Below are 72,089 nucleotides of genomic sequence, written 5' to 3' on the forward strand. Positions count from 1 at the left end.
AGGTTCTTTATCCGGCGGGCTGCGCTGCTTGCAGTGCTGCCCTCTCAGATAAGGAACTCCACCATCGTCAGGCTGCCTGGTGGCGGTAGCCTGGCAGTGGTGGAGGTCCGCCTTTGGCAGTCTCCCAATGAACATAATATGGCGGTCTGGACTGCCATTCCGGTGGTGGCAACCGCTGGCATGGCGGTCCGGACCGCCGTGTTTATAATTACTGCCTAAATCAGGACCAAAGTAACTACCTTCAATTATTCCATTCCTCTGTATTGTGAGAGCAGTGAAAATACACAGATTATTAGGGTCCGGTCACTCTAGCCTTTCTGACTCCTTGGATGTCTGAATACCCAGTTACATCAGGTGACAACAGGTAACCTCTTCATGACAAATCATTTTATTTGGCAAATACACATCCATTTCAAGATCTCCTTCCCTGTAGCAATAAAGATTTGGTGCTGCTTAGAGGTGGACTTGAAGGAGATGTGACAATTGTACAATTTACTTCTCCCTCCCAGATGGCCTCACTACCAACGGGCCTGACCCTCTCAGCAGTCAGCAGTTAGCATGAATCAAGTGACGGTGCAGTATTATGCCCACATGCTCAAACGTGCACTCAGCCTTTTTTGGTCTTACTACCTTCTTGGGACGGATGTCACTTCTAGGGTTCTTGCTTGATGCATATTATCAGTGGTGGCCCTCCTGTATATCCTGCCTTGGCTGTGATGAGCCAAAAACTTCAGTGAAGTACATTGGAGGCAAGTGCAGGCTGTGGCTGTCAGCCCTTCTGCCCAGACTCAATCTCTGCAGAGTGCTGGGGTTGCTGGAGTTGTGGACACAGCTGCTGAGTTTTCTTTTCAGATTTTACAGTGATGTGGTCCCACCTGGGCCAAGGACAGATGCTTCCCAGGTTAGGCTGGGTGGTGGTCACAGTCATCACGGTCCCTGTTAAGGTCAGAAGTAGGTGAAATCATTCTCGTCACCATTAGCCTGTTGATTTGGATTTTGCTGAGGGAACAAAATTAAACCCAGCCGCCTACTTGCCCATCAGCAGTGCCAAACATGTCTATGCCTGCTCATGGCACTGATGGTAAAGAGAATGGAAGGGATATAGAAATAGGAGAGAAAGAACACAAGAGTTGAAGTTTTATTGTAGTCCCACAGCTTGACTCATCAGATGGATATTTTCTTAGATTTTCAGCAGTCTCTCATGAGAGACAACTTTTTTATATTCTACAGAACGCACTTCTGCTACTCTCTGCTTTTACATCAACTTAAAATGCACACAGTTTTATCATTTACATGAATGGTAACATTCTACAGGAAATGGGGTATATGCAGAACATACTCTGGCAGCTGATTAGTTGTGATAAACATTCAACATGTCAATAGGACTGTACTTTATTTTGTTAGAGCCAAAATAATCACCTTGAGGCTGGCCTTGTGTGATGTGCAATACCATCTGGTAATGCTGCACGACTTGAGACTCCGATCCAAACAATTTTTCACCTGCAATTTGCATATGGCACTGCAGAGGCAAGGAGGAATTTGTTACAGCATAATTTTGAGGATGTGATAAAATCCCAGAAAATAGATGCAGAGGATAGGATGGGGCCAAACAGGAGTTCCACAATCCAAATAATTAATATCTACTTGTATCTTTCACTAGTCTCAGGCTTCTTAAGCCAGTGCCGGTAGAGATGGAACAATTCCAAGGATGCAAGGAATGTATTTGAGGTAATGATGCAGACAGAATGTCAAGAAGCAGTTATAAGTATTGTGTTTTTCCTTTTTAGGTATTCCCCAACTTGAAATATGCCTGTTGGTTATTTAGATATAAATGTTGAAATTTACAATGCACATTTATCCACTGCAAAGTGATCATCAAGTTTGCTAGAAAATAATTATATCTTGTATGAATCAAATTCTCAGTTCTTGAAATTGTTTAAATAGCAAACACAGTTTCATAGAAGCTGATAACTTCACTTATGGTGTATCATTTTTAAACAAAGGGCACAGTTGCACAGAACATAAGTAAGTGAAAGGGGGTCAATGTCTTTTCTGCTAATTGTTTATTCTGAAAGGTGCAACAATGATCTGATAAGCTAGGAACAGAGTGTGAAGAGATAGAGAGGAACTTTTTAACAGAGATTTGAGACAGAGACACATTTAGCCTTCACTCAGTGGGTTTATTAGTCTGCCTGCTAGTGCAAAGAAGACTAGCAGAGCCTTGTATTTTACTGCACATTGGCTCTATGGCTCAGAAGAGGTTGCATGTGTGAACTAGTTTTGAAACTCAAATTAGGCCCTTTTGTTGGTGCTTCATTAAGGTAAAGTAAGCTTTATCATACTGCCAGGACGTTACAATATTATCTGTTGTTGACTGCCCTGGTAAATATCGCCACTACAATCTTGTTGATTTTTATAATAATCACTCTTCATATTGGGTGCCATTGGATAGGATTTTAATTTTTAAATGTATCTTTGAAATATATTCTTGGTGTCTTAATCTTCTTGAGTGTGTCTTTCCATAATGAAAGAGTCTGAGTTCCTCTAGTTATCCTCAGGTTGGCACATTGACCAATTTCTTATCGCCAGGGGATCTAGAAAGCCCATTCCAGGGCATGTATTCTGGAATATCAATCCAGAAAACATAACAAAGCATTGAAAATTGAATAGTTCTTTGAAGGGGTTCTCAACACCTTCCTTGAAGATAATCCTGACTAGAAGGCCAGGAAACTAGGTGACGAGCTGGGCCCATGCAGGTGAACACAGATGAAGAGCAGAACCCAACAGATCCTTCTGGTCATTTACAGTGAGGAAAAAAGGTATCTGCTCATGCCCTGGGCGTGACCTGGTTAACTGAATTCTCGGTCCCTCCTATCTTCTCTGCCATCCCTAAAGGTTATAACATTTGCAGAGAGGATTGGTAGAGGAGTGGATGCTCTTGTGCTTTTCAGGGATATCTTTAACTGCACACATCCCAAAAGAGGGACTGGTAGGGGCTGAGACATTGGCCTTTTGCCTTACCCTCTCTCATAATCAATCTTTTGGAGGAGTATTAGTTTATAGAATACCTGGCCCAGCAGGCTCTTTCTTCCACTCTTTGCATAACACCTTAACACACTTGGCCTTGAAATGTGCTAATTTCATTCTACTGGATGACTTTAACCTCCATGTGGCTTTTAAGGAGGAAAACAAGCTAGTCTCCCTTAAAAAGATTATCTCATCTTTGGCCTTGCCCCAATTGCTCAAGTACTTTCCAGTACTACTTTGGAAGTACGGTCTCCTTCCCTGTTATCCTGGTCGGACCACTACCTGATCAAATTTAGGTGGGCCTGTGACAGGAGAAACAATCCACTAGGAGGGTCAGTGTCGCAGGCAGTACAATCCTTTCATAAGATCCAGCCTGTGGCATTTTGTAGGGCATTGGGGGAAAGTAAGCTGACTCTCTCAGGGAATGTTGACAGGGTTGTGGGCCTTCTGGACAACTGGATTGGTTCTACCACTTATGATTTAGCACCTGAACTTCCTCAATGGTCACTCCAAGCTAAGCCTTCTTGTCCGTGTTTAATGGACTCCCTCAAGAAGACTAAGAGGGAGTGTAAACACCTTGAAAGACAATGGAGGCATGCTTATAACCCAGTGTCTAAGGACAGGTTCAAAACTGCAGAAAAATGTTATTATCAGGAAGTCAAAAATGCAAACACAAGTCTTTGCTCATAGGATCTTAAAACAAATCAAGAAAAATGTTTTAAATTAAAAGCTTTACATCCCCAGAGGCATGTGTTGGATGTCAGGAGCCCTCAGTGAAATGCTGCCAACAACTGGCCCACTACTTTCAGGATATTATTGGAAACATCCAAGCCAATCTCCGTCTTTCTTCTCAGACGGTGGAAATTCTAATGGATAACCTGCAGCATAGGCTACTTCAGGACTCGACCCCACTGTCGGATAGGTTTTTGTCCAGGCCATTTGGTCTTAGAGGCAGAGATTGTTAATCACCTGGCTAATACTCTCTTGAATGCCTCTTTAACATCTGTGATAGTACCCCGTGCCTGGAAGCAGGCAAATATCCTGCCGCTGCTGAAGAAACCCCAGGCTGACCCTGGCAGGCTATCTATTTAGAGACCCATCTCCATGCTCCTGGACCTTTCACAGATTTTGGAAAAACATGTTAACCACCAGTCGTCTTACTGCTTAGAAAGCAACAATTTATTGCTTCCAAGTCAATCTGGTTTTCGTCCTAACTATAGTATGAAAACGACGTTAGTGGAGGTGGTAGATCATATTAGGGGTTCCTTAGATATCGGGGGCAGTGCTGTGTGAAAATTGCTTGATCTGTCGGCGGCCTTCGACACGGTGCTCATTCCCACTCTCCTAGTCCATCTCAGTGACAATGGTATTAGGGGTCTAGCCTTGGACTGGCTGGCCCCTTTCTTGGAGGGAAGGGGTCAAGAGGTGTGGAACCCCCTGTTTACTTCCAGGTTATGCCATCTCCAGGTGGGAGTACAGCAGGGCTCGGCCTTGAGCTCTATTCTATTTAATATTTTTGTCACCACTCGTGCATTCTTGGCTGACTCCCAGTGAGCTAAAAGAAACTCTTATGCAGACGATACTCAGCTACTTTTTATCTGCGATAAGGATTAAATGTTTCCTGGTGATAAAAATAGATCCTGTCTGTCAGCAGTCTTTCAATGGATGACTCACCATCAGCTTAAATGTAATGCGGAAAAGATGGAGTTACTCTTTTTTGGGGAAGGAACCGTTGAGCCCCAGCAGTCTTTATGGTCAGCAGAAGCTTCCCCCTCCAATTCGTCAAACAAGTGTTGTTAAAAATCTAGGCAACAAGTTTGTTGAAGAGCTCTCCTTTCGGTCTCAGGTCAATGCTGTAGTTGGGACCTAATTTGATCTGCTGTGAGTATTCAGGAAGTTCTAGTTTTTTCTTACTCTTCCTGACCGGAAATTGGTAGTTTAGGCCTTAATTACATCTAGACTTGATTATGATAATGCTCTGTACTTAGGACTGTCAGATTATCTGGTGAAAAAACTACTGGTGGTCCAAAACGCGGCAGCCTGTACTTTGCTCAGCTTACTCATAAGAGCACATATCTCTCCTTTCCCTAGAGAATCGCTTCGGTTTCTTGTTAGTAAGAGAACCCATTTCAAGACTCTGCTCTTGATACATAAGGCCCTTTATCAGTCGGATGGTGGCTATCTTAGAGCTATGATTGGATTTTAGGTCCCTCTTAGGCTCCTGTACTTCACCAACCTTTTCCTGGCCAAAATCCCTATGACTCAGCAGTCAAGAATTGGGGGCAGGCCGTTTTCCTTTCTGGGATCTTCCCTTTGGATCAAACTTCATGTCAAACATTGGAGGATTTCAGCTACCTCCCAATTTTGTAAGAAACTGAAAACTTGACTCTTTATGCAGGTCTAGGGCCTTTCTTCCCTGTGGAGTCTCACTGTATGTGCTGACCACCAGGACACTCCTCAGAGTAACAGTTGCACTGTAGGAATGCAGTTTACATACCATTACATTATGTCACCTTGATAGACTTTGTGGTCCTCAAATCTGCAGCTGTTTATTAAATCTTAGGATCCTTGAAGACTGCAGTAGATCCTTTAAATTCTCAACTGTTCCTGTAGCATGCTGCTTAAATGGCACGTATGTCCATGCTTTTGGGGTTTCCGCATGAGGACTGAATTATATTGTTGGCGATGGAGGGGTAACAAACGTGCAGCACTCCTATGGCAGCCATAATGCTGAGAGGAATGAACGCTGTCACACAGTTTGGATTGCATCCTGAGTGACATTGACTGAGCACGAGGTGGAAGTGTTGGTAAAAAATGCACAGGGCTAGAGGTTTGATGGGAGCTGGGGTTAAGACCTGCAATAATCCATGACAGTAACCCCCAAACACTGTTCAACAGACCGTGCGTTGTCTGAGTGATGAGTGTTCCACAGGCAAACAAAACCTGCAGCATGGATATGCCCAGCTGGCTCCCATGACTTTTAATCCGGACTGCATCCTTTCCAGTCTACTATATCCTCAGAAGAGCTTGTATCCCAAAATATCTTTCAACCTCATATTCCAAATTACTATCCACATGTACTGAAGGAGTTGGCAGATCAGATCTACAGTGCTCATGATAGAGCTTCAGCAAGTAAACAGGAAAAATGAAATGGTTCTGGAAATTATCAGGCAGAACTAACATAGCTGCCACTGGGTTAACCATATATATCCTATGATAAGGGGTCCTAAAAAGTATGGGCATGATTCACAAACTGCACTTTGTAGTATGTTTTGTAGTACTACAAAACATGCTGAAATTTGCAATTTGCAAACTACGTCCAGCGTTTTATGCCTCCCCTTTACTTGTATTTATGTGTGTGGAGTCTCCACATGCATAAGTATTGGTTTCAGTAATAATTGTGGGAGGGACACAAGGAGGGGTAAGAGGGGTTGAGGGATGGTCAGGGAAAGGCTAAAGGGGGGCTTCGCCCACCCACACAAGAGTAAGCCTATTGCAATATTCAAACAGTGGAGACATATAGCTTACACTTTTGTAGTAAGTTTACATTGCAGTTTGTGAATACCTAAAGCATTAACCTTACTGTAAAGTGTAGACTTATGCAAAAGTGTATGTTACCTTTGTGAATCAGGCCCTGAGGCTGTACCTTTCTTGGTCTTTGTAATCATAGGTGTTTGTAGGCTAATCAAATATGACTTCCAACTTTGTATTGAAGTGCTGGTTGTCAGTGTTTATTTGACAGCTTTTGGTAAATTACGTTGGCTTCTTGAAGATTGTTCCTACCTTGGTTTTGGGCTCTCCTGAGATGCTAATGATGTTGTTTCACAAAGGGCACCTGACCCTTCCCCTGTACATGCAATGCAATGTATTTATGTGGCCAACAAGCATCATAAGAGTGGGACCAACAATTATTTTACACATTCTATTTGTGCACTGCTCTGTGGGTGTAAGCATGAAAAGCATAAAAAGACATCAATGTCTAAAAATGTACTTCACAAATCCCAGAACTTTGCTACAAACTTAAGTCCACAGTCAGAGATAATGGCAGTAGGAACCCCATTTAGTCATGCAATTTGCTGAATAAACATATCTGCCAATTCCTTGTCTTAGGTAGGGGAGCAAAATATGCCATTTTTAAATAGATCCACTATGACCAAGATGGGAGTCTTGGCAAATCAGTTACAAAGTCCACCCTTAGGACCTGATTATGATCTTGGTGAATGGGATATGATGGAACTTGTAATACGGTGGATGGGATATCTGACACATCTGTGATGGAGTATCCCATCCGCCAAGGTCAGAATTAGACCCTGAGAGTCAGCCACGAAGTAAGGTTACACACTTAAAGACTGTAGCCATACAGAGGGAGGAGAATGCATACATTTATAATGGGAGCAAATCACGCAGTTCTGAAAAAAATGCCTTGCCATCCTTAATAGGCCTTCTTTGTTCTTGCCTGATATATAATGACCAAGTCATGTGCACTGAAAATATACAGCACAAATGTCTGGTAAATATTATCTATACTTATAGAAATTCCAGGTTTTTGTAGTCTGAATAAATTGTCACAGCGGATCCTTCAGAGGTAATGCCTCAATTCTTGGAAGGCTTCTTTAATGGTTAATATCTCCTTCTCCATGATCATATATCTGTGTTGAGCAGTGAGCAGCCTTTTGGAAAAACAATGCCACGGTATGAAACTGAAAAGCATCAACCTCCACCAGATTTGGAAGTAGAGGGTTTTGGGGCCATATGTACGAAAGCTTTTTCCCATAGACACAGAATGGGTAAAACCCTTTGGTACATCTGGCCCTTGGTGTCTGTAGCAGGTTCTGAAGTGAAATCCCTTTCAGCCTTTAGGGTGAGGCTTCTGCTTTTGAGGATCAAGGAAAAACACTTGTTTCTGCAGGAGACAGAATACTGGGGCAACATTTCTACAGAAGGTAGCAATAAACCTCCTATAGAACTTTTCTAATCCTAGGAAGCTTTGAACTTCCTTGAGACAAGATGGTGTAGGCCAGTCAAAAATTGTTTCAAACTTTATTTGGTCTAGTTTTATCGGGATGCTAAAGAAGGCTAGAACTCCAACATTTGTAGTAGAGTGTGGAAAATACACTTTTCAAGCTTAGCGAGAAGCTGTTGCTTGCTGATATGTTGAAGGATGTCCGGTTCCATATGCTTAGCTTCGGTACTGGAGCAAATTAACATATTGTCTGTGTAGACAATCATACATATATCCAGAAAGTCCTGACATCATTTATAAAAATTGGAATACCTCTGGTGCATTATATAGCTGAAAAGGTACAACACAATATTTATAAAGACCATCTTTCATGCAAAATGCAAGCTTCCACTTGTCTCCTATTCAGACTCTTAAAAGATAGTTTGCCCAATTCAGGCACAGTTGAGTATAAATGGGTGCCTGTTGTACTTGGTTCAGGTTTACTGGCTCAAGTGTAATGGGAAAATGTTATTTGTTGTGACTTTGTTTATGTCTCTGTAGTATCTTCTGAATTATTCACTCTATTTTGGCACCAAGAAAGAGTGGTAAAAATAACAGAGATTTTGAGTGCTAGCTAAACGTATTTACCAATAGCATGCTGAGATATTCTTCTAGATAGTATTTTTCTTTCTACTTTAAGGTGTGTACTTGACAATATGGTAAGATTGCCCAGGGTTGTGATCTTTCTGGCTATCCTAGCTGTCAAATCACTGTTGTAGGGGTAGGACACTAGCTTTTGTTTGTTTAACACATCTTGGCAATCACTGTTTTGAGTTGGAAGACAAACCTCTAGAATGGTTTCAGTGACTACACAAGACAACGACATAAGCAACAGTGAATGTTCCTCTTAACAATTTGAGTAACAGTGAATGGAGTCAAGGGTCAGTTTCTGTGGGAGGCTGGCCTGGTTTGTAGTAGATACCTCACATACATAGACCTTATACCAGGTCCAGTTATCCCTTATTAGTGAAATGTAGTCAATGTCTAGAAGCCAGTCTCTAGGGGTAGTGTGGATGAGCAGCCAAGGCCTAACTAAGTGACATGAAAAGCTCATGCAGTACCTCACACACATGAAAGAAAATACTCAGTGTTACAAAAATAAAGGTACTTTATTTTGGTGAGACACATGCCAAAAATACCTTAGAGACTATAGTCCCTTAGGAGGTAAGTAATATACACAGTATATACACTAGAATGCAGAAATAGCTGTAAAAACAGTTAGCAAACAGTGCAAATAGTGAAAATCACAATAGTTAGAAATGGGTCTGGGGGAACACAAACCATATACTAAAATAGTGGAATGCGAAAGTCTGTTTCCCACCTAGACAACTTTAGTGTGTCGAGGGGTGCTGGGAGTATTAGAAAACCTGAAAAGGTAAGTAATAGAACCTACCCCAGAGCCCAGGAAAGCAGGAGTAAATCACAGTAACTCTCCTAGAACACACATGAACACATGATAGAAGATTTTGCAAGAACCAGAAGAGACTTCAAGACACCAACAATGGATTCCTGGACCTGAAGACCTGTGGAAGAACAGGATCAAGTCCAAGAAGCACTCACGAGTTCAGGGAGAACAAGAGCCCCGGCGAACCCGGATAAAGGTGCAAAAGAAGAACCACTAGTGAAGAAGAACAGTCAGTACTGCACCCAAAAAGATAGATGCGGGTTCCTGGTTGATGCAGATAATGTCCTACACCGGATGGATGATTGCAGTCTGGTTTGTGTTGCTGGATTCCGCAAACAAGCCTAGGCACACGCAAAAATCACGGTTAGCAGAAAATGGCACGGAATGGGACCAGGAGGGACATGCTGGCCTCTACACAGGAGGGGAAGACAGAGGGGGCTCTCAGCAACTCAGAGAGCCCTCAGAAGACCAGGCAGCGTGCACAGGAGTCCCACAGCACAGGGACAAAGAAGATGCAAAAGGAGGCCCACACAGCACTACACAAAGGGATCCCACACCACTGCAAAACCATGCAGGAGGCGTTGCAGGAAGGAGTGCTGGTGGCCGGAGCTGCACGGTTCACAAAGAACTTCATGGACAGATGGCAACAAGCCTTGGCAACTACAAAACAGGCGGTGCACAGGGATACTGTCTTGCGTGTGGAGGCAGGCTCTTACCTCCATCAAAGTTGGACAGCTGGACTTCAGGACTGTCAGGACCACTGCAGTCCACCACCCATGTTGCTGGATCCACACACTTCTTCAGCACACTGGTTGTTGCTGCAGAGAGGTGCCTGCTAAAGCAGGGAAGTGACTTCTTCACTTCAAGGGAGATTCCTTTGTTCTTGTGGTGCAGGCTGAAGACTGGCTGTCCTCCCAGGATGCACGACTGGGAAACAGTTGCAGTTGTTGGCAGGAGCTATAAATACAGTGTTGCAGAAGTCGTCTTTGCTTCTTTATTGCAGTTGTAGAGTTCCTGGAGGGTCCAGATGCAGTTTCTTCGGTAAGAAGGTGAAGTAAAGGATGCAGAGGATTCCTGCTGGAGTCTTGCAATCTGAATCTGAAGAACCACCCAAGAGATAGACCCTAAACAACCCTGAAAGGGGGATTGGTCAGCTGACAGGTAAGCAGCTATCAGGGGAGGGCTCTGACATCACCTGCTGGCATTGGCCACTCAGATGCTCCCAGAGTGGCCTGCCAACTTGGAGTCCAAGATGGCAAAACCCAGGGACACTCTGGAGGAGCTCTGAGCACCACCCATGGGGTGGTGATGGACAGGGGAGTGGTCACTCCCCTTTCCTTTGTCCAGTTTTGCGCCAAAGCAGGGACTGGGGGTCCCTGAACTTATGAAGACTGGATTATGCAAGGAGGGCACCACCTGTGCCCTTCAGAGCATTTCCAGAGGCTCTGGGAGGCTACCCCTCCCATGCCTGTGACACTTATTTCCAAGAGGAGAGGGTGGAACATCCCTCTCCCAAAGGAAATACTTTGTTCTGCCTCCCTAGGCTTGAGCTGCTCACACAACAGGAGGGCAGATACCTGTCTGTGAGTTGGCAGCAGCTGGGGCTGCCTGGGAAATCTCAGAAGGCTCTAAAGGCAGTACTGGGGGTCCTCTAAGGAGCCCCCAGAGTGCATGGAATCATACAAGCAATGCTTGCAAAGGCCTTGGGGTATGATTCCAACATGTCTGATACCAAACATGGCCATATTTGGAGTTACCACTGTGAAGCTGTCCATAGGTTGTGACCTATGCATATTGCACATGTAAAATGGCATCCCCTCACTCACGAAGTCTGGGAAAATGGTCCTGGATGACGTGGGGGCACCTCTGCTAGTACAGGGGCGCTCTCACACACAGGTACTCTCACCTAGCCTTCAGGTTTGGAAGGCCTGACATATAGGTGACTTATAAGTGTCCTAGTGAAGTGTAAATGGCAGTGAAAGGGTGCATGCACCATTTCATAAAGGCTGCAATGACAGTCCTGTTGAACCCTTTGCATGGGCTCCCTATGGGTGGCAAAAGAAATGTTGCAGCCTATAAGGATCCCCTGGAACCTCAATACCCTGGGTACATAGATACCATATACTAGAGACTTATAAGGGGTGACCAGTATGCCAATTGTGGGAGAAATACTGGGTTACCAGTATACAGTGACAAAATATAGAGGAGAGAGATCATAAGCACCGGGGTCCTGGTTAGCAGGATCCCAGTGACACAGTCAAACACAATGACATCAGGCAGAAATTGGGGGTAACATGCCAAAAAGAGGGTACTTTCCTACATTTTCTACAAGCACCTATCAATCTTTGAATTGTGTCCATAGTGCCAGGGGATACCTAGTATGACACGAACATGCCAAAGCACATCTCATTAAAGGCCTGAAGAAATATGATCATATCATCCTCATCCTGATGGAATTCAATTGGCTCCTTTCTCTGGCCCATTTCATTTTCAAATCGAACTGCATTATTTATAAAGCCATCATGACTAGCAACCCCGCTTAACATGCAAACAAGCTTAACATCTTTGGTGGTTCTCAGCGCACCAGCAGCCAGATCACCATCAGACTGCAGAGCAAGAAGTGTAAAAAAGAAATAAACAAGGCAACAGGCCTTTTCAATCTGTGCTCCAAGTTTCAGGCCAACATCCTCCAATCCATCAGGCCCCACCCAGAACTGCTCTACTTTAGGACAAAGTTGAAGATGCACCTCCTTAAGGAACACCAAATCACAATGCTTTAAATGTCCCCAATCCAGCTACCTCTCCTGTCACTCAATGACTTTAGGGTTGTTTTAGACCTTCTGCAGCACCCCACTTGTTTTAGGTTTAGAATTAGGTCTAGGATGCTTGGGTGCTTAGTATGTAAAAATGGGGTTTAGAAGACATTGTGAAAAATGTTTCATAACAGTGAACAATTATAATAATCTGTTTTTACTGTGTAGGCATAGTTTCATTTTCGTGGAACAGACCAGCTTAAGGCATTTCTTCCACTCCTCCAAAATCTAAATTAGGCCCAGAACATTTTTGTCACCCTCAGTGGGACTGGGACAAAGTACTGAGGCTTTTCCAGGGTGATGTTGAGGCTTTCCCAGGGAAGTCTCACTCTCAAAGAGTCAGAAAACCAGTTTGTGCCACTCAGAACGTTTTGGCACATTGAAAAAGGTTCAGTGGCATTTTGTGGTGAAAGCATCAAGCCTGTGGAGCCCTACCTAGCAATATATTCCAGCATTGCCTGGCATGTATATTTTGAGGGCCAAAAACTTGATTCAGTTGAAAGATAAAACCTTAGACTTGAAAGACCCACTGACAACCTCTCCATTGTGGTCAGCCTGGAATCATGTTTATGTCCCAGTCAATCATCAACTTTTGATTGGCATTTAGGGGGTCATTACGACCCTGGCGGAAGGGGGAGAACCGGCGGTAAGACCGCCAACAGGCTGGCGGTCTTACCTTGTGGGATTATGACCATGGCGGTACATTCGCCGGTTCTCCGTTCCGCCTGCCGGGCTGGAGACCTGGGTCTCCAGCCCGGCAGCCGTCACTATACTGCCGGGGTTTTTTGACCCGGCTTACCGCCGTGGATTTCCAGCGGTTTGAACAGCCATGAAATCCATGGCGGTAAGCACTATCAGTGCCAGGGAATTCCTTTCCTGGCACTGATAGGGGTCTCCCCCACCCCGACTCCCTCCCCTACACCCCCACCAGCCTTGCCACCCCCCAAAGGTGTCAGGGCCCCCCTCCCCTCCCCACCCCGACCCCCAACATCACATAACTCACACACACCCGACACGCATGCAGGCACCACCAACACACACACGCACACACCCCAACATACATGCCAACATCCACACACACAGTCAGATATGCACACCCACATTCACACATACACGCACACATCCATACAGACATACACGCACTCATTCCCAAACACGCATCACCCCCACAAGCAGACACGCAGTCACACACCCCCTCTACATACTCAGACGCACACCCCCATGCATGCACACAACACACAACACCCTCCCACCCCCTCCCCTAACGGACGATGGACTTACCTGGTCTGTCGATCCTCCAGGAGGGGACGGGAGCCAGGGGGGCAGCTCCGCCGACACCACACCGCCAACAGAACACCGCCACGGCAAATCACAGGACGTGATCCGCCAGTATGGCCGTTGGCGGCTCTCCATCCGTAAAGGGACGGAGAGCTGCCTACGGTCATAATAGGCCGAGCGGCAAACCGCCTGCACTGGCGGTCTTCCGCACGGCGGTCCCTCGGCGGTCTTTAAAAAAGACCGCCGAGGTCAAAATTACCCCCTGAGTGTTTTCTAGAAACAGTTTGCCTTTAAACTTTGAAAATGCATATCTTTAGTTTCCCTCATCTAATTTTGATTAGCGTGGTGTCCAAAATGGTAGTAATCCTATACTTTAATACATTTATTTTGAGAAATTAACTGCTGCATTTGGCATAGTTCCTGGGGGTTGCAAACAAATTATCTATGATGTGTATTGTGACCCAACCAGATTGTGTTGGTAAGTTACCTGATTATGGTGTCTTGGGTGCCCTTCCTACCTTAATAGAATAATTTCTGTAATCTGTGAATTAGCTCCCTTATGCTGCATGCTTTTCGTTTTTGCGTAATTTAAATGTTTACATTTTGCCAGTAAAGAATTCCATTTCTTGACCAATTGTGTTTTTTTAGATTTCATATAAGCTGTAAAACAAGTTGATACCTTTTGGAATCTGGGTTATTAGGTGTGTGGACTGCACAAGTAATAGGTCCACGCTTTTTACTGGAAACCAAGCACCCCATAGTACCACTTGACTTTCCCAGAGTAGCAAAACAGAGAAGTCAAAGGCCTACTCAGGGTAGGTGGTGTGGGCCAGTAATTACAATTCATTTGCACACAATACTAACACATAATAAATGATAGTACAGTACCTTTTCATTAGAAAAAAAAGGAAGTACATTTATTACACACACTACTAAATACTATGCAATCACTTAAAAATATGTGCATAGGCAGATGGAAAATACTATAGATAACATTGCATAATCGTCTTGGACCCCCTAGAGGGGGTCATACAAACATATAGGGTAGGTCTATTGACTTGGTCAAAGCTCAAGAGCAGAAAAGCATGTTAAAGACATAGGTGGTCATTACAACCCTGGCAGACGGTGTTAAAGCGGCGGTAAAACCGCCAACAGGCCGGCGGTAAAAAAATTGCAATTACAACTGTGGCGGAAACCGCCAACAAAGACAGCCACTTTAACACTCCGACTGCCACGGCAGTACAAACAAACAGCACGGCGGTCACCCCCAACAGACAGGCGGGAGACAATGTACCGCCCACACTATTATGACAGGCCAATCCACCACCTTTTCCGGGGCGGATTCACCGCAGATAAAAACACGGCGGAAACAGGAATTTTTAAGGGAAAACGCTCACCTCTACACACCCCACGAGGAACGAGGACACCATGGACCCGGAACTCCAAATTCTCCCTGCGATAGTGTTCCTGCTCCTCTACCATGAGCACGAATGCCGGCGGCAAAGACCACAGTGAGTACTGCACCTACGACACAGGGGAAGGGGGAGGCAAAAAACAGGGGGACACACACGCAACACCCCCACCCTCACCCACTACAACACACACAAATGCATATCAATACATCACAGTTACACCTCCCAAACCCCCCAGAAGAATTCAAAGACAATATAAAATTAGTGTAACCATTGTAATATATTAAAAACAAGTAGGCAGAAATATATATATATACACCATGTACAAAATAAATACCAAGCATAGTAGTCCAGGTAGTGCACTAAGATAGTCCGTAGAACACTGGGACCACACGGTATGGGCGAGGCCCACACAAGATCCCCGACCATGACGGAGAGAACACTGCAGGGGCATCAGATACCAAGAAAACAGGCACCTCAGGGGGAGGGAAAGGGGGTGCACCTCAGCCGCTTGAGTGCACGACGCCAAATCCACGAGGGGGCCACATGCCCACTGTTCCATCCTGGGGAGTGCAAAGCCACAGTTTCACAAATCTCTACAGTGGGTGGTCTGCCCACTGTTCAATCCTGGGGAGTGCAAAGCCACAGTCTCTCAAATCTCTACAGTGGGTGGTCTGCCCACTGTTCAATCCTGGGGAGTGCAAAGCCACAGTCTCTCAAGTCTCTACAGTGGGTGGTCTGCCCACTGTTCAATCCTGGGGAGTGCAAAGCCACAGTCTCTCAAGTCTCTACAGTGGGTGGTCTGCCCACTGTTCAATCCTGGGGAGTACAAAGCCAGAGTTTCTCAAGTCTCTACAGTGGGTGGTCTGCCCACTGTTCAATCCTGGGGAGTACAAAGCCACAGTCTCACAAGTGGATAACAGTCTCCACAGGTTCTGGATGGGGCATGGTGCCCAGAGTGCTTCATCCTGTTAAGGACAGAGGTAGTGGATGTCAGTCTCCACTGGTTCTGGAGGGGGCATGGTGCCCAGAGTGCTTCATCCTGTTAAGGACAGAGGTAGTGGTTGACAGTCTCCACAGGTTCTGGAGGGGGCATGGTGCCCAGAGGGCTTCATCCTGTTAAGGACAGAGGTAGTGGATTACAGTCTCCACTGGTTCTGGAGGGGGCATGGTGCCCAGAGGGCTTCATCCTGTTAAGGACAGAGGTAGTGGATGACAGTCTCCACTGGTTCTGGAGGGGGCATGGTGCCCAGAGTGCATCATTCACCCAGTGACGGACTCAGTTGCGTCCGTGCCCCTGCTGCTCATGGGCTAGCGGTGCTTGAGATGGCGGTGCCCTGTTCAGCGGTGCTTGAGATGGCGGTGCCCTGTTCAGCGCCCTGCTCAGCGGTGCTTGAGATGGCGGTGCCCTGTTCAGCGGTGCTTGAGTTGGTGGTGCCCTGTTCAGCGGTGCTTCAGATGGCAGTGCCCTGTTCAGCGGTGCTTCAGATGGCAGTGCCCTGTTCAGCGGTGCTTCAAATGGAGGGTCTCAGCTGCTGGTGGTCCTTCATGGCCCAGCGGGGCTGGCTCTGGTGGTCCTTCATGGCCCAACGGGCCTTTTGCTGGCGGTCCTTCATGGCCCAGCGGGCCTTTTGCTGGCGGTCCTTCATGGCCCAGCTGGGCTTGTGCTGGCGGTGGCCTCCTGGCTCCTAGACAGCTGGGCTTGTGCTGGCGGTGGCCTCCTGGGCAGCTGGGCTGGTGCTGGCGGTGGCCTCCTGGGCAGCTGGGCTGGTGCTGGCGGTGGCCTCCTGGGCAGGTGGGCTTGTGCTGGCGGTGGCCTCCTGGGCAGCTGGGCTGGTGCTGGCGGTGGCCTCCTGGGCAGCGGGGATGATGGCGGTCTTCTCTGCCGTGCAGCTCTTCCCAGACTTGCCGGGTTTCTTGTGGCCCTTCCCCACCTTGGAAGGTGTCACAGCTGACTCCACACTCCCAACGAGACCCCTGGGAGCGGCTTTGGTGGCTGGGGTCTTCCCCCTCTCCTGCCGGGCACTGGCCAACTTCTGATGCTTCACAGGTGGGGGACTGTCTGTGCTGTGGCTCCGTGCCACACTGGCTGCCCTGGTGGCCGCTGCACTCCACATTCCGGTGACTACAGGCACCACTGGTCCCTGAAATGTTGTGGCTGAGGTTCTAATTAGGGACCTATGAGACGGACGGAGTGGGGGAGGTGTGGGAAGGAGGTCAAGGTTGGACAGGAAAAGTTTTTTGGACACACTGGGACGGGTAGCTGGAGGGGGTTTGGGAGTGGAGGAAGAGGTGGTGGTTGTAGGAGGTGTACGTTTGGTGACTTTGGGTGAAGGTGCATGCGCTGGAGGCTGTCGTGAGGTGTATGGCTGTTGGGTGGGTGTGTGCCTGCGTTTGTGTATCTTGGGAGGCGGCGTCACAGACACACTGGGAGAGGACACAGGGGACGTGTGAATGGTAGTGGGGGTGGTGACTGCACGTGAGCGGGGTGTGGTGGTGGGTGTGCTGGAGAGGGACGTAGTGGCTGTAGAGGTAGTGCATGCAAGTGTAAGTGTAGACAAGACTGGGAGGGAGGAGGGAGACGAGGAGGAGGGGGACACAGTGGAGGCAGTGCATGTTGGTGTGTCTGCATGTGTGTGATGCTTGCTTGAGTGCCTGTGGGATGTGTGGTGCTTATGTTTGCCTGAGCATCCCTTGGGTGTTGACGTGTGTGCATGTTGGTCTGTAGGTGTGCTTGGGATAGGCTGAGGTACAGGGGATTGGGTCGGGGTTGAGGAAGTTGGAGGGGGGAGGCTAGAGACGGGGACAATGGCTGCCATCAGTGCTGAGGCCAAATCTGAAAAGATTGGTGAAGGGCCGCCTGACCAGAATGAATGCCCTCCAGGAATGCATTGGAGTGTTGCAACTGCCTCTCTACACCCTGGATGGCATTCAAAATGGTAGACTGCCAAACAGTGAGGGACCTGAGGAGGTCAATGGCCTCCTCACTGAGGGCAGCAGGGGTGACTGTGGCAGGGCCTGAGGTGCCTGGGGCGAAGGTGATGCCCACCCTCCTGGGTGAGCGGGCACGGGGCAAAGGCTGAGGGGCTGCTGGGAGGGCGGTGCTGGTGGGGGGGTGACGGCTGTACCTGTAGATGCGGGGGCACAGATGTTGCTGCCACCACAAGGGAGCTCCCATCAGAGGATGAGTCCATGTAGCTGGTGTCAGCTCCTGTCCCCGCTGTGGAGCTCCCCTCGCCCTCCGTCCCACTGGTGAATTCAAACTCCGTAGTGTCGCCCTCCAGGACCATGTGGGATGCAGCTCCCTCGTGCTCCGTTGCCACTGCTCCTCCGCCTGATGATGCTAATGCACACAAGAACAGGGAGAACTCAAAAAGGGGGGGGAAGACAGAAGAAAGAGATGTTGAGTGCATGCATTACCGCTACCGTTGGCGGACACTACAGACACAGAAGCCCCCTGCACTATGCCGCGCTCTTGGGCTCCACTGTTCAATTTCTGGGAAATGGCCTACAAGGCTATGGATGACATCTGCACATATCGATGACACAGGGGCATGACTAGCTGTGCTTGGCACTCTACAGAGGTGGACTGGGGTGCCATATGGCCTGACATACGGAGGGGTCTTGCCTAAGGAACTCCCCCTGGCCTAGGGAAACCCGCAGCCCTCCTCCCCCACCCAGACACCTCCATTGCGCGCAAAGTCAGCAGAATGAGAGTGTACTCACCCCCTTGTGGCTGCTGTGATGCCCTCAAGCGCCCATCCAACTCCGGGTAGGCCACCGGCAGGATCCTGAACATCAGGGGGGTCATGGTGCGACGGGCACCCCTCCCACGTTGGGAGGCCATCCCCAGCTGAGCCTCCGCCGTCTTCTTGCTCCAGCGGCGAATGTCCTCCCATCTTTTCCGGCAGTGGGTGCTCCGTCTGTGGTAGACCCCCAGGGTCCGGACGTCCTTGGCGATGGCACGCCAAATATCTTTCTTCTGGTGGGCGCTGACCTACATGAAATGTACAGGGGAAAAAGAGAAGTTATTACCAACTGCACCGTCAAAGTGATTGGCCCCCATCCCTACCGTTGCCATGGGGCACATGCATTCACCGTCTTTCATGCACGCAGCACTCTCCCCCCTTCCTTCTTACATCCAGCCCTCTCCACACAGGCATAGTCCATACAACATGCTCCCTGTGTACTTACCTGTTTGTCTGGAGGACCGTAGAGTAGCGTGTACTGGGGGAGGACCCCATCCACGAGTTTCTCCAACTCCTCCAATGTGAAGGCAGGGGCCCTTTCCCCAGACACTCGAGCCATTGTCTCTTCCAGACCGAGGTCACAGCAGCACTTGCAGTGTAGGTCCTCTCCTGTCGAAGATCAGGTATCGAGTGATTGAAGTGATAGAAAATGGCGGTCACGTCCGGGGCGCTGCGTACCGTCACCGCCGGCGTACATCGCCATTGGCTCCTGGGACCCATAGGGTCCAATGTTAACCAATGCAGCATTGCGCCGCGGTCTTCGACCACCTACCGCGACGGTGTACAACGCCAGCGCAGTTACCTCACATCCCATTGTCACACTTTACAGGTCAGGCAGCGGCCATTTCAGGGGCCCACATGGCTCTTCATTTCCAACTGTGTCACTCATACCTAGGCCTAGACTCAACACACATACAGGCCACCTTTTGTGTAGGATAGGTGTTCTGTGTAAACTGTGGGTACGTACCTTTGAGTTGTTTGACTCTGTGCTCGCTGTTGTCCTTCATAGGCACTGTCCGCTGGGACATGTGAGGAGATGGCGGCATCCTCCGGTGTACCGACCGTTGGTGGACCTGTCGACAATGGAGGAGCGACATTTGATTATCACATACAGGCTTGACCGTGCCACAATCCAGGAACTGTGTACCCAGTTGGAGCCAGACCTGATGTCAGCAATCCGCCAACCCACAGGAATCCCCCCTCAAGTGCAGGTGCTGTCAGTGCTCCATTTCCTTGCAAGTGGTTCCTTTCAGACAACAGTGGCCATAGCATCAGGGATGTCCCAGCCTATGTTTTCCAACGTATTGTCCAGAGTGTTGTCTGCCTTTCTGAAACACATGCAGAGCTACATCGTTTTCCCTCAGGTGGAGGATTTGCCTACAGTGAAAGGGGATTTCTATGCCCTGGGACACATCCCCAACATCATAGGTGCCATTGATGGGACACATGTGGCTTTGGTACCCCCCCACAGGAGTGAACAGGTGTACAGAAACCGGAAGGGTTATCATTCGATGAATGTACAGATGGTAAGTTTGGCAGACCAGTACATCTCCCATGTGAATGCCAAGTTCCCTGGCTCAGTGCATGACGCCTACATCCTGTGGAATAGCAGCATCCCTTATGTGATGGGTCAACTCCAGAGGCACTGTGTGTGGCTATTAGGTGAGCACCTGGAAGCAAGTCAGTGGGAATGGTTGTCTAGGTCTGGGGATATCCCTCCAGGTTAGTGCGTGTCTAACAGTTGTCCCTCACCATTTGCAGGTGACTCTGGTTACCCCAACCTGTCATGGCTACTGACCCCAGTGAGGAATCCCAGGACAAGGGCAGAGGAACGCTACAATGATGCCCATGGGTGAACTAGGAGGGTGATCGAGTGGATCTTCGGCCTCCTGAAGGCCAGGTTCAGCTGCCTCCATATGACAGGTGGATCCCTATTCTACTCACCAAAGAAGGTGTGCCAGATCATTGTGGCCTGCTGTATGCTTCATAACTTGGCTTTGCGACGACAGGTGCATTTTCTGCAGGAGGATGGTCCAGATGGCGGTGTTGTTGCAGCTGTGGAGCCTGTGGACAGTGAAGACGAGGAAGCAGGGGAAGAAGACATGCACAACAGGGACTCAGTGATCCAGCAATATTTCCAGTGAGACACAGGTAAGAATACAAACCTGCCTACTACATGTACTTCAACACTACTACCTCTCTACTGTGTGTCGTTTTCACCCAGTGTATGGTCCCTGAGTTGTCACTTTCCCTTACGATTTCACAGATGTGGGTCCCACTGTGTGACATCTGCTTAGATTCTTCATGGACTAGAGCTGTGTGACACAGGTATGTTGACATTAAACTTGAAAGAGCATTTTGTCACAGCAATTGCTAATACACTATTTCGAAATCACAGACAGACTCCAGATTGTTTTGTGCTTTAAGTGTGTTTATTTAAGTGCTCAATATTGGAGGGGGTAGTGAAATGGTGAGGGGTGCTGGCGGAGGAATGTCCATGGCAGAGTCCAGTCTATTAGTCTCACAGGTGCATTGCCCATATGGGCATAGGAAGTGGAGCTGGGGCAGTTTCAGTATGGACAGGGTGACAAAGTGGGACAGTGGGATGACAATCAGGCTGGTCTCATTTCTTGACGGGGGTCTTGGCATCATGCTCTGTCTTTGTCCTGGATCTCAGGGACCGTTTGCGGGGTGGTTCTCCCTCTGCAGGGGGTGGGGTGCTGGTGTGGTGGTCCTGTGGCGGGGCGTCCTGTCCACTAGCGCCAGCGGAGGTGGTGGGCAGTTTATCATCCATGCTAGTGTCAGGGGCCCCTTGTAGTGCCACAGTGTCCCTCCTGGTGTTCACAAGTTCCTTCAGCACCCCTACGATGGTGCCCAGGGTGGAGCTGATGGTTCTGAGTTCCTCCCTGAAGCCCATATACTGTTCCTCCTGCAGGCGCTGGGTCTCCTGAAACTTGGCCAGTACCGTTGCCATCGTCACCTGGGAGTGGTGGTAGGCTCCCATGATGGAGGAGAGGGCCTCGTGGAGAGTGGGTTCCCTTGGCCTGTCCGGCCCCTGTCGCACAGCAGCCCTCCCAGTTCCCCTGTGTTCCTGGGCCTCCGTCCCCTGGACCGTGTTCCCACTGCCACTGCCCCCAGGTCCCTGTTGTTGTTGGGGTGGTGGGTTATCCTGGGTTCCCCGTAGTGGTGGACACACTGCTGATTGACGTGTCCTGGGGACGGAGGTATGGGCCTGCTGGGTGGGTGCTGTGCTGGTGTTTCCAGAGGGTGGAAGGTCTGTAGTGGCCTGTGACTGAGTGATGGGAACCGACTGTCCCGAGGTCCCCGATGGGCCGGGCTGGTCATCTAGATCCAGTTGGACAGAGGTGCTGTCATCACTGTGGGCTTCTTCTGTTGGTGGTGTGGACATGTGTGGACCCTCCTGTCCGGTGACGTTGGGTAGGGGTCCTGCAGGGGTATAAAAGGATGGTTATTACATCTGTGTGTGTCATGGTGTGCAATGGGTGGGTGACCGTGTACCCCAGTGCTTGCATTCCTGTGTGAGACCTTGTGTGAGGATGGTTTAGGGGGTTGTATGGGTATGTGCAGTGGGCATGCTTTAGTGATGGGTGTCCATGCTTTGTTGTTGCATGCAGGGCTTGGTGTTGGGATGGGTGGTTTGTGATATTGGGACATATGTGAGGAGTTGGGGTGCTGGGGGTGAGGGTGAGGGTGGGGGTATGTGATAGCATGCAGGTAGGGTGGGGGTTGTAATAGTTAAGATTTGACTTACCAGAGTCCATTCCTCCACCTACTCCTGCGAGGCCCTCAGGATGCAGAATCTACAAGACCTGCTCCTCCCATGTTGTTAGGTGTGGGGAAGGAGGTGGGGGTCCGCTGAACTGCCAGGTGCTGTCTTGAGACCACGGAACGCACCTTCCCCCGTAGGTCATTCCACCGCTTCCTGATGTCCTCCCGATTTCTCGGGTGCTGTCCCACTGCGTTGACCCTGTCCACTATTCTTCACCATAGCTCCATCTTCCTTGCAATGGAGGTGTGCTACACCTGTGCTCCGAATAACTGTGGCTCTACCCGGATGATTTCCTCCACCATGACCCTGAGCTCCTCCTCTGAGAACCTGGGGTGTCTTCGCCGTGCCATGGGGTGGTGTAGGTGATGTGTGGGGTGGAGTGTGTGCTGATATGTAGTGGTGTGTTGTGTGAGGTGCGTGGAAGTTCTGTGGGTGATGGTGTGGTGTGCCTGTGGATGCTGTTGTTCTTGCTGGTGCTCTCTCTCTGGCCTTCTTTCGGAATTTTTTGTCATGGGGGTTTGTGGGTGTTGTGGGTGTGTGTTTTATATTGTATTGGGTGTGTGGGAGTGGTGTGTGTATGTGTATCAGGTGTGTGTATTTTGAATTGTCCAATGTGGTAGTGTTTTGTAAATGTGTGTGTATTTTGAGCACAGCGGTGTGTACCGCCAATGGAATACCGCGGTTGAAAGACCGCTGCGTGGATTCGTGTGTCGTGATAGCGTGGGCGTATTTCTGTTGGCCTGACGGTGTCGGTTTTGTTATCGCCAGTTTATCACTGACCTTTGGTGTGGCGGGCTTGTGTGGGTGTCTGAATTTTGGGCAGATTCCGAAATGTGGGTCATAATAGCTGTGCGGAATTCCGCGGCCGCGGCGGTGTGTTGGCGGTCTTCTGCATGGCGGTAAGCGGCTTTTACCGCCAATGTTGTAATGACCACCATAATTTCATACGTAGATGCAATCATCAGTAATAACAATCATGTGTAAATGCACTTATTAATATCAATCAAGCATAGGATCAACATGTGACCAATAATCACTGCCAACATGATTATCACAAGAAAGCATTTAAAATGAGCAACACATGTTGTCTGTGTACTGTTTTTAACCTTTTCAAGTGTGAAAATGCAATAATAATAACAGCCCCTAGAAAGCATCACATTTGGATTACGTAACATGCAACTTTAAGCATAGCCCCTAGAGAGCACTTCAGCACAAATTTCTCTTTATACACTTTCAGGCAAACATAATTGCAACCCTAATGGGAGCCCATAGAGAGTGCTGCACTCCCAGGTGTAGAGCATAAGCTCCAAACTGTGGAGTGCTCTGAAAACATTAGAGAAAGTTCAGATGTGTCCTGGTTTGAAGGGTCCGACAAACATAGGGTGAGCAACCTGTGTAACCTTACAAATACTTTCTTGGGGGGACCTGCTGTGCTCCTGCAGCACCCCTATGCTTCCTTGATATTGTTGATGGTGCTGTGCCCTTCTGGGGCCACAGCAAGGCAAGAAAAACATGTAAATAAGAAGAAGCATTATGGAGCGCTCCAGCCAGAAGCAGTGAATATTTTATTACTGGCTGTCCCGCTGTGTCGGGGAGATCTGCAAAGCTTTTCTTTTGCTTTTTCTTTTTTTTGGGGGGGGCACCCCATGTCTGCTCAACTTTGGGGGCAGCTTAGGGAGCCTACCCCTTGCTGCCCCATCGGCTCTTGTGCAGCCCACATTTATTTGTGCGGCCGTGGGAGTTGGCAACTTCCCTCTCCCTGCCAGTTCCTGCAGGCAGGAATGTCCTTTCTGACGGTGGACCCACACTTCATCCAGAAATGAGAATGGGGAGGGGGGCAGGCCCATTGCTACTGTGGGGTGGCATAATGGTGCTTCCCCTTCATGATTTGTCCTTTTTGTTGGTTGGGGATGGGGTCCCAGCTCCTTCTGTGAGCAATAGGCCCACAGGAAGGGGTCCCTGGCCAATAGACAGAATTCAGGATGGGGACCCCAAGCCTGACCCCTCCCTGGGAAAAACAAAAATCACTAAAACATTTTCTGACCCCTGTGTCCTGGCCCATCCCATGTATAAATTACAAAACGGCAGCGGAGCCCCATGCATTTCTTCGCCTAAAAAGTCAAAGGCCGTCATACTTTAAAATGCCAGAACTCAGGCCCTATTGGGCCGATTTTGATTGTCCTGGGCTCATTTAACTCCTGATGGTGATCTCCAGCCACCAGCAGCAGTTGCCACAGACGTTCCCAACATTAAAAAAAGTGCAATCCTCAGGGAGTTGGTTCTCCTGGCTCCATGTGCTGGCCAGCCTCCTAGTTTCTGTCTCTGGGCACAGACGTCCAGGGCTTTCTTGCAACGGATCCTCAGGAGATATAAGGAGGCCAGCCTCACTGGCCCTTGGGGAAGCCCACTAATCCTCGGTCAACTGGGCAGACACCTTAGTCCTTTTTGGTCATCAGGGGTTTTTCCTTCCTGTTGTCCATGACAATCCCAGGGGCCAGCAGCAAAGTGAAGAGAAATCACCGAGTAAGAGAGAGTCTTCCCCCCTGTGCAAGAGACTTTAAAGGAGAGAGGAAGGTTCTAGAAGCCAGGCACCCCTGGCCAATCCTCGGGTGCCAGGGGTACCCCTTCATCCCTGTCCCAACCCTTCTGCATAGCATGCTGGGATGGTTCAAAATGGCCTCATCCAGGAGTCACAGGTCACATCTTCTCTGAGGACCTCTGCTCCATCCCTCCTTTGTTCAGGGGACTTGTGCAGGCCCATCCTTGGTATAGTGTTACAACTGATTGAAGGATACAGATCCTTCCGACTCACCCCTTTCCTCCCCTGGAGCAGAGTTAAGCACTGTTAATTGCTACCTTTGAGTGGGGAGGCCTCTGTATCTGAAATGTAATTAACTAGGCACAGCAGGGAGACAAAAAGCCTGAGTTCTGATCCAGAGCTAGACCAGAGAAATATGACAACTCTGGATGACCCATAAGGTGTACAAATTATTTGTGGAACTTGCAGATTTGATTTTCTCACACATTTTGATATGTCATTGGTCTCTGTAAAAAGGAAAGCAATACTACTCTCCAAGGAAATGTTCTCTTTATGGATATAACAAAGTGTCCCTACAGACAACAGTAAATCACACTGAATTTCCCTATCAGTGTACACTAACATTATAAGGTCTACCCCAGGCAAGTATCTAATGCTGTAGAGTCCCCTCTGCGCCAGGCTACCTGTGCGCAGTTACCAGGCTGGCCACGGCAGTAGTCTCCCATGCGCAGCCAGCACATGGGTGCACAAGTATGTTCACAAGTGTTCACATGTAGCCAGTGAGGTGCACCTTACCCTTGCTGTGTCGCAGCAGCCTTATCTTTAAAGGCAGAACCTGGCGGTAAACATGCGCAGTCCATTTGCCATGTGATTACCATGGGTCAAATATATGTAGAGAGACTCACTCACAGTAAAACGTCCAAAACCAGTGATCTAAAAAGCAAACTTTCTAGGGTATGCTGTATCAGAGGAACCCAACTGCAACAATATCTTGTTACTATATAAAACTTGTAAAACAAATAAATTAAAGACATATTTTATATTTTTCACAAAAATGTTAATGAATATCATAGTGAAAAGTGCATGGGCATGGGCAATATTAATCTGCATAACAGGCAGAAATATCTTCCACATTTTTTAAATATGGGTTAAATATGATTTTATGCCATATTTATTTCAAGTTCAAAAGAGATTGATTTAGCAAGTTGTGTGACCTTTATGAACTATCACTTGCTAACTACATAATGCATTTTTGGTTTCAAGGTTCAGTTTTTTGCATTTGCTCTCTAGGTGGCAGCGATGTTCTGTTGCAAAGCACATGGCAGTCTAATGGATTTTACTGAATACTTCTTGACCATAATAGGAGTGACACCTGCCCCCTCTCACCTCCTCATCTTGATTGACAAATAATTCCTTTTTTGCACTTTTTAAAGAATTGAACTGTTTTAGCAGCAATCATTTCCTCCATAGGTAATATGAATTGGAAACTGGACAGGATTAATTTGAGAATCTAAGATTTAGTGAGCAAGAGTAATGGATTTCATGGTTTAAAATGCATGCTGTTGGTGTCTCAATTTTTGATGAAAAGCCACTCCACTCTTTACTAACCGTTTGATGATAGTCTGATTGATATGAGTTCATTTCCTTGCACTCTGTGTCCTATTTTCCAGTTCCTATTTTCTTTTCTTTTGGCCTGCTTAGAGGATTGATGTTGACTGGTCGTGTTGGATAGCAATTTAGGTTTCTGGGACTAATCAACAATGTTTCTTTCCTGGGATGTAGAGAAGTGGGAATATCCTAGTGGTTGCCAACATCCTCATATTAAGGGAAGGAAAATCTAAATTAATTTCTTTGACTAATTACTATTTAATGAAAATGCAAAAATGTTTTAAAAGGTGATGTTATCTGATAACCAAAACTTAATGGAAAAGAATGTATGTATATAACCTCATTCTGTTGAACTCCTGAAAAAATTGCCACTACTCTTCCAGCCACAAACAAAATCTTTGTCTGAAGATTTTGTGAAGCTATTACTTTCTAGCTGTATCTCAGGACCATCTTCAGACTTTATTGGACTACATCTGATTGAAGTCTACATTTTAAATGGATTAACAGCCCAAATAATGGAAACATTTATTAAGCTCTCTGGTAATAGGTTTGATTAACAAAGAGCTCCGCTGATGTGGCCATTTTTAAAAAAGTAATTGAATCCCACAGTGTTGGACTTGACCCTCGCTGCAGGGTCACCCTCAAACTTTTTGCCTTTACCCTTCCTATTTTCTAATTTTAATTTTTGTTGCCACGAGGACTGTGCACTTTATCACTGCTGACCAGTGCTAAAGTGCTTGTGATCTCTCTTTAAAATATGGTTCTACTGGCTTACAATTGACTGGCATATTTAATTTACTTATAAATCCATAGCATATGGTACTACATGTGATACCAGTGGTCCTGCAGTACTCTTTTTACTACCCACTAAAGTAGCACTTTAAAACTTATGTCAGGCCTGCCACTGAAGCCTGTAGTGCACTTTCAAACTGCCATTATGACCTGGCAAAATGTGGGTTTACGTTTTACATGACTTGATAGTGAAAAACTCCTAAATTCGTTTTTCACTACTGTAAGGCCTGTCTCTCCCATTGGACAACCTTCAGTTACCTTATTACATTAATTAAGGGTTAACTTTTTAATTGGGAACAGATAGAGATCCCAAGTTTGGACTCAAATGAGTTGTGATTTAAAATCCTCTTTAATTGTAAAATTGGATTTGAAGTCACAATTCTGAAAATGACACTACTGGAAAGTTAGCATTTTCTTGCCCTAACTATGTGAGTCTGCTACCTGTGTTTGGGTCACATGACAGTGAATAACTTGGCGATTGGCCTTTGTGTATTCCTTCCGGACAGTGAGACAAAAAGGGAATGGGTGTTGGCAAGAAGGGCCATCCTGCCAGGATGGATGGGATGAGCTGCTCCCCACTCCACTTAAATTTCAAAAAGCTGCACCCAGCACTCACATAAAGGAACCTGACACCAGTCCTTTGTCACCTCAGACTACTTGGATCCTTGGCAGTGGAAGGGAAGAACTTCCCAGATCCAGATTTGGCAGTCTCCAGGATGTCATCCCATTTCAAAGGCTGGACCCAGATATACATGTTGGACCTCCTAAACCATCTTTTCAGTACACTTTTGGACCTCTGGAAGACGTCAGCAGGACTGCCTTGTACTCCAGAGTACTGTCCTGGCGCTTAAAGCCTGCCTTGCTCCTCAGAGGATTGCTTTTCTGCTACCAAAGGACTGCCTGGCTGCTTAAGGCCTGCCTTGTACTTTAGAGTGCTGTCTTGCTGCTTGAAGCCTGTCTTGCTGTTTGAAAGAGAACCATCTCCTTGAACCCAGAAATATCAAAGTTACTTCCAGGGCTAGCTGACTGACTTCTTATGTAAGTTACAGAGACATAACAAGCTCTAGAGACCTTGAACCCAGTACCTGGTTTCTGCTAGATTGAGTCCCTGATCCCCAAGAGGTGCCTCCCCAGGCCTTGGACCCTTGGCTCGCATCAGCTCGCATGATGTTTTGAGCTCTTTGCGATCACGAATGGGCAAGTTCGCACCAAGATTCTGCTGTCTGTGGTGACTGCCAACGTGAAGCTCCAGCAATGAGTGCCTGCAACACCACATCGAATCTTCATGCTACAGTGTCAAACATTTACAATGCCACTCCTGCTCTTCACAGTACAGCAACGACTATCCACAGTGCTTTCCCTGCTCCTCGTGTCCTCATCCACCACAAACAGAACTCTTTTGGCAGGACTTTGATAAAGTAACTTTGTCAGTGGGACTAACCTGGTCTGTGTATCCCACCCACCCTCTATCAAGGTGTACCTGAACTTGTGTTTTTTCCCCAGTCTAGTACAATTTGATGATTGCGAGTGGCGCTTTGTCCTTGTAGGTGCTCTATCTACCGAAAACTTTGAAGTGGCATATCTCCAGTTCTACTGATTGGATTTACTCCTTTTTGTGTCTTTTTATTTTCTAAAATGTGGTCTATTTTTTCCAAATTAGTTTGGAATTTTTTTGCTCTGTTTTCACTTTATTACTGTTTTTCTGCTTCAGACTTTACACTTTGCCTCTAAGTTACGCATGACTGCTTTGTGCCAAGCACAGGCGTATTTAGTAACCTTTGTTGTTCACCCTTATAAAAATAATGATATATTGCCTTAGTGAGGCGTCCACCCTTCCTTAACCAATACCTCCATTTCATAATTTTTTTGACGCAAAACTGCGTTAGCGCAGTTTTGCGTCAAAAAGTATAAATATGGGCCACAGAGTGGTAAAGTCTCCTTCTGACACAATCAGCATCCTATATCTTTGGAGTCACCCACTAAAAGAGGTAAATATGGTCAACCACAGGGCTCAGCTGTCTTGCCCACCTATTTAACCTGCAATCCCCAAATGCTGCCCGCCTTCCTGCACATCTACAAAATCTGATTGTATTTATACACTGATTATACATAATACTCCCCACTCTTAAAGATGTGTGATTAACTAATATTCATAAAGTCATGGGACTGATACATTTGTGGAAGTCGTCAAACAGGCCTTTTCTTGGTAAATGTTTCAGCATGCTCACAGCCCTATCTCCGCTGAGGAACTTTGGGGCGTTTGTTGGGTGTAATTTACAAATACCCCTTTATAATCTACACAGTGATGGAACTGGGTACAGACTTTCACAGTGAGGGCCTGATTTATGAAAAGTTAGTGCTGCTGTTACGTCATTTTGTGACGCAAAAGCGGTGGAACCTTACAAATATAATTATATTTTGTAAGTTTGAGCCGCTTTTGCATCAAAAAAGTACATAAAGGCGGTGCTAACTTTTCATAAATCAGGCCCTAAGCATGCAATCAAGTGTAAATATGTGCGTGTATGTGTGTATTAATGTGAGCCCTGGCACATAGAGTAACACACACGCAGACACACATATAAACTATACAGTATATTGACTAGGGGTATATCTTAGATAATGCCTTATTTTATTTGCTGTCTATTTCAATGGTGGACTATTGCTTAACATTACTGACCTTATATTTTACTCCTCCAATTGCTTTTAAGATGACATTTTAGCATAGGACTATATTTATATCCCATTCTCAGTGCAAGGCTCTTTTTTCCCCCGTATAGTATTTTAAGTATAATCAAAAGTCAACTTCGAAAGGCCATTCTGCCTAAGGGATATTTTTCCATTAAGTATTTTGACATATTGGCGGCCTTGAGGGATTATTGGTTTTTGAAGAAATATTAACAGCTGGAAATTTGCATTTTAATACAGTTCTCCCCAACTACTCAAGCAATTTTATTTTTAAGACCTGTGACAGGCTTCAAAGCCTTTAGTTCTATAGCAGCCCCATCAAGAAGCAGCTAACATAATTTTATTACGAATGACTAAATTTCCAAATTCTTTTTTTAATCCATCTCGGGAAGTCTCTGAATCCAACACCCACACTTTATAATCCACCAAGAAACTAGCATAGGTAGTTGTATTTAGTTGAGAGCAAAGGTAACAAACGTCCACGCTGACAATATGCTGAGCAGTTGGAGGCAAGGTTATTTGTATGTTGTTCTCTGCTGGTTGCAAAGTATTTTATTTGCAGCTGCTGATGCGCCTACAAGCCTGCCGGCTGCAGCGGGAAGAGCGGCTGTGTGCGACTGTGGGATGAAGACGGGATATACAGCGGATATGCACGTATTAGTAATGGGGCCTTTGAGTATTAAAGGATTTTTTAACATGTCACAGGTGTTCTGAGAGTCAGGAGGCCAATACTAAATACAGCTACCCCATCGCTGTGCAATCTCACGTCTTATGTTTTTTTTATTTATTGAAGAAATCTGGCCTTTGGAAAAAAGCTCTTATGTTTAGGGTTTACTGGTAAGAGGCATGGTTACAGAAATGTCATCAATTCGCGTTAGAGCTGCTTTTTCTGCAGTACGATTGTAATGCTCAGTCTATTTACTTTTTTTTTTTTTTTAAGTTTTTCTTAACGCTCTTAGACGTCTCAAGGGCAATAAAGACAGGGCTGGACTGAGACCCAAACGCAGCCCTTGCAAATATGTTAAAACCACCCCAGCTCCCTTCCTCCTCTCCCACCCTCTCTTATTTCGTACTTTCTCTCTTTCCTCTATCTGTCCTAAAGCACACCCTTCACTTTCTCCTGTGCCCATTGAATAAATGGGTGGTTCCGCGAGAACTACAGAATGCAAGAACTCCGTGCAGGACAGGAGGAAGGGCACCTACAGCATTGGTTCCCAACCTGCGGGCTCCCTCAGGTCCACAAGGCCTCCTCATGGGACCTGCTTAGAAAATCAAATGACGTTAACAGATGAACTAAAGCGGCTAAATGTTCAACTGAAATATTTCAAACGTGTTGTAAATGTCAAGGAATTTTAAATTGGAGACTAAAAAATAAATTAGTATCCGTAGATTGATTCGTGGATGCAGTGCAGATGCATTAAACAGAATATTGTATGGATGATATGTGACTTCAATTGAACCTAGAAAAGCTCCAACCTTCCTATTAAATTTTCATTTTTTATTTATATTTGTTTCCAAATTAAAGTTATGTTACCATTTGTGATATGCTTGTTTCTCTATTTCTTGTGCATTATTTTGCGATTCAGATCATCCACAATGGTTAGGCCAGTGACCCCAGCTTCCAGTAATTACTCAGTGGGGGGGGGTCCCCAGATTCCAATATTTATTCAGTGGGGGGTCCCTGGGTTTTAAGTAATGATAAAGTGGGGGTGCACAGAAGTTTTAAGGTTGAGATCCACTGAGCTAGAGAATTTGGGCGCTTACTAAGAGTTTGGCAAACAGGAAACTTTGTTAAAATATGCCAGATAGCCTAGCCGCCATATTACAAGTGCCATAGGCTATAATGCCCTTTTATTACAGTGCACAGAGCATCCATCAATTTTGTGATGCAGTATCCCACCAGTCAAACTATAAATAACACCCATAGTCATTCAGGAATAAATACTTGGGGAAGAGTTGGGTCTTCAGTTCATTTTAGAAAAAGTTCTCATGCTGATTCTTAATGGAACTGTAGGTGAAGAGGGTTCCAGAGAGATAATTCTTAATGTGCAGATGTCATCCCCATCCATTGTTTTGTTTGATAGACAACCAAGGGAGTGATTTTAAAGCCACTGTGATGTGGCATGAGCCTCTTCAGCAATAGGTGATACAAGCAGCAAGGTTTTGTGTTCTTTGTTGCTTAATGATTTGCTGAGAGATCACCCCATAGGTGTCATTGTAATAGTCAGAATATAATAATGGCACCACACTGAAAGGGACACCACGGACTTGACTTTGAAGTGATAGGAGTACTCCTATGAAGAAACAGAGGTTGGAGCTAGAATTGATGGTGGAACAGGTTGAATGTTTTTCTATGTAATATAGGTGTATTTCACAGTAAATGCCCGATGCAGAAAACTAAGTGCTGATCCTCAAAAATAAGTTTCGATGCCACGCACCGGAAACCACCAGCTCAAATTAAGCACTGGTTCTCCTCAAATATGTCATGCAATGAAACTGGCTTCACAATCAGGCTGTAATAAATGCAGAGCTGTGCAGCACTAACACTACAAGAGGTGCTGGGCAAAAACATTGAATGACCTCCTGACAGCCTCACTTAGAGCAAAGAATGGTCACTGCAGAACGAGGTGGTGGTAGCAATGAATTTAAGATGATTTACTATCCATACATGTCAATTTGTGAAGCAAGAACGTACTAGGTAACATACGCCAAGTACACTATGCAATAACAACATCATAAAGTCTGTTTAAAAGCACTTGCCGTCTTTTCCTTGGAGGGCTGTACTCATTGCTTATTTAAACTTCATATCATAAACCATTGGTAGAATATGTCATCCACTAACTTAATGGGTTATTGTTTTGTTGGACTATAGATAGGGAAAATATGGCCACCCCTCAGGTATGGTCACTGAACTAGAATTCCAGAAAAAAACAGTCTTTAATGTTCACAGTCAAAAGAACATGGAATGACTACTTTTAGTTACCACGACTTGCTTTCAAGTGAGACGTGAAGTGCAAGCATGCCACTCATAAGTGATGAAGACATGAGGTTAAAAATTGCTGTACACTTCAAAAGGTGAAAACGTAAGACTGAGTCTGCCCAGATGCACACATTCAACAATAACAAAAGTGTACTGAGCTAAACCAATATAAAGCCAAAATACTTCAGTTGAGTTATGGAATAAAGGGACTGCCCATGTAATAAGCAATTGTACAAAGATAGAATGCTTACATATATATTTATTCATTTACTTATTTATACATATTTATTCATTGTTCTGGTAATTGCGTTGTGTCAGTGCAACCTTGTGTCTGAATTTCGATTATGGTTACAGCTCATATTAAAAAGACACATATTTTTTCCATGGAACTACACTGTCCATTTTACAATTTGAGTGATCTTGTGATCATTCTCTTGGATATTAGAGACTAAGGGGGTCATTACAACCCTGGCGGTCTTTGACTGCCAGGGCAGTTTTGACGGAAGCACCGCCAACAGGTTGGTGGTGCTTCCTGGGGCATTACGACCGTGGCGGAAGCGCCGCAGTCGCAATGCCGGGACCAGCGGTTTCCCACCACTTTAGTCCCAGCGGTTTCCAGCCACTTTAGTCCCGGTGGTTGAAATCCCCCAGCTCTGCCCAGGGGATTACGAGTCCCCCTGCTGGCCTTTTCATGGTGGTTTGAACTGCTATGAAAAGGCTGGTGGAAAGGGGAGTTGCCGGGCCCCTGGGGGCCCCTGCACTGCCCATGTCACTGGCATAGGCAGTGCAGGGGCCCCCTGCTACGGCCCCATGCAGGTTTTCACTGTCTGCATAGCAGACAGTGAGAAGCACGACGGGTGCAACTGCACCCGCTGCACAGCCGAAACACCACAGGCTCCATTTGGAGCCGGCTCCCGTGATGCGGCCCAGCGGGGATCTCAAAATAGACCCCGCCAAGGTTGTAATGAGGGCCTAATTCCTTAGAAGATCATCCATTTGAAGTTGGTACGTTTGCTGTTGAAGAAATTTGTTGGCAGGATTTACGTACTGAAATAACTATATATATATATATATATATATATATATATATATATATATATATATATATATATATATTACACACATATATATATATATATATTATATAATTATATATTATATAATAATTATGACATACTGTTGGTCGGCAGTAGGTAGTTATAGTTAGGACCTAGTTTCCATAGAAAAAGTGTTTTTTGACTGGCCTATATCTTTGGCACCGTTTTCCCCAAAAAGTGCCCTGGTGATTATTGTTTTGCACGGAAAGTTTCGGGGTGATTTGTGAAGGGTGGCCGAGAAAAAGGGGGGGGGGGCAAAAATGTTGTGTTTCCTATGTTAAGTCCTATAGGACATTTACACACAACAACAGCCCGAACTACTGGATGGAATTACACAAAATTTAGCCGAAAGCTACCTTTTGGTATATATGCATGCATTGCACCACTTTGTAACCCAATGAACTACAATATGCCTGCACCAGGCATAATGTATGCAAAGGGGGTATTCCCCCATTAGGGGGGGCTGAAAAAATGGTGCGAAGAAATCTAGGAGATTTCTTTGTGTCATGTTTTTTCTGCACTTTTAACTCCTGCTCAGAGCAGGCATTAAAAGGAGGCACATCATTATTTACAATGGGCCTCAATGGGCTTTGCAGGGTTAGCGTCAAACTTTTTGACAATAATCCTGTAAAGTTCGGAACTACCGTCAAACATTCTGACGCTAGTTCCCTAACTACCGCCGTGGTGCAGTGTATCTTAGATACAATGCACACATGGTGGCATAAGGGGGCTACTAAGGGGTGCAAGAAAAGTGGCTATGCACTTGGTGCAGCACCACTTTTCTTATATCAGGCCCTAAAAGTTATAATAAATCCAACAACATACAACTGTTGAATTTAATATAAGTTGTTCCTAGAAAGAGCTTTAGAACTCTTCCTAAAAGTTACCAAGTTCAGCTGTGTAGTCTGTTCTCTGATTAGTCAGCCTCTGGCAGCCTGAGCTGCCTTGATGAGGTGTGAAGTGGCCTGGGGTGAAACAAAGGAAGCATCTGGTGGGAGGAGATCTGCCTCAGCAGATGGTGGGACAGGATATGGGGAGAGCTGCCAAATTGGTGTTCAAAGGAGGGAAGGACATTTGGGACCGCAACTGTACTACCCCCATTCCGTCAAAACCCAGGTGCCCCCTGATTAGATTAAGGAAGGGTGTGTTAAGGGAAAATTAGCCACACTAGTGGTGGGTTCAGCCAGACCTAAACGCTAAGATAGAATTTTTGCCATCTTGGATATTTTAGGAATGTTGCTCACTGGGATTGAATTTTGCCACACTTCCCAGAAAGTAGTCAATCAAGAGGGTGGTGGCATGCACATGATTGGGCAGAGGCCACTCCTGCTTTCCACCCCAGGAGCAAGGATAAAACTGGCAGACCTGAAACCCACCTCAGTTCCCTACTGGAAAGTGGCAAGAAGAAGAAGGACTACCCTGCTGGACCTCTGGCCTGCACCTGGACACTGCACTCAGAAGGACTGTGCCAGCGGCACACTTGAGCTTCACTACAAAAAGGAATTTTCCTTGCTTCTACTGCTTCAAGAAAGGATTCTGTGTCTAATACAGATAATAAATAGCTGACCAGAGTCCCCTGCATCAAGTCCTAAAGAAACTGACCAGCTGACTAGTGGTCATTTTTGGATTTGAGCCAGGTGCGTTATGGGAGTTGGAGTCCTAACCCTCAAGGAGCAACTCAGAGCTTCTGGAACCTTGGGGTAAGTTATGAACTCTTAAAGGACCTTTAAAGGCCTTGTGGAAGAAGATCCAGACGATTGGAGAAGTTTTTAGCAACTTTGGAAAAAAGCTCCATAAGTGGACCGATCCGACGTCGTGAATCAAGCCGGCTTACGTCAACCGCGATCCGGGCTGCCTTGCAGGATCTTCCCCCTGAAAAGCTCCAGAGCACCAGAATTCCAGAATTTCACCGGTGGCTCATGGAAAAGCAATCCAATGACATCGACTCAAAATCAGCTTGCTATGGAGAGTTTTCTGACGTCAAAGACAAAAAAAGCTCCCAAAAAACTTCTATGTCGGAACGTAAAAAGTTGACCGAGGCTTCCCGCGCAGTGCATCCGAGGAGGGCTCCAGGGAGATTGACTTCAATTTCATGATGAAGATTTCAGTCATGAAAAATTATCTAATTCCAAACACAGAATGCTTGAGCGAGGTCTCCTGTGCTCCGTATCCGAAGAGTGCTCCAAGGAGGTCCGATTTGATTTATGACTTCAACCTATCCAGAAAATCTCCAAGAAAAAGACTAAGGCCCTCATTACAACCCTGGCGGTAAATGGCGCCTACCGCCATTCTGACAGCTGCCAACATACTGTGACCGCGGCACTAATCCGCCACGGGGATTATGACCCACATTGAGAATACCGCCACAATACAGACACCCACACAAGTCCGACACACCAAAGGTCAGGGATAAACTGGTGATAGCAAAACCCACACCGTCACCCTAACAGGAATGCGCCCACAGTATCACGACCACGAATCTACGCGGCGGTCTTTCAACCGCGTAAAACCATTGGCGGTACACACCGCTGCGCTCAAAATACATACACACTTACAAAACACAACGACATTGGACAATTCAAAATACACACACATGATACACATACACATACACACACCACACCCACACACCCACAACACTATAAAAAACACCCACAATACCCACAAACCCCTACAACCAAAAAAAAGAGACCAAGCACAGAGAGACAAGCAAAGAGCACACACTCACTCAGAGGCACACAACACCATCACCATACACCATGCACGCACATCACAGTATACGTCCCAACACTTCACCCCAAACATCACCACACACATATCACTCACACCACATCATGGCACCTCAAAGACACCCCAGGTTTTCTGAGGACGAGCTAAGGGTCATGGTGGAGGAAATCATCCGGGTAGAGCCACAGCTATTCGGATCACAGGTGAAGCAGACATCCATTGCAAGGAAGATGGAGCTATAGCGGAGAGTCGTGGACAGGTTCAACGCCGTGGGACAACATCCAAGAACAAGGGATGACATCAGGAAGAGGTGGAACAACCTACAGGGGAAGGTGCATTCTGTGGTGTCAAGACACCAGATAGCAGTACAGAGAACTGGCTGCAGACCCTCACACCCTCCCCCCACAACTAACAACATGGGAGGAGCAAGTCTTGGCGAGTATGCATCCTGAGGGCCTCGCAGGAGTAGCAGGAGGACTGAACTCTGGTAAGGCAAATCTTTTCTTCTTTATCCCCCCCACCCTACCTGCATGCTATCACATACCCACACCCGTACCCTCACTTCCATCACTCCATCACCTCACATCCACCCCACCATCACAACCCACACATCCCAATACCAAGCCCTGCGTGCAACAACAATGCATAGACATCCATCACCACAGCATGCCCAGTAGAGTGACCCACCAAGCCCACACAACCAGCAATCACACAAGGCCAAGGCAACAGGGAAAGCAAAAATCTAGAAGGGAAACACACCCATTGCACAAGATGGCACATACAGATACAATAACAGTGCATTTACATCCCAACAGGACCCCTACCCAACGTCACCGGACAGGAGGTGCCAGATCTTCCAGTCCCCCCACAGAAGAGGCCCACAGTGATGACAGCAGCTCTGCACGCCTGGATCATGATGACCAACCTGGCCCATCTGGGACCTCTGGACAGTCGGTTCCCCTGCCAAAGTCCCAATCCATCACAGAGCCTCCCCCCTCAGGAAACACAACCACAGCAACCACCCAGCGGGCCCATGCCACTGTCCCCAGGACACATCAATCAGTAGTGTGTCCACCACTACAGGGACCCCAGGCAACCCCAAAAGCCCAGGATGATCAGGGACCTGGGGTCAGTGGGCACACGGTTCAGGGGACAGAGGCACAGGACAACAGGGAAGTTGGGAGGACTGCTGTGCGACAGGGGGAGGACAGGCCCAAGGAACCGACCATCCACGAGGCACTCTCAAACATCATGGGAGCATACCACCATTCCTAGGAGACCATGGGCACGCTATTGGCCAAGTTTCAGGAGACCCAGTGTCTGCAGGAGGGACAGTACATGGGGATCAGGGATGACTTCACAAAAATCTACGGCATCCTAATCACCATTGCAGGGGTGCTGGGTGATATGGGCAAGACTATGAGGGAGGCAGTGGCACAACAAAGGGCCCCTGACAATAGCCAAACCGGTGCTAGTGGAGAGGAGGCCCCGCCACAGGAACAACAGGCCACCAGCACCCCACCCCCTGCAGAATGAGAACCACCCTGCAAATGGTTCCTGTGATCCAGGCAGAAGACAGAGAACATTGCCAAGACCCCTGCTAGGGAAATAGGACCATCCTGATTGTCACCCTTCTGTCCCACTCTGTTACCCTGTCCGCCTTGAACTGCCATTGCTCCCCTTCCTATGCCCCCTTGGACAATGCACCTGTGATGCCATGAAACTGGACTCTACCACGGACCTTCCTCCACCATCACCCCAGCCCCTTGCACATACCCCTATACTTATTAGCACCTTCAATGAACAACCTTGAAACATAGACCAACCTGGAGTCAGTCTGATGATTCACAAATGTATTACTACAACATTAGCAAAGCATTGCAAGGTTTCTGTTCATTTACACATACCAATGTATGACAGTTGTTGGGCAGCAGTACACTTAGCATAAGCCACAATGGGATACACAGATCTGAAAAAAGGAAACCCAAAGGGAACAGTCAGTGTCCATAGACAGAGTGTAAGAGGCTGCCATGTACAATGTCCTAAAGTATACTGAAATGTGAAGAGGAGTTACAGTCTCTTACCTGTGTGTCACTGGAAGTACTGCAGGATAATGTTTGTTCTGTTGTCAAAATCTTCTTCCTCTGGCTCCTCTTCCTCACTGTCCACAGGCTCCACCGCTGCCACAAGACCATCACCAGGCTCATCCTCCAGCAGTAAAGGCACCTGGCGTCTCAAGGCCAGTTTGTGCAACATACAGCATGCCACGATGATCTGGCACATCTTCTTGGGTGAGTAGTACAGGGAGCCACCTGTTAGATGGAGGCACCGGAATCTGGCTTTCAGGAGCCTGAATGTCCTCTCAATAATCCTCCTAGTTCGCCCATGTGCCTCATTGTAATGTTCCTCTGCCCTTGTCCTGGGATTCCTCACTGGGGTCAGTAGCCGTGAGAGGTTGGGGTAATCAGGGTCACCTGCAAATATAGAGGGACAATTGTGAGACACACACTAACCCTTAGGGACAACCCCATACCCAGACACCTACTCATACTGTGTGGGGACCTTGGGCTCACCTATTAGCCACACCCAGTGCCTCTGGAGTTGGCCCATCACATAAGGGATGCTGCTATTTCGCAAGATATAGGCGTTATGCACAGAGCCAGGATATTTGGCATTCACATGGGAGTACTGGTCCGCCAGACACACCATTTGCACTTTCATTGAATGATAGCTTTTTGTATTCCTGTACACCTGTTAAGTTCTGCGGGGGGGGACAAATGCCACATGTGTACCATCAATGGCACCAATGATGTTGGGGATATGTCCCAGGGCATAGAAGTCAGCTTTCACTGTGGCCAAATCCTCCACCTGGGGGAACACAATGTAGCTGTGCATATGTTTCAGCAGGGCAGACAACACCCTGCTCAATTCGTTTGAGAACATTGGCTGAGACATCCCTGATGCCATGGCCACTGTAGTTTGGAAGCCAATTGCCAGGAAATGGAGCGCTGACAGGACCTGCACTAGAGGGGGGATTCCTGTGGGCTGGCAGATTGATGACATCAGGTCTGGCTCCATTTGGGCACACAGTTCTTGGATTGTGGCATGATCAAGTCTGTATGTGATTATAATGTGTCTGTCCTCCATTGTCGACAGGTTCACCAAGGGTCTGTACATCAGAGGATGCCGCCATCTCATCATCTGCATCAGTGGTTGTAGCCTATGGAAGCAGAAGGTAATTCACCACATAGATAGCACAACTGTGTCTGACTCAATGTCACAGAAGCAGGGTGTGACATAGAGAGTCAGTATATGTGCCAATATGTGTTGTGACGCAGTTAGGTGCCATGGCATGTGCCCCCCTGAAATGGTGTCTGCCTGACCTGTGAGGAGGGAAAAGGAGAAATGAGGTAACTGCACTGGTGTTGTGAAGCGTCGCGGTAGGCGGTCGAAGACCGCCGCGCAACTCCACATTGGTCATCATTGTGCCCTATGGGCTCCAGGAGCCAATGGCAATGTACGCTGGTGGTGACGATACGCACCGCCACGGACGCTACCGCCATTTTCTACCCATTCACTCACTTGATACCTGACCATCAACAGGAGAAGACCTACACTGCAAGTGCTGCTGTGACCTGAGTCTGGAAGCGACAATGGCTCATGTGTCTGGGGAAAGGGCCCCTGCCTTCACTGCAGAGGGGTTGGAGAAACTGGTGGATGGGGTCCTCCCCCAGTACACGCTACTCTACGGTACTCCAGACAAACAGGTGAGTACACTGTGAGCATGATGCGTGGGCAATGCCTATTTGGAGTGGTGTACATGGAAGCCACATGTTGGGGGGGTGCTAAAGCAACCTGGCCTGACTGCTGCTTGAGAGGTGGTCACTGTATGTGCATCAGGGCATGGGTGGGAACTGGTGGGCAATGAGTATAATGCTCTGGACGTGTAATTATTTACATTTTCCGCTGTCACTACCCTCTAGGTCAGCGCCGACCAGAAGAAGGGTATTTGGCGTGCCATTGCCAAGGAGGTGCGGACCTTGGGGGTCTATCACAGGTGGAGCATCCACTGCCACAAAAGATGGGAGGACCTGTGCCACTGGAGCAAGAAGACGGCGGAGGCCCAGCTGGGGCTGGCCTCCCAATGTGGAAGGGGTGCCCGTCGCACCATGACCCTCCTGATGTTCCGCATCCTGGCGGTGGCCTATCCGGAGTTGGATGGGTGCTTGAGGGCATCACAGCAGCCACAAGGGGGTGAGTACAGTTTCAAACAGTTGACTTTGCATGCTTTAGGAACTAGAGGCCCGATGTAGCAAAGTTTTGCGAGTCGCAAATGGGCCGATTCGCTATTTGCTACAGTGCAAAATCGGAAATGGGATGCAAAAACCCCATTTCCGACTTGCAAAAAGCGATGGGACCCGTTTGCGAGTCGCATCAGTTGCGACCCCATTTTGCGTCGCAAACCTTATGCAATTGCAAATCGCAAATTGCGACTAGTCGCAAAAAGCCCATTTTGCACTTGCAATTTACCACTAACTCAGAGCAGGTGGTGACCATAACCAAAGTATAAAAGGAGACCCAGAAGTCATCTGGGTTACTCAACATGGCGGAGATATACCTGATAGCAGTGAGAAGGAGAGTCCACGCAGCCCAGCAGAGGAGGAGGAGGGGCCACAGACAGGAGAAGATATAGAGAACAAGGCAGACTCTTTTTCAGCAAACTGAGGATGAGATATACGATAAATACCGCCTTAGCAGCGCAGCCATACTAGAATTAATTGATTTACTGAAACCACAGCTAGAACACCAGACTCTGCGTGGCTGCGCCATCCCTACGCATGTGCAAGTGCTACGCTCACTGCACCTCTTGGCCTCAGGGAGCTATCGGGGGGTAATTGCTGTGGCAGGTGGGGTATCCCAAAGTTCAGTGTCAAGGTTCCTCAGGGCATTCCTAGATGCCATACTCACACACAGGTCTCACTTCATATACCTACCCAGGAATGAGGCAGAAATTAACAGCACCAAGCTGGACTTTTACCGCATTGCCCACTTTCCCCATTTCATAGGGTGTGTAGATGGGACACACATTCAAATATGCCCCCCTGCAAATCTGGAACATCTTTTCCGCAACAGAAAGTGTACCCACTCACTGAATATTCAGGTTGTTTGTGACGCCCATTATGTCATCACGGACATTGTAGCTAAGTTTCCAGGCAGTACCCATGACTCATACATGTTTAGGCATAGTGGGATACATCAATGCCTGGAACGTGGGGAATTTGGAGACGGATACCTCCTAGGTAGAGCTACAGACACCTTGCAGACATACACACAGGTCACTGTGCACAACAATCAGGACTTCCTAACAGTGTACTTTTTGTGCCCAACAGGTGACAGTGCATATGCTCAAAGGCCATGGATCATGACTCCGTTTTTAACACCCAGCAATGAATGTGAGAGGCGATACAACAATTCACATAAGAGGACCAGGAACCTTATCGAGCGCACCTTCGGACTCCTGAAAGCAAGATTCAGATGCCTCCACCGCAGTGGAGGTGCCCTCCAGTATACCCCCATTACAGCATTCAAAATTGTGGTCGCATGCGCCATCCTCCACAACATAGCCACCCGACGTGGGTTACCTCTCACCCCTGCAGACCCAGATCCTGATGATGAAGAGCAAGAACAACCACATCGCCATCATGGGGATAGGAGTATAGCTAATCAAGGCAGACTGAGACGGGAACACATCGCAACACAATACTTTGGAAGGTACGTGTCAACTCCAACCATACTCACCTATTGACCAAAAACTCCATTTGTTAAGTGGAACAAAAATAACTATTTTATTAGTGCAGAAATGAAACTATTTACAAGTAATGAATGTCCATGGGCATGAAAATGCACACCAGGTATGTGGCACATTGACGTCATGTGCCACTTCTAATGGTCCAGGGTGATCTCTATGACCTTCTGCCCCTCCTGCCAGCCTGGCTGGTCCCTGGTACTTCTGTGGTGCTCTGCCTGCTACTCCTGAGCACCCTGCTGTCAGTGACAGAGACATTGCTCACTTTCGAGCCCTCCTCACTGTCCTGGGGTGTTTCCCCTGTGCCCCTAGACATATTCCGTGTCTCCATCAAGTCAATGAAGTGGGTCAGACGTCCCAGGCCCCTAGCCACATCCCCAGCAAAATGGCCCATTTCCACCTGCAGCCCAACTGTCCTCCTCGACAGGCCTGTGGTGTTCATGGCGAGCCTGCCGATGGATGTGGCCATCCTGTCCAGTCTGTGCAGGAGCTGACGGTCCCTGCCCCGCCCACCCTCGGCCTGGGCCAGTAGTCCTCCCCCCAGTTCCCTCATGGCAAGGGCAAGGTCCCCAGTGTTAGTGCAGATCACGTCCATCCTTGAGTTCAGGTGCTGCATGCTGGCATGGTTATTGCGCACGAAGCGGTGCAGCACACCACTTATCCTCCCTAAAATTCGATTTTGTTGGCGCTGACCATGCAGCAGATGTGCCTCACTGGTAATGGGAGGTAGTTGCCCGGATGCAGACTGCAGCCCTGATGTCCTGGACCTGCGACGCCTGCGCAGCGGTGGCTGCCCTGTGATTTCACCTGTCTCATCCCTGCCTGTTGCTGGGGCTGCCTCTTGGGATACTGTTGCAGCAGGTGTGGCTACTGCAGGGATGCTGTTGACCGTGCAGGTGGGGGTGCTGGCGGGTCCTGAGGTGTCCTCATGGGGCTGGCTGATTGGAGTAGTGGTGGTGTCTTGTTGGAGACCTGTGGGACATGGGGAACAGACTGTCAGTGTCTACTATCTGTTGCACACTTCCTAATAAACATCTGCCTATGAACTGCCTACTTGACTACATTTCCCATAATGCATCATTCTGGCATTTGCTACCCTGAAATGGAGCTATCTTGGTTGTGCATGCCCCTGTGTACATGGTGGGTGGGGGTATGGCATTGATAGGGGTACAGGCATGTCACATGGTACTCACCGGTTGATATGCTGGGCTCTGAGGTGTCCAGGTCCCCAAATCCAGAAACTGCCTCCTGCTCCAAGGTTTCCTCCACCCTTTCTTCCAGGGGTGTGGGTGGTGGCACAGACGATGGTCCCCCTCCTGTGCCTCTCATCTCCCGGAGCCTTTCAGCCACCCTCTCCTTGGTCCGGGAGCGGAGGTCATACCTACGCATGTGCAAGTGCTACGCTCACTGCACCTCTTGGCCTCAGGGAGCTATCGGGGGGTAATTGCTGTGGCAGGTGGGGTATCCCAAAGTTCAGTGTCAAGGTTCCTCAGGGCATTCCTAGATGCCATACTCACACACAGGTCTCACTTCATATACCTACCCAGGAATGAGGCAGAAATTAACAGCACCAAGCTGGACTTTTACCGCATTGCCCACTTTCCCCATTTCATAGGGTGTGTAGATGGGACACACATTCAAATATGCCCCCCTGCAAATCTGGAACATCTTTTCCGCAACAGAAAGTGTACCCACTCACTGAATATTCAGGTTGTTTGTGACGCCCATTATGTCATCACGGACATTGTAGCTAAGTTTCCAGGCAGTACCCATGACTCATACATGTTTAGGCATAGTGGGATACATCAATGCCTGGAACGTGGGGAATTTGGAGACGGATACCTCCTAGGTAGAGCTACAGACACCTTGCAGACATACACACAGGTCACTGTGCACAACAATCAGGACTTCCTAACAGTGTACTTTTTGTGCCCAACAGGTGACAGTGCATATGCTCAAAGGCCATGGATCATGACTCCGTTTTTAACACCCAGCAATGAATGTGAGAGGCGATACAACAATTCACATAAGAGGACCAGGAACCTTATCGAGCGCACCTTCGGACTCCTGAAAGCAAGATTCAGATGCCTCCACCGCAGTGGAGGTGCCCTCCAGTATACCCCCATTACAGCATTCAAAATTGTGGTCGCATGCGCCATCCTCCACAACATAGCCACCCGACGTAGGCTACCTCTCACCCCTGCAGACCCAGATCCTGATGATGAAGAGCAAGAACAACCACATCGCCATCATGGGGATAGGAGTATAGCTAATCAAGGCAGACTGAGACGGGAACACATCGCAACACAATACTTTGGAAGGTACGTGTCAACTCCAACCATACTCACCTATTGACCAAAAACTCCATTTGTTAAGTGGAACAAAAATAACTATTTTATTAGTGCAGAAATGAAACTATTTACAAGTAATGAATGTCCATGGGCATGAAAATGCACACCAGGTATGTGGCACATTGACGTCATGTGCCACTTCTAATGGTCCAGGGTGATCTCTATGACCTTCTGCCCCTCCTGCCAGCCTGGCTGGTCCCTGGTGCTTCCGTGGTGCTCTGCCTGCTACTCCTGAGCACCCTGCTGTCAGTGACAGAGACACTGCTCACTTTCGAGCCCTCCTCACTGTCCTGGGGTGTTTCCCCTGTGCCCCTAGACATATTCCGTGTCTCCATCAAGTCAATGAAGTGGGTCAGACGTCCCAGGCCCCTAGCCACATCCCCAGCGAAATGGCCCATTTCCACCTGCAGCCCAACTGTCCTCCTCGACAGGCCTGTGGTGTTCATGGCGAGCCTGCCGATGGATGTGGCCATCCTGTCCAGTCTGTGCAGGAGCTGACGGTCCCTGCCCCGCCCACCCTCGGCCTGGGCCAGTAGTCCTCCCCCCAGTTCCCTCATGGCAAGGGCAAGGTCCCCAGTGTTAGTGCAGATCACGTCCATCCTTGAGTTCAGGTGCTGCATGCTGGCATGGTTATTGCGCACGAAGCGGTGCAGCACACCACTTATCCTCCCTAAAATTCGATTTTGTTGGCGCTGACCATGCAGCAGATGTGCCTCACTGGTAATGGGAGGTAGTTGCCCGGATGCAGACTGCAGCCCTGATGTCCTGGACCTGCGACGCCTGCGCAGCGGTGGCTGCCCTGTGATTTCACCTGTCTCATCCCTGCCTGTTGCTGGGGCTGCCTCTTGGGATACTGTTGCAGCAGGTGTGGCTACTGCAGGGATGCTGTTGACCGTGCAGGTGGGGGTGCTGGCGGGTCCTGAGGTGTCCTCATGGGGCTGGCTGATTGGAGTAGTGGTGGTGTCTTGTTGGAGACCTGTGGGACATGGGGAACAGACTGTCAGTGTCTACTATCTGTTGCACACTTCCTAATAAACATCTGCCTATGAACTGCCTACTTGACTACATTTCCCATAATGCATCATTCTGGCATTTGCTACCCTGAAATGGAGCTATCTTGGTTGTGCATGCCCCTGTGTACATGGTGGGTGGGGGTATGGCATTGATAGGGGTACAGGCATGTCACATGGTACTCACCGGTTGATGTGCTGGGCTCTGAGGTGTCCAGGTCCCCAAATCCAGAAACTGCCTCCTGCTCCAAGGTTTCCTCCACCCTTTCTTCCAGGGGTGTGGGTGGTGGCACAGACGATGGTCCCCCTCCTGTGCCTCTCATCTCCCGGAGCCTTTCAGCCACCCTCTCCTTGGTCCGGGAGCGGAGGTCATACCTACGCATGTGCAAGTGCTACGCTCACTGCACCTCTTGGCCTCAGGGAGCTATCGGGGGGTAATTGCTGTGGCAGGTGGGGTATCCCAAAGTTCAGTGTCAAGGTTCCTCAGGGCATTCCTAGATGCCATACTCACACACAGGTCTCACTTCATATACCTACCCAGGAATGAGGCAGAAATTAACAGCACTAAGCTGGACTTTTACCGCATTGCCCACTTTCCCCATTTCATAGGGTGTGTAGATGGGACACACATTCAAATATGCCCCCCTGCAAATCTGGAACATCTTTTCCGCAACAGAAAGTGTACCCACTCACTGAATATTCAGGTTGTTTGTGACGCCCATTATGTCATCACGGACATTGTAGCTAAGTTTCCAGGCAGTACCCATGACTCATACATGTTTAGGCATAGTGGGATACATCAATGCCTGGAACGTGGGGAATTTGGAGACGGATACCTCCTAGGTAGAGCTACAGACACCTTGCAGACATACACACAGGTCACTGTGCACAACAATCAGGACTTCCTAACAGTGTACTTTTTGTGCCCAACAGGTGACAGTGCATATGCTCAAAGGCCATGGATCATGACTCCGTTTTTAACACCCAGCAATGAATGTGAGAGGCGATACAACAATTCACATAAGAGGACCAGGAACCTTATCAAGCGCACCTTCGGACTCCTGAAAGCAAGATTCAGATGCCTCCACCGCAGTGGAGGTGCCCTCCAGTATACCCCCATTACAGCATTCAAAATTGTGGTCGCATGCGCCATCCTCCACAACATAGCCACCCGACGTGGGCTACCTCTCACCCCTGCAGACCCAGATCCTGATGATGAAGAGCAAAAACAACCACATCGCCATCATGGGGATAGGAGTATAGCTAATCAAGGCAGACTGAGACGGGAACACATCGCAACACAATACTTTGGAAGGTACGTGTCAACTCCAACCATACTCACCTATTGACCAAAAACTCCATTTGTTAAGTGGAACAAAAATAACTATTTTATTAGTGCAGAAATGAAACTATTTACAAGTAATGAATGTCCATGGGCATGAAAATGCACACCAGGTATGTGGCACATTGACGTCATGTGCCACTTCTAATGGTCCAGGGTGATCTCTATGACCTTCTGCCCCTCCTGCCAGCCTGGCTGGTCCCTGGTGCTTCCGTGGTGCTCTGCCTGCTACTCCTGAGCACCCTGCTGTCAGTGACAGAGACACTGCTCACTTTCGAGCCCTCCTCACTGTCCTGGGGTGTTTCCCCTGTGCCCCTAGACATATTCCGTGTCTCCATCAAGTCAATGAAGTGGGTCAGACGTCCCAGGCCCCTAGCCACATCCCCAGCAAAATGGCCCATTTCCACCTGCAGCCCAACTGTCCTCCTCGACAGGCCTGTGGTGTTCATGGCGAGCCTGCCGATGGATGTGGCCATCCTGTCCAGTCTGTGCAGGAGCTGACGGTCCCTGCCCCGCCCACCCTCGGCCTGGGCCAGTAGTCCTCCCCCCAGTTCCCTCATGGCAAGGGCAAGGTCCCCAGTGTTAGTGCAGATCACGTCCATCCTTGAGTTCAGGTGCTGCATGCTGGCATGGTTATTGCGCACGAAGCGGTGCAGCACACCACTTATCCTCCCTAAAATTCGATTTTGTTGGCGCTGACCATGCAGCAGATGTGCCTCACTGGTAATGGGAGGTAGTTGCCCGGATGCAGACTGCAGCCCTGATGTCCTGGACCTGCGACGCCTGCGCAGCGGTGGCTGCCCTGTGATTTCACCTGTCTCATCCCTGCCTGTTGCTGGGGCTGCCTCTTGGGATACTGTTGGAGCAGGTGTGGCTACTGCAGGGATGCTGTTGACCGTGCAGGTGGGGGTGCTGGCGGGTCCTGAGGTGTCCTCATGGGGCTGGCTGATTGGAGTAGTGGTGGTGTCTTGTTGGAGACCTGTGGGACATGGGGAACAGACTGTCAGTGTCTACTATCTGTTGCACACTTCCTAATAAACATCTGCCTATGAACTGCCTACTTGACTACATTTCCCATAATGCATCATTCTGGCATTTGCTACCCTGAAATGGAGCTATCTTGGTTGTGCATGCCCCTGTGTACATGGTGGGTGGGGGTATGGCATTGATAGGGGTACAGGCATGTCACATGGTACTCACCGGTTGATGTGCTGGGCTCTGAGGTGTCCAGGTCCCCAAATCCAGAAACTGCCTCCTGCTCCAAGGTTTCCTCCACCCTTTCTTCCAGGGGTGTGGGTGGTGGCACAGACGATGGTCCCCCTCCTGTGCCTCTCATCTCCCGGAGCCTTTCAGCCACCCTCTCCTTGGTCCGGGAGCGGAGGTCATACCACCTTTTCTTGATGTCATCTATGCTCCTGTGGCTCACCCCCAGGGAATTTATCTTGTCCTGTATGTCCTGCCACAGCTGTTTCTTGGTGGCTTCAGGAACATTGAGGGCTGATTTTCCAAACAAGTCATCATAGTGCTGACTGCATTCGTCTGTCAGCACCTCTAGCTCCCTCTCTGAGAATTTCTGCTTCCTCTTCCTTGGTGTTCCTTCCATGGCAGCTGCTGTTTGTCCTGTGTGTAGTTCAGCAGTTTTAAAAGGGTGTGGTCCTCCCTCCTCCCAGGTGTATTAGTAAACTTCCTGGCTGTGATGTCATCATCATGTGCCAGGAAGTGTTTCCAGAGTGTTCTGGAGTGGTTTCTGGAGTGTTCTGCTGCACCTGTAATCAATTAACAAGCTAATCGCAATTTGCGACATCCACTCGCTAATTGCGAGTTCGTTTTTTGCACACTCACAAAAAGCGACCTCGCAATCGGCGGACTCGCACACTGCGTTGCGAGTCCGGGTGCGAGTCGCAATTTCGGCACTTTTTTTTGTCTGCATTCCAATTTGCGAGTCGCATTTTGCGAGTCGCACCAACTCGCAAAATCCGAGTCGCAAATCTTTTGTTTGCTACATCTGGCCCTATATGGCTGGGGATGTGGGCTGTGGGTGCCCCTAGGCCAGGGCGATAATGCCGGGGTAGGCCCCTTGTTTGCAGGCTCTGTAGCACCCCTACCCCAATGGTACAAGTGGCCAACTACTAGTGTGCAGGGTCCTGTGGGTGTCATGTGGGCAGGTGCTGGCATTAAGCATTGTACCCCATGGCCTGGTGACTACCTTAGTGAGTGGTTGAGAATGGCCTAGTGCATAGGGCAGCTCAGTGTGTGTTGTATACACCAACGGTAGTGGTGTTGCTGGCATTGACCATGTGTATCCTCTGTCTATCCTCCCCTTCTTGTTTTGTCACCTTGTCCTTGTGTTCATTAGCATCATCTGGCGGAGGAGCAGAGGCACCGGCAACAGAGGGAGCTGCATCCCACATGGCCTATGAGGGTGAATCCACGGAGGGTGAAGCCACCAGTGGGACGGAGAGCGAGGGGAGCTCCACGACGGGGACAGGAGGGGAGACCAGTGACAGCGACTCCTCCTCTGATGGAAGCTTCATGGCGGTGGCAGACACTTCTGTACCCACCCCAACTACAGGTACAGCTGCCACCCCTCTACCAGCCCCGTTCTCATAGCAGCCCCTCATCATGTTTCCGGTCCCACTCACCCAGGAGGGTGGGCATCCCCTTTGCCCCAGGCACCTCAGGCCCTGCCCCAGTCAGCCCTGCTGCCCTCAGTGAGGAGGCTATTGACCTCCTGAGATCCCTCACTGTTGGGCAGTCAACCATTCTGAATGCCATCCAGGGTGTCGAGAGGCATTTGCAACAAACAAATGCATACCAGGAGGTCATTCATTCTGGCGTGGCAGCCCAACAGAGAGCATTTCAGACTCTGGCCTCAGCACTTATGGCAGCCATTGTCCCTGTGTCCAGCCTCCCCCTCCAACTTCTACTACCCAAACCCAATCCCCTCTACCTCAGCCTATCCCAAGCACACTTCAGACCAGCATGCACACACATCAACACACAAAAGTGGCTCAGGAAAACACAAGCACCACAAATCATCACACAGGCACTCACACAAGCACCATACCCTTGCACACATACTGACATCCCCTGCCTCCACTGTTCCCCCTCCTCCTCTCCCTCCACCCCTCCCAGTATCATCTCCACTCACTCCTGCATGCACTACATCATCAGCCACTGCCTCCATCACCAGCACGCCCATCACAAAACAACCCTCACAAGCAGTCACCACCCCCACAACCATTCACACGTCCCCTGTGTCCTCTCCCAGTGTGTCTGTGAGCCCTCCTCCCAAAGTACACAAACGCAGGCACACACCCACTCAACAGCCATCCACCTCACAACAGCCTCCAGCACATGCACCTTCACCCAAACTCTGCAGACGTACATCTCCTACAACCACTACCTCTTCCTCCACTCCTCCCTGTCTAGATCCCAAGCCAGCACCTCAGCCACCAAATTGGCGTCCGCTGTGGTCCCTGCAAGTTCGGGAGGATCGAAGGGGGCACCCATCAGGGCTGCCAGTGTGCCACCTAGAGATGGTAAGGACCTCCCGATTCTACCACCTGCCAAGGTTAAGAAGGGTCCGGCATGCAGCAGGGAAAAGTCGCCCACCCACCCAGCAAGGCCTCATCCAAACACAAAAAGGACAGTGCCAAGGTCCCAGGAGCGACTACCAAGGTGGGGAAGGGCCGCAAAAGCAAGGGCAAGTCACCTCAAGACTCCTGGTGATGGGCTGGTGACCACCATTTCCCCAGACAGGCCAGCAACCTGTACCACGGTCAACACCGCCGCACCTACCGCCACCTGCACCGCCACCTGCCCCGCCATCTGCACATCCCCCTGCACCTCTGCTGCCACAACGTCAGTCACCAGCATCCTCCACAGTAATCAGCCGTCCGAGGCTGCCAGAGACTGTCTGGTGTCTCCCTCCACTACAACAGACACCTGCACCACGGGCATCACCAGCAGCAACTCTGCCGCAGCCATCGCCGCAGCCAATGGCGCAGCCACCTGCGCAGCCACCATCACAGCCCCGCCGCAGCCACCGCCTCCTGCACCACCATCTGCACCGTCACGTGCCCAGCCGGTGCCACAACATCGGACATCAGCAGCATCCCCAGTGGGCAGCTGTCCGAGGCTGCAGGAGATGTCCTGGACCCTGCATACACCACATGAGGCACCACCACCAGCACTGGCACTACCAGCAGTTTGCAGCCTAAGTCGCCGCAGGATGGAGTTTGGCTCTGCCTCCATGGAGTACCATGCTACCTGTTCCCTGCACATCTCGTGCTCAGACACCCATGTGAGGGTATGTTAACTGCCACACCCCAGGTGCAGCGTCACTGGGCACAAGGCCCCCTCCAGAACCAGTGGAGAGATGCATCCACTCACCCCTTCCTTGACAGGATGAAGGAGACTGCGCACAAGGTCCCCTCCAGATCCAGTGGAGAGATGCATCCACTCACCCCTTTCTTGGCAGGATGAAACAGACTGGGCACAAGGCCCTCTCCAGAACCAGTGGAAGAAGGCATCCACTAGAGAGACTGTGGCTTTGCACTTGAGAGACTGTGGCTTTGCACTCCCCAGGAACAAGCAGTGGGCAAACCACCCACTTGAGAGACTGTGGCTTTGCACTCCCAGGACCAAGCAGTGGGCAAACCACCCACTTGAGAGACTTGAGAGACTGTGGCTTTGCACTCCCCAGGAGCATGCAGTGGGCAAACCACCCACTTGAGAGACTGTGGCTTTGCACTCCCCAGGACCAAGCAGTAGGCAAACCACCCATTGAGAGACTTGAGAGACTGTGGCTTTGGACTCCCCAGGACCAAGCAGTGGGCAAAGCACCCACTAGAGAGACTGTGGCTTTGCACTTCCCAGGACCAAAGCAGTGGGCGTGGTGCCCCCTCCAGGAGTTGTGGCGTAGTACCATCTTCCGGCTGAGGTGCCCCCCTTCCCAATCTCCCTGAGGTGCCTGTGTTTTTTCGACCTGATGCCCCTGCAGTGTTCTCTCCGTTTTGAGGCAGGTGTCATGTGTGGGCTTCGCCCATGATTTTTTGGACCACTGGTCCACGGACATTTACAAGGGACAGAGTAGGGACTTCTGTACATAATGTAAATATTTGTATATACTGAATTATTTTTTATCAATTGCTATTTCTGAATGTTCCAAAATATCACTGGTTAAACTAATTTCCTTTTGTCCTTGTGTTCTTCCAGAGGGTGAAGGTGTATATCTGTCATGTTGTTGGATGTGTTAGTGTGTATGGTGTTGTGGGTGAGGGTGTTGTGTGCTGCGTGTGTGTGTAACTCTCATTTACCTCCTCCCTCCCCTGTGTACTAGGTGCAGTACTCACCGTCGTTGTCGCCGTTGCCTTCTTTCTATTTCCTGGTGTATTAGTAGATACACCAACATGGGAGGACCTGCCATTCAGGCTCCATGGCGTCCTGGTTCTTCGTGGAGTGTCGGAAGGTGAGTGGTTCCCCTTCAGTGTAGTGTTTCCGCCGTGCTTTTGATGTCGTTGGTACCGCCCCGGAAAAGCTGGAGGATTGGCCTCTCATAATAGGATGGGCGGTACATTGTCTTCCGCCTGTCGGTTGGCAGTGACCGCTGCAGTGTTTGTTGCTACCGCCCTGGCGGTTGGAGTGTTAAAGTGGCTGTCTGTGTTGGCGGTTTCAGACGTGGTCGTAATCCCATTTGTTTTACTGCTGGCCTGTTGGTGGTGTTACCGCCGCTTTAACACCGACCGCTAGGGTTGTAATGAGGGCCTAAGTCAGAAGGCAAAACTTTGACCGAGGCCTCCCACTCAATGAAATGGAGCATGGCTCTATTGTGGCCAGCCTCAAATTTTGACTTTGCCACAGTCAAGTGCAGCTAGATTTCCAGATTGGCGCTTTTAGATTGTGTGCCCTAAAAAAGATGTAATCTTTAAAAATTCATATCTCTGGTTCCCTTTATTGGATTTGTGTCATTCTGAGGATAACTTATTTACTGTTTTGTGATTTTCAAAAGCTTTACACACCTGACTCCTAAATGAAGCCTAACTGCTCATTGCAAAGGTACCAAGGGTTGAGCTGGGATTAATTTATTGAGACCCTGACTAGACCTAGTTGGGGCTAGTGGCCTAATGCTAAGTGTAGCTACTTACCTGCCCTTACCAATAATCCACTTTGAAACTGTGAGTCCTACTTCACTTTCCTCGTCAATACTTGTTTTGCCAATCAATGTCTTGTCCATGGAAAGTGAGTCCTACTTCACTTTCCTATTAAATATTGTTTGCCCATCGTAGCCCTTATGCAGCATTATGGGAACAGTAGTTCAATAAAACATGCATATAAACTCATAAAATGAACCTCACAAAAAAGCAATAAACATGAAATGTTATCAAAATGATAATATAATTATTCATCAGCAGCTGCTCATTTCTTATAGACTTCTCCCCACAGATATTGTTACCAGGGCATCATCATACCCACTATCCTTTGATGACACACATTCATTTGTTCATTGGTACAAATATGTTCTATCAATACTCAACTTATGCGCTGTACGTCAAGTTTTTATACACTCACAATGTTAATGGTGTAATCTATTTGTCCTATCAATATTTACCTTGGGAATTTAATATTCATAAAAAGTTAGTTACTCTTGTACCAATCATTTAGCTATATGCACAAGACATCTATTATGTATCTATCTGAAGCCTATGTCCTCAATTGTAAATGTTTACTAATCCCTGCTCAGTGTCCAACATTTTCAGCTGACCATGCATCAATAATTATTTATTGTACAGTGAATGTCATAATGTACTTAATACCATGAGGACTTAGTGGCAAAATGCCTCTTGACAAGACATGACAAGAAATATAATATTGCTGCAATATCACATCATCTATTCCCCATGGGTATGGACACAATATGCCTTTCAATCAGATCCCATTGTGATTTTTTTATTCCCCTTGTAGCTCAGTGTTCATTATCTGTCAACAAAAAGAGCTGATACTGTTCCCTATTTTGCCCTTTTAATAAAATGTTATTCCAACCCACACTCCATTTTTCCTAATGGCCTTGAAATATTTAATACAGTTCAAACACTATCTCAGACTCACAAATGACATTAAAGTTCTTCATCAGCATTAAGTCCAAAAGGCATTTTGGTCTGTAGCCTTATGATGAAACGTGATTCCATCCTTCATAGTTTCTGTATTCTAAAACCCCCTCTCTTATCCCGTTGTACATGTACAATACCAAAATATTTAATGGATGTCCAATTGATATTGGAATGTTGTTGGAAATGATTTGCCATCACATAGCTCAGACCTTTATTTTTCAAAGCTGTAACATGTTCCAATATCAGTTTTTAGGGAGCAAATGGTACTGCCTACGTACTTCAGACCACATTGGCACTCAATCACATAATCCACAATATTTGTGTCACAAGTGATCTTCTGGTTAATGGAGACAATTTTTTACCATTATAATCCTCATGTTCTTTCCAATACAACATGATTTGCATCTATTGCATTTGAAGAAGCCCCCATTTTCTCTATTGAGCCATGTTTCTCTATTGAGCCATGTGTGAGGTTTGCTCATAGTATAGTGGCTCCTCCCTAACTTGTCCTTTAATGATGGTACCATTTTGTATGTTATATTTGGTGTGGGGTCTACCTGTTGGGTTTATAGCCTATCCAGAACATTATTCAATAGATTCTAGTATTTCGTACAAATGTAATGTACAAGTGTCATTTCTCAAGATACCAAATTCTCTATACTGTATACTTTTAATGAGAGATTAGGGGTGGAAACTGGCACCGTGTAGGATACTATTTGTGGGTTTTCGGAAAAGAGTGGTTCCTAGTTTATTCTCTTTGGCATATACTTTCACATCCAAAAATTCTATTTGAGAGCTGTTGATGCTAAAAGTAAACTTCAGGCCACACTCGTTATTGTTAAAGATGGTAAAATAGGCCAAAAACGAATCATTGGTGCCATTCCAGATAAAAAAGAGATAATCGATGAATCTCAGCAAAAGAACAATTTTCTCCACATAAGTTTCATTCTCTTCTCTCCGAGCTATTTCCTGTTCCCACCAACCCATGGTCAAGTTGGTATAGGTTTGAGAGAAGGAAATTACCATCACTATTCCTCGTACTTGCACAAACGTTTGACAATTAAATAGGAAGATATTATTCTTGAGACACATTTCGATCATGGTTAGCAACATGACTGAGTGTCATAATTTTCTGATGTTTCTTTGCTTTAGAAAGGATTCCACTGATTTCTGATCTATAGTGTTATCTGTTGAAGTGTAAACTGACACTAGATCTATTGTCACCAGCAGACAGGTTTCCTGGCATCCAGTGTCAGCTAGAATTCTAAGGAAATCTCCAGTAACTTTAATGTATGAACTTAGGGCTGGATGTACTAAAATGCAATTTTGCATTTCCTAAATAGCAACTTCATAGAAATCACTATTTAGGAAACTATGTACAAAGATACCGATTTCCTAATAACGATTCCTACAAAGTAGGAATCACTATTAGGAAATACTGAATAAGGAATCTTATGCCATTTGAGACAATGGGCTGGTTTTGCATTTCCCAAACAGTGATTTCCTATGAGGAAATCCCTTTTTGGAAAATGTAAAACCAAGGATGGCGATGGGGAAAAGTCCCCCCTTGATGTACTCCAAAAGTAGTGGTTCACATGCAGATAACCCATATGCCAAGGTGACATGTGTGTGCTCTATTGCACAAAAACAAAAATCATCTTTTTTTTTTTTAATTGCACATGGATACCATCAACTTGAAATTGATGGTAATTCTTTTTCCTAAATGACGAGTTCTTATTTAGGAATGCTTTGTACATTTCAATAGGAATCGCAAATAGGTAATCCCAATATGCGATTTCCCATTCATGGGATCCAAATTGCGATTTCCACAGGGTAGAAATCACAATTTGCGATTCCTTAAAGGACTCTCTACATCTGAAAGGCCCATTTTCCATTTCTTAACAGGCCGAAATAGCAATTTGGACCATTAAGAAATACAAAAGGGCTTTGAACATCTGGCCCTTAGAGTTGTAACCAGAGGGGCCATGTAGTGATCAACACACTCACTTTGCCACATTTTCATATAGAGACACACAACTGGATACAATAACACACCACAGTGACTACATTACATTTATAAATATACATTCCTAAGTGGAAATCTCCACGGGGTACCTATAGTTAAGACCTAATAGCCATATACAGAGCATTTTTTGTTTTGCCTGTAACTTTAGTGCTGCTTGATGAATCTTGATTACATTTTTAAAACTTATGCTTTGGTCAGTGCAGCTAATGTACTGAAAGTTTTGGGGTGATCTGTCAAGCGGGGGTGAGAAAAAAGGGAGGTCCCAAATGAGTTTTCCCCATTCATTTTTTCATAGGACCTTTAGACATGCCTATAGCCCAAACCACTGAACGGAATTATACCACATTTGGCAGGAAGCTAGATCATGTTGTGCAGATCACACTTTTTATTTTTTGGCAGATATATATTTAGTAGTTTGGGAGAAATTTAAGGCCAAAAACATAGATATATAGGGACATGCTGAAATGTGATTGGCTTCCTATACTTCTACAAATAAGTGTTGGTAGTCATCTTGGGACTCAGCTTAAGCTGAATCCCAAAAGAAAGTGAAAAAAAGAAAAGGGACCAGGGTAGAGATCACTCTGACACCCCTAGTTCTTGTGCTGTGGTCCCTGAGAAACCCTCCAGGGCTTAAAAGCATTTTTTTTTTAAGATATCAGAAAAAAACATGGATTTGGATTCACTGATTTTTCTAATATTTGTTTTTGAAATGGGTGGTTTCCTACCCTTTTCTTTTTATTAGCCATCAGGTGAGCCAGGTCCATGCGGCATTGGGGATTTTAAAGAGGAAGGGGGTGCACCGCCCCCCCCCCCAGGGCTTCCTTTAGTCCCAGATGTCACCATCTCCCCGGGGTGATGAGTTAAATATGTGTGGAGGAGCACAGGCCCCCCACATCCCGGGGACTACCACCTCCTTGGGGCACTTTGTAAAATGATACAGGGGTGTCTGCCCCCTGCAGATTCCTGGACCACAACCTTCCCAGGGTAGATTGAAAGAAAAAGAGTGCAGGTCTGATTCTGGCCCCCTGCAGCCCAGGGGACCACCAACTCCCTGGGGCTATGTATGGTAGAGGGGGGCTCATGAAGCCAATGATGTCCCTCCGGACTGCCACTCCCCAAGGGCCAGCTTCGGCTATGTTCCGGGGTGCCCATTCCCAGGACATAACTGTTTGCTGTGACTTGGCGGCAGCTTTGAAGCTGCCACCAAGTCACAGCAAACACTGTGCTCTGATGAAGGGAGAGCTGTAAATCAGCTCTCTCTTCATCGGACCTCAGGTTTCCTCTGTCTGCCAGCCCGCAGAGATGCAGGCAGGCAGACAGAGGAAACTGCTGTCATGAAGAGGGAGCTGCTGCAGAAGTTCCCTCTCTGTGACAGCAATGCTGTCTCCCACAGAAGGTGGGGATCCAGCTGGGGCCATGTGGCCCCCTCCCCCCCAAAAAAAGCATTAGGCTGCACCCCTGAGGATGGGGTCCCCAGGGCCAAGATCAGTCTGGGGAGGGGACTGAGATTGGCCCTGTAAAGGGGGACAATGTGGCCCCCCTGTCCCCAAAAGAAATAAAAACTTAGACCGCGCCCGGGGGATGTGGTCCCCGGGGCCAAGACCGTGAACATGTACATGGCGAGAGCACAAGTTATAAACTATAACTGCTGAATTTCTATGATTTTGTACGAGTAAATTCAGATCCTAACTATAAAGTTCCTGTAACCTTTGTTTTTTTAGTGAAAAAAAAAATGTGTATATATATATATAGTATATATATAAAATGTATATGTATATATAGTATATATATATACTCTAGGCACTTCACCACTGCTAACCAGTGCTAAAGTTCATGTTTTATCTCTCTAAGACATGGTAACATTAGCTCATACACAATTGGCATATTTAATTTACTTGTAAGTCCCTAGTAACGTGCACTACAATTGCCCAGTGCCTGTAAATTGAATGCTACTAGTGGGCCTGCAGCACAGATTGTGCCACCCACATAAGTAGCCCCTTAACCATGCCTCAGGTCTGCCATTGCTAGGCCTGTGTGGCAGTTTTCCTGCCACTTCAACTTGGCATTTAAATGTATTTGCCAAGCCTTAAACTTCCCTTTTTTTACATATAAGTCACCCCTAAGGTAGGCCATAGGTAACCCATTGGGCATAGTGCTATGTAATTAAAAGGCAGGACACGTGCTTCTGTGTCTTACATGTCTAGATAATGAAAAACTCACTATTCGGAGGCCTGTTCTTCTGAAAGGCCAGCATTAGAACTGCATTTATATACTTTTACATGGCAGATGCTGATCTGAAAGGAGTAGCCCTGTCATGTTTAGTATGGCCAGAATGGTAATAGAAAATCCTGCTTGCTGGTGAAGTTTGATTTATTATTACTATTTTAGAAATGCATTTACTGCCTTCTGTGCCTTACAGCCTGTCTCCAATCCACGTCTGGGTTGTGCTGGTTGATAGCTCCCCGTGTGCATTTTACCCAGAGAGCCATAAACACAGGATACTAAATAATATACATTTGCATTCATCTGCATACTGAATGGGTCTTCTTGGGCAGGATGGGTGGAGGGTCTCTCTCTTACACTTCAAAGGCCAATGGCCTGCCCTCACTCATAGGACTAATAACTCCCCACAGGGATCCTGGCAGACAGGGCTGGGTTGCAAGAGTTCCTTGTGCACTTCAAACCCACTCTTTGAAGTTCCCCCACTCAAAAGTAGTTTTTGGGTATATATACTGGGTCTCTGACCTCACCAAATCAAAAACTTCTGGATCTGCAACTGGACTTTGTCAGAGGGACTGCTGGGCTGCCCAAAGGACTCATCTGGACTGATGGAAGGACTGCTGCCCTGCTGTTGCCCTGCTGCCTGCAGGCCTCTGACCCTGCTGGAAAGACTCTGCCTTCTCCACAAATGCTCTCCAAGGGCTTGGATTGAGCTTACCTCCTGTACTGAAGTCTCAGGGCCGTACAGACTTCATCAAATAGAATAAAATCCCCATATGTTGAAAAATCAATACAATGATTTGACACAACACCTGCCTCACAGCTGAAAAATCACCACATCACCAACAGGATTGATGCAGTGCCTGCTCCCTGCTCCTCCTTACCAGCACATCAAGGACTTTCAGCTCATCGTCCCTGGGGGTCAAAATATCTCTGCATTACAATGAAGAACCAAGCCCGAGCTCCGTGAATTTAACGTATCACCTTGCAGCAAGGAAAGAAATGACTGATCTACGGCGGCAAATCAGACGCAGCACCTTATTTTGCGGTAACATGTTTGATTAAAAAACTGTCCATGGCGGTTGATAGACAAAGATGTTTTTTTCTTCTTCTTCTACTATGTCTCCTATTAACGCTCAGGATTATATTGAGGGAGCGTGGAATGTCCTGATAAATTGACAAAGGCTACTGTGTAGCCGAAACATGTTGTGTGGTTTGTGCCATTAAAGCAGCACAGTATGAAGAATTGGTGTGCTGTGTACTTCTTTTCAAGCCGAGGATTTGGGAACATATTTTCAAGATATAGCAGATGCAAGCTGCACTGAGCAACAACGTCGTCTGGCGGGAGAGGCTTTCTCACCTCCATTGTAGTAACATATATATAATATTTAGATATTACCTACTGGAAGTCGCCAGTAGGTAGTTATAGGTTGGGTATATACACACACATATATATATATATATATATATATATATATATATATATATATATATATATATATATATATATATATATATAGTTACCTTAGTGCACGAGTTATAATAACTCTAACTATAACAGATGAATGTCTATGATTTTCTATGTGTAAAATCTGAACCTGGCTATAATGTCCCTGTACCCTTTGGCTTTTTAGTGAATTTATACGTTTTTTTCAATTCTATTTCCTAAATTTAACGTCCCTGTAACCTTTGTTTTTTTCAGTGAATTTCTTGGGTTTTTTCAACATTAACTAAGATGCCCATCGCAGTGCACGATGGGGGGAGGTTGGATGGAGGGCTTCGTCTGGCATTGTGCTGTCCCCACCCGAGCTTCCTCCTCATGGCCCCCTCCTTACCATCAGTTGCCCAAGTCCAGGCTCCTGTTACCTCAGAACAAACCTGTGTGACCGTTGTGCTGCACTGTCCTTCCCACCTGCCCTGAACAGTTAGCTTGCTGCCACATCCACTTCCTCCCTACACTCTGTTGTCTGAGTCCATGCATCAGCCCCTTCTTTCCTCCCCTTTATGGTCCGATGTGCTGCCACTGCTCCCTCTCTCCTGCCCTTCATTGAGCATTATGCTGCAAATTTCCATTCTGCCTTTCCAGTGTGGTTAGCTTGTTGTCCTTGTCTCTTTCCCCTCTGCTGTCTCTTGCCCGTGTGCATGGCCCTACCCCCTTCCTTTTTTGTTAAATATTTGTATTGATTTCATAAGGCAAAAAAAAAGACAAAAAGCACAAGAGGAGAATTCAATTATAACATATATTACTACTCTAAAAGGAAAAAAACCTTAAGGACAAACCAGATATAGAATATTTAAGTGCAAGGTGTGCTATGACACAGGCGGTGTGCCCCATTATATTCAGGTTGATATCAGTAAAGTGCAAATTATGAAGTGCAATATACGTCGTTCCCTCAAGGTTTATGATCATACCCTGGGGACACAACGAGCAGTAAAATACTTAGGGCGCAATTTATACTTTTTGATGCAAAACCGCACTGATGCATTTTTGTGTCAAAACTTTTAGCGCTGGCTAGCGTCATTTCTTTACGCCATCCAGGCATCAAATTCATACTTTGATGCAGGGTGGCGCTAAAACAGGTTAGAGTTATTTTTTCTAACCATTGCACCTTGTCGTAAGGCAAAATGATGTTAAAGCAGGAAAAATGACTCTAATCTGGTTTGCGACATGGAAAAACTTCTCAAAATGGATATGCACCATTTTTCACCGCATTAGCGTAAAAAAGAGACGCAAACTCAGCAAACAGTGCTAAGGAGCCCCAAAATGGATCCCAGGAGCCAGGAGAGACCCCAGGGAGCACCCACACAATCAGGAACCTGCCAGGAGGACACAGACAAGACCCAAGGGAGAGACAAGAAGAAGAGGAAGTGTTGCTTCAGCACAGAGGAGCATGAAATCCTGGTCAGAGAGGTGACGGAGCACCAGCATCAACTCTTCATCACCTCTAAATTGCCACTTGGGAGGAGAGAGGCAATTTGGCAACAGATTGTGTACAAGATTAACAGTGTGGCAGAGGTCAAGAGAACTGTCACGGAGTGCAAGAAATGCTGGCATGACTGCAAGCACAGGACAAAGGAGAAAATGGCAAGGAACAGGAAGGCAGCACTGCAGACCGGAGGTGGGAGTCCAGCACCGCAAGAGGACCTGGACAAGATGGAGGAGATGGTTGCAGCCATCATCCCGGAGGAAATTGTCAATGGTATTACAGGACAGGACAGGACAGCGCAAACTACCAGGAAACAACACATATGCAGGGTAACTTGCATTCGGGACCAAAATGCTTAAATGTCAAGTGCAAGAATGGGAAGGCACATACCTACTACACAATGCATGTCAGCCGGGACTCCCTGCACTGCCCATGCCAGGTGTATGGGCTGTGCAGGGGCATCCAGGGGCACAGCACAACACAACACCAGCAACCTTTGCATGGGGGTACACCGCCATGTCAAGGCTGCTGGAAATCCTGAAGCATACCAAAAGGGCAGGGTAAAACGTAAAACTGGGATGCTGTCACAGGGAAGCTGGTATTTGCCAGAATGTAAACTAGAGGACAATGCTCACTCTCAGGCAATTGGCTCAAGCAGCATTTACCACTAACAACACTTGCCACTACTACCTGTGCTGTGTGTGCTGGTCAATTAGAAAATGGCAGTTAGGTGCCCATGGCACAAACACGCTCAAAATGAGGGATCAGTATGACTACGTGATCAATCCCCATCAATCCCTATCCAAATGCAACTTCTGTCAACTGCTCATGTCCATAGACTCAATAAATATCAGGCACTGTCACATAAATTATGAAGTACACAGCAGTGATCTCATACCCATGCTGCCCATTCCAGGGTCTACCCCCGTGCCTGTGTCACAATAGCTGCAATGCCACCATGCAACATCACAGGTGTCATAGTGCCAAGACAACAGCATTGAGGGGGAGGATATATGTGTGTGTAGGTAGGCAAACACACCCACACTCATAAGAGGAACTAGAACTCTGCCAGGCCCGTCGGTGCAATGCAATGCAGCACACATACGCCAACATCAACATGAGAAACTACCAATGGTGACACCTGTATTGTTTCATGGAAATGCAATACATGGTATGGTGCTAGGTCTCAGCAACGTATGGGTGTGTGTGAAAAATGATAGACTGGGACAGGGCCATATTGTTATGTGTGGTGCATGTGGCATCAGCATACCGACAATCTTTGCAAGGCCTCACCATGGTAATTGAAGTAGAGGGAGGGTTGATTAGGACAAGAAAGTGGCAAGCCACAATTTGGACAGAACCCACTCCTAGAAGATGTGAGACAGGCAATTCCTCAAACTGCCCACACTACAAGTGACATGCAGGTGGGGCATGGGGCTGGGAGACTGCAAAAATTAATGACAGAAACAATGCATGAGAACCAAGTTTACACTGTACCACCAATAGGAAGTCAGTGATGTCACATTACAACTGGCACAACACAGACACACTAATTGTACAATATCTCATTTCAGAGGACAGTGGCTCGCCAGTGGATCTGTCTGTCCTGGACTACCCTGAGGACCTGGATGACCAGATGACAACCATCAGCCAGGAAACCCTCAAGATGTCCTGGGAACCCTCCAGACACCACCTCCAGTCGCAAGGAAGAGCACACATGTAGCAGCCATCCCAGAGGACCCACCCACCACCCCAATAGTACAACCTGCCAGCTCAAACACAGCTGAGGACTCTGATGACACAGAGACCACATTTGAGAGGACAGTAGTGGGAGTACAGTGGGAGCTGGTCAAGGAGGTGTGGGTGGGGATGCAAACTATGGCATCCAGCCTTGAGGGAATGCACATGTGCATGATGACGTCCGCAGAACAGTCAGAAGCCATACAAGTCACACAATACCCACTGCAAGGACTCCAACAGTGTGTGAGGGACCTCACCACTGCTGTGAGGGAGTTGCCACAACACCTACCCTTCCAATCTTGAAGCTGCATGTATGACAACGATCTGGACTCCCTCAGGGCAGACATGGCTGCCTACCACAGGGATGTTGCTGCCATACTCAATATCAGCAGCTCCTCCTTGCTGCAGTGATGCCATATGTAGTTCCACAGATCGCAGCTGCCAGGAATTTGGAGTCCACTTCTCTAACCACTGAAGTGTGTGTTATCCCCTCAAACCCACCACCACCATCAAGGGCAGAGGAGATGACAGACACATCAGAGGATGAAGATGTGGAACAGATAATTTTCACCCGTAGGAGTACCCGGTAGCACAAGCCCATGCCACATGGGCACTGATTTCACTTTGTCCTGTGCTTGATAGCATGCCAGTGTTGCTACAGTTGGTGACATGCACACCTCACCGACACACTGCAATTGTTTCTCACTGCTCAATTGGCAATTCATGTTCTTCTGCACTGAATGACACTTCATCTCAGCATGTCAAATGACATGTCCCTCAACCGTGCACTTGTGTTGCGTTATAATAGAATGCTTCACACTAATGGGCTCACAAACCTGGACTATATAAATATTGCACTGCAGCACTTTAAAATAAACAGCACCCACACCCCCACTTTGTCTCTGTGTAATGTGACACATCTACTTTGCTGGAGATTTGTGATGCATGTAACATGTCTATGGTCAAAGAGTGTCAATACCAGAGTGCAGAAATAATGTGGGCTGATATTTACGCACAAGAGCCATGACTTCTAATTCTTCTTTGCTGCATTTGCCTCATTTTTGAAGTAAAAGCAGTACAAAATATCATTGTAATTTTTAAGTTTGCTTTGGTTCTGCGTCAAAAAATGAGGCAAAGGTAGTTCAATAATAGTATATTTCTGGCCCAACCTATCTACAAGATGAAACTCAATGCTGGCCACATCACCTACAAAAAAGTCATTGTGTATGTGACATTTGCTTTAAAACATACATGTCTCACCCACAACATACAGCAAGAATGGCTGTGTAAGAGTGTTTGGCCAATAACATCAGCTGGGAGTACAATTAAAACATATAGGCGGGAAATGTGTATACTTGACCTCATCTGAAATTGACACTACTCAGTTTAGCAGTGTTCCCATGAACATCAGGCTGCAGGCAGACGTCCCACAGTGGCCAACATTCCGACACAGGACCCAAACGATGACAGCTTTAAAACCACACCTACCTGTCCAATACATGGGAACCATAGTCACGTTGAGGGATGGGTACAATGGATGGCAGATGCATAGCAATTTAGATTTGTTGTAGCTGCCAATGTGACAGCTCAGTTGGAAGTGGGAATTAACATGTCAAGAGTGGGATGTGGATGCAGGACGGAATACACAGGCCAACAGACAATTGGCACTGTACACTCATGCAAAGACCCATTTAACAACACACTCTAAACATTTGTCCCCCACCCTCTTATATGACGAGACACATGTGGGACAACATATGCTAACCTAAACATATACTAACTAATACTAAAATATATATATTTATATTTTTTTTATTGAAATACACAACAGCCCCAACATTAACCCCCAACAAACTAACATGTAATAATATGAAACCCCCCACCTACTTATCCTATCTAAACTACTAACCTATCACTAAACCCCCTAAACCCACTAAAAAACTGGATAAGGAATGAGGGGGGAGGGGACAGAATTTGGGTGAGGAGGGAGTTCAGATGTTTGCCCTCCTCAGAGACTTCTTTATAGATTTTAGCCTCTGGCCAATTTTTGTCCATGTCCCGATGGGGAGTGTCAAGCTTTTTCCGTACTTTACGCATGTCCCTCTGGAGCGGGGAAATGGCGGCCATGTCCAAAGCAGCAGATGTGGTGGTCTGTGTTCCAGATGTTGTTGCTCCTGCAGGTGTGGTGGTCGGTGGTGCTGAAGTGGAAGATGCAGCAGGTGTAGTGGATGTTGATCCTGAGGTTGAGGGTGCAGCAGGTGGGGCTGATGTTATGGCGGCCGCGGTGCTACTGGGTGCAGTTGTGGTGGTAGCTCCACCCGTTGTGGCCAATACCGGTCCCCCTTGGCTAAAAGCCAGCCATTCTGCTGTTGCTCTCTCTCTCTGATGGCGTCTTGCCATCCTCCGGAACACAGACTCGACATCCTAGGTGTGTCTGTACCTCACTGCCCGCTTTTGGAAATCCCTGATCTCCGCTGCATTCATGTTGGCAGCTGTAAAAATGAGACAGGCAACCATCAGTGTCATCATTGTGTGATGCATGTACAGATGATAATCTAACACTCTCCCTCAATATGCACATGCAGTCCAAATCACAGTACCGATGTTATAATGTCCCTGACGAATGAAATGGCAACGCTGCCTACCCATCAGGTATTTAACAGCACAGCAAAGCACAACAGGAGGTGCACCAAATAAAGTGATCTGTGCATTGATGTAGTGCAATGTGTCACAATGCAAATGCAGCACGTACTTCACATGGGCCAGGCCGACTAATCTTTATCATCTGAGTCAACTTCAAGGCACCCAAGACCAGTGATTTGTAGATGTAATTGGCAGGATGGTATGAAGTTTCTAATCATAAGGAGTCAGTGTTGTTTAGGACACATGCATGCTTGAATGAGCTGACTGTCATCTACACTGTGACCATCACATCTACCTAAATATATGTTCTTCCCCTACCCCTGTGCCTCAGGGGGGATGGGCATGCAATACATCATCACAACTGTCGAGGACAACCACGAAGCCATGTCCACTTGTACATGGATTCAGTGAGTGGAACACATATAAGGAGGGCTGCCACCTAGGAATGAGGAATGAATAGGTCAATCACATCTACATTCATGTTTCCATTTGTGGACAACCATCAACACCTGATCTGCCAACACAATTCCAAAATCACCCACACTGATGACAGCACATGTCTGGCCTTGACCTGCATGCATGCCTATTACATACCACATAAGTGTCACATAAATGGAGTACAACTTATGAGGCTAGATGCTGGGGGACAGTTACCCATACAGCTCTACATGTACATTACAATACAGGGATGTGCAATTTTGTGCGGAAAACTGATGCATCACTGTCTTGTGAAAATGAGGTTATGACTCAGTGACAATATTCTGACACTGGAGCGCTTCAAAGTCAAATGTGGGCCTATATGTGGCTATAAAATCACCTTGTTCACATGCTGCTGCCTATTGCGCAGCACAAGACTCCCAAGATATGACTCTCTGCCTGTGAATGTCTAACTCTTGCATGGAACACTATGTCAACCTCCAGTCAAGTAATATATCAGATCACATGCCAGCTCATGATATCTTGCAATGAGTGCAACACACAAGGGTCACTCACACAACAGCTGCAATCACTACACAGGACAGACATTTTCACACTTACTGGATATGTCTGGGTCCTCAAATCAAGCCACTTCCCAATGGTATAGGGGGCCGGTCTACCTGTAAGACATCGAAAGGAAATATATGCTCAATGACAGATCACTGCACAAAGTGCGGACAACATATCACAGTGTGTAACATTTTGTATGAGTCAGCTGCTGATCCTGCATGTCGACATTCTAGCAGACATAACACTGCAAACTTGCATTGACACTGACACTCCAGTGAGTGATAGACACACATATGCACACATGCACTGGGCCTAACAATCATGTGATGCTAAACCTGACTACAAACATTTATGACTAATCCATTTCAGATGGTACTCCATGTCATGATTTGTAATTGGGTGACAATTTCGATGGTACTTCCCTGGTGCACTGCAATACAAGTGACTCAGGTATTGTGGCTTGTGCATCAAGGGACAATGAGTAACTGTGTGATGGACATGTGGGTCAATTTTCAGTCAGCAATTTTCGTGCATTCAGTGGTCCATAACAGATGTGGCACAGTTGTATGTAGGTAACAAATGCCCCATTGGCAGTGTCCCCGAAGCCGTATATGTCCCCTTTGCCAACATGATGGCAGGAATCATGTGTGTGTGTGTTATGTTATGTTATGTTATGTTATGTTATGTTATAACTACTTATATAGCGCTTAAAACTGCCCGGAGGCCTCGTAGCGCTTTAGCTGCAAAAACGGACAGTGTCACCATCTAAATTCGTAAAGAGATTAAGCTTTGAATAGCCAGGTTTTCAAGGCCTTCCTGAACAGAATCTCTTATGATGTCGATCTATTATTAAAAGGAACGCTATTCCAGAGAATGGCCCCTTGATAGGATAAGGATCTTCCTCCCCATCTCGCTTTCTTTACTGTAGGAACTGTGGCCAGCATAGCTGAGGAGGATCTCAGTGGTCTGGTCGGGCTGTAGACAGATGCCAGGGTTTTGAGCATTTCAGGGCCATGGTTAAATATGGCTCTATGAAAGTGACATAAAGCATTGAACTGAATTCTTTTATCCACTGGAAGCCAATGTAGGGATGAAATTGCGGCACGTATGGAATGATGTTTAGGGGTATTTAGAAGTAGACATGCGGCTGCATTTTGCACCCTCTGCAGCCTCTGGATCACATATCTAGGTGCTCCTACAAACAATGCATTGCCATAATCAAGACGGGAGCCTATCAGTGCCTGGATAACCAGTCTCCTGGCAAGTGGTGGAAGTATTATTAGAGCCTTCCTCAAGGTTCTAAGCAGAGCAAAGGAGGTTCCAGCTATTCTGTTGGCATGTTGTGACATTGAAAGTTGAGGATCTAACCACACCCCTAGGCTTTTAATGAGACATTTAGGGGGCGGGAGAGTAAGAGCTCCTATTGATGCGCTTGGATTGGTGGAAGAAGCTTTTGGTAGCCCAAAAAACATGACTTCTGTCTTATCATCATTGAGTTTCAATTTACTTCCTGACATCCATGTTGCAACTGCTTTCAGACAGGGACCCAATGCTGTCCCATGTCCTGATAAGAATTAGAAAAGGAGACAATCAGTTGAGTGTCATCTGCGTAGGATACCAACTTCAGTCCAAATGATTCAATAATTTCTGCTAGAGGTCGCATATAGACATTAAAAAGTAGTGGGCTCAAAGAAGACCCCTGTCGAACTCCACAGTTGCTAAGGGTACGTCTAGAAGTACACGATCTATCTAGGACCTGGAAGGATCTTCCATGAATAAACGAGAGAATCCAATCCAGTGCAACTCCCGAGAGGCCACATCCTTGTAATCTATCTTTAAGAATATTCAGATCAACAGTGTCGAACGCCGCACTCAGATCTAATAGGATGATGGCGGTTTCCATTCCTTTATCCATCCTCTTTTTAGCTTCTTCTGTAATCGCAACCAAGGTGGTTTCCGTCCCATGCCGTGGTCTAAAACCCATCTGAGTAGGATGTAGAAGCTTTTTTTCTTCCAGAAGAGTGGATAACTGAGTGTGTATGTACTTTTCTGTTATTTTGGCCATTATAGGTAGCAAAGAAATCGGTCTGTAATTGGACAATATTTTAGAGTCCAGATTAGTTTTTTTCAGGAGAGGCTTGACAATAGCCAATTTCCAAGAATCGGGTACAGTGCCAGAGACTAGCGAGGTATTAATGAGATTTGTAATTACCGGACCTAACACTGGAATTCCCAAACAGAGAATCTGTGGGGGAGCAGGATCAAGTGGGGAGCCCAATTTAGTTGAACCCAGTAATCTAGTCACTATGTCCACGCTAATTGGGATGAAGTTTGTTAAAACAATTTCCTTCCTGACCTCCAGGTTGACCACCACCTGCTCTCTAATCTGGGTGTCAGGAAAAGAAACATAAATGTCCTGAATTTTACTTAGAAAAAAGCTTGCGAGATCCTCCACATGTTGCTGCGGAGACTCTATAATTGTTGGCTCCTCTTTAGGATGAATAAAGTCTTTTAAGGCATTAAAATTTCCTTAGGAGAGTTAGCTGCAGCTTCAATTCTGCTAGAGTAGTAAGTAGCCTGAACCTTTTTAAATTCTAAATGATATGCTCGGATCATATTCTTATATTCTTTTTTCAAAGAATCATCTAGGGTATGCCTCCATTTTCTTTCTTGCTTCCTACATTCTCTTTTCATCTCAAGTAAACTTGTGGTAAACCAAGGAGCTGATTTATTTCGAGGCAATTTTGTTCGTAGTAGAGAGAGGTATGATTTCCTCCAGGCTATCCTCTATCCACTTGTTTAGAGAGCAAGTGAGATCGGTTATATTATTTGAATCTAGGTTTCTTGGTTTCTTCTTCTCCAATGAATTAATAAACTCTGTGGCCTTCAGTTTATGTCATTTCCTTCTATAAAGTGGGGGATTGATAATCAAGGATTTATGTCGAGAGATAGTTAGTTCTAGCTCTACCAAAAAATGATCAGACCATGCTAATGGACGTGATGATAGGAATTCTAGATCTAGCATATTGGAGAATACCAGATCAAGTGTGTGACCTCTGTTATGCGTAGGGCCCTGCACTAATTGCACTAGATTGCAGGACTTCATGTCTGCTATTATCATCTTGGTTGAGGCTTTATCTTGCATTTCTGCATGTAAATTAAAATCTCCCAACAGTAAGAAGTTGGATTTAGTGCATACCAGTTGTGAGATAATCTCTGCCAGTGAGGTCATAAAGTCTCCAATAGGACCCGGTAGTCAGTAGACCAAGACACCAGAAATTGTATAGTGAGGATTGACACTGATAGAAAAAAACATGCTCTCACCTCCTTTAATTAGTGTAGGGGCTGTTGTCATCCTACATGTGTCTCTATAGACAACTGTGATGCCACCGCCTCGATTCGGTCTGTCAATTCTGCTAAGTTTATATCCAGTAGGAAGAGTCATAGCAATATCTGGGCCAGAACTTTCATCCAGCCAGGTTTCGGTAAGAAACAGAGCCAGAGGTTTTATTTGTTCCACCAAAAGGTGAATATCCAGTATATGGGCCCCTGGCGAGCGACAATTAACTAGCAAAATCGAAAATTTATCAAATTCCCTATCTTTTTGGAGGTCCGTACCTATTTGAGGGGACCAGGCACAAGCGGGGCATCTATAGCTTTTAACACAAGGATCTAACTTTTGCGTACAACTATTATAGGATTTATTGTTCAACAAAAGAAGTGTGTCCTTAGCGTAGGTGATCATTACCTTCTCTGTGGAATATGAGTCATAATATCTTGGCTATTGGCATGGTCTGGCGCGGACGGGCGCAGACGGGCTTGCCTTTGGCAGGCCGCGGTCATGTGGGCTAAAAATAGCCCAGCAGCAGTAAAAAGCTAGAGCGCTTACTCCCAAAATGGCGTGCACAGAGGAGAACACTAACATAAAATGGCGGCGGTATTTCCGTTTTCCTACGACTTAATAGGTTCAAAGACTGACAAAGTATCTATAAAGAACACTTTTCGTTTCAGTTTTACAATTTTAACGTGCAGATCAGCAAATGTGCAAAAAAGTGCCTCCGTGCATTAAAACATCAGATTCAAATACATTAACTCCAACAGCTAAAAAGAATTGATAAATTCATAAAAAGGTGAACTTGCCGCTTGCAGCGAGCGTAGGTAGTCAAACAACACCTAGGACCACCTTCCGCTGCGCGCTGAGGTCATGTGGGCTAAAAATAGCCCGGCAGCAGTAAAAAGCTAGAGCGCTTACTCCCAAAATGGCACTCACAGAGGGGAACACTAACCTAAAATGGCGTTGGTATTTCCATTTTCCTTCGACTAAATAGGTTCAAAGACTGACAAAGTATCTATAAAGAACACTTTTCGTTTAATTTTTACAATTTTAACGTGCAGATCAGCAAATGTGCAAAAAAGTGCCTTCTTGCTTTAAAACATCAGATTCAAATTCTCCAACAGCTAAAAAGAATTGATAAATTGATAAAAAGGTGAACTTGCCACTTGCAGCGAGCGTAAGTAGTCAAACAACACCTAGGACTACCTTCCTGTGTGTGTAATGATGACAATGTAGCGCTAAACATGGACAGCCCACTTTGCTGTCCCAATACAGTGAAATGTGGTATACTGACAGTGTCTTAGCTGATCATCATTTGCAGAATGCATGGGCACAGGTGTTGTAATTGCACCTGAAATATGTTACTCAGGGTACCAATATCAGATTTTGTGAGTCACACATTGTGAAACTTAGCAACTAGCAATTTGCAAGTAGGATGATCTGAAGTACAGCACTGTCAATGACACTGTTTGCAATTCACAAATGGGTTAGCAAATCATCTACCTCATGAATTTTGATGAGGGAGGTCTCATTTTGCAAACTCCTTGAGACTGGAGGCACTCACAGTGATGCTGGCCTGCTGAGCTCAGCAGACCACCATGTCTGTGACTGCTTTCAAATAGGGATGTATACTTTCGTTTAAATGCAGCCTTATTTCAGCAGGGGTAAACAGAAAGCATTTCAAAAA

Source organism: Pleurodeles waltl, chromosome 10, assembly GCF_031143425.1.
Source record: "Pleurodeles waltl isolate 20211129_DDA chromosome 10, aPleWal1.hap1.20221129, whole genome shotgun sequence".
Lineage (NCBI taxonomy): Eukaryota > Metazoa > Chordata > Amphibia > Caudata > Salamandridae > Pleurodeles > Pleurodeles waltl.